The sequence below is a fragment of the Rhododendron vialii genome, chromosome 6a, assembly GCF_030253575.1.
Source record: "Rhododendron vialii isolate Sample 1 chromosome 6a, ASM3025357v1".
Lineage (NCBI taxonomy): Eukaryota > Viridiplantae > Streptophyta > Magnoliopsida > Ericales > Ericaceae > Rhododendron > Rhododendron vialii.
Genome location: NC_080562.1, coordinates 7,773,061 through 7,843,206, shown reverse-complemented (window position 1 = coordinate 7,843,206; position 70,146 = coordinate 7,773,061). Strand labels below are relative to the sequence as shown.

Sequence of the window (70,146 nt, the reverse complement as noted above, 5' to 3'; positions counted from 1 at the left end):
TTTATAGAAATATTATGCATTCGGCATTATTACATATACATCTAATAAATGTTGCTACCTAATATGACAAATGGCAAACACAAACTAAATACCCACATTAATCGTATTTTTGTATTCAGGGTGGTCAACTTGATGATGTACTAGGTTAATTTCTGTTAGTTGACTTCATAATTTTCCTTATTTATTCAACTAAAAGACAGGATCACTTGTTGGGAAAGTCTTCAATACACACCCATTTAAAGTGTGTACCATATGCACCTATTGTACGGTTCATATTGTGCCACCTCATAAAAAATTACTTGTAGGACAGGTCATTCATAACATTTTATTTCGTATCGTAACTTTTATACTAAAAATTCGTAATTTTTCAACAATATGATTCGTAACTTTTTAGCAATAGATTCGTAACATTTTGGGATTCATAACATTTTGGTGTATTTTAATAAGGGTGCATATGATACACACCCAAATAAGGAATATGTATTGTAGCACTTCCCTCACTTGTTTGTTTGAGTAAAAGATGAAGGGGATCGAGTATGATTCGAATAACGCGGTTAACTTGAGAGTGATATAATTGAATGGCGTTAGAAATTAAATTGATAAAACGTTATTACTTCTCAAATCTTAGAAGATGATTATGTACAAGTCGTCGTTGGATGAGATGCTCGATCTAATAAGAAGTGATTTTGCATTGTCAAAAGGGTCAGCGCAATCCTTTTTGATGGTGTAAGTAATTTCTTTTAGAATAGGTTGTATCGAACAGGAACAAATTAACAAAGGAATAGAAATCCCGATCCCAAGTCAGAGGGTAACAAACAAGGAATCGAATCGGTCTTCTTCTTGTGTCGATCAAATCAAGCAATATCGTCATCAAGTATATATCTGATGTGTTCATCCTGTAATTAAACTCAATTAACAAACCTTGAAAAGATTTGGGTATATATGGTACTGTTGGAAAAACTCGTATATAATGATGGTTAAATATCATCCATCTACCTAGACAAGTATAAATACTACACCCAAAAATGAACCTTGTTTTTTTTTTTTTTTTGTTTGGTACTTCGGATTATAAAATGAATGGTGTTGGCTGCATGGGTTTGTAGATCAGAGTAAGATGTTCTCCTTCTTTTTTTTTCGGTCAAACGGAAATTCAGACTAAGATGTTCAACTATTCATTTGTACACAAATAAAATCCAATTAACTAAGAAACCCACCCATTGACCTTGTTCCGCTAAGTTTTTTTTTGGCGTTTTGGGCATTGTCTTTATTCAAAAAAAAAAAAAACGAGTATTGTTAGTTTCATGCCAACTTTTGTGGATTATTGATTCGTCTCGATGAAAAGAATCGGAAAACCCAAATATTTTTTAACAAAAATCCAAGAAAAAAAACCCCAAAAGACGGTTTTTTGGGCTTTATCTTGGATATTTTCAAAAATATTTTGGTAAAAAAAAAAATTACTTTTCCAATTCCTCTTGTTGAGACAAATCAATAATCTAACAATAATCTAACAAAGTTTGGCACAAAATTAACAAACACGATAATCATCTTATCGATATTTGTCAATAATCTAACAAAGTTATATGTGTTCGGATGAGATACTTATCGATATTTGATCGAGCTGATTTTTGACGCACACGTAGAACTCGACGAGCTCTACGCGGTGAACGTCTCCGATCGCAGGACCGATGCCGGCAAGGCATAGCCGACGGGTGCGCAGCACGCTGTGCAGCATGAAGCTGCACAGCAGCTTCCCCCAGTCCCTGGTTAACACATCCCATGTTTAAAAGAAACAATCAAAATGAATCCTGATAAGTTAAATGGGTTTTCACATTTGACATAAGAATATCGAATATCCCACAGCATAGGTGATGTTTGAAAATCAAATTTAAACCACGTACAAACTTCTTTTACAATCTTATATTATATTATAGAGATTTGCAACAGAAGATTGTACGTGGTCAACTCTATTAATAAAAATTTGAAAAAAAAATGTACGTGGTTAATTCTGTTAAAGGCTCATAGTTTTCCTTTTTAAATTGGCAAGTAAATATTTGTCTTGGTTAGTACTACCGCGTCATTTCGAACAAATTTTTTTTTTTTTTTGGCAAAAGTCAACATCGCTTCCAACACTACGAATCCATTATCTAAGTTTATTGCCATATCTTTAGATGCACTATATTCTCCAGATATGCTTTCACTATTAATCGATCTACAATTGTCATTTTGCCTGTTTTTATCAATTTTTGTTTGGTAGTGTGTTTGACCTTCAATTGCAAGGTGAGAAATAAATGATCTTTTCATTCTTCTAATTATTTGTTTTGTGAGATATTGTCAAGTTTATAACCATCACTGATCTAATTGATGGAATATACTGAAGCTCGAAGCTGGGCTAGCTATTTCTGAAATAATTTTATTCGAACAACGTCCGTTTGCGAGGTCTATCCCTGGTCCGTTTTGAAATAATTCGGGATTTAGTTTGCTATCGATGCGTAGATGGTTCATTACAAAATCACGTTGATTAAAATAAAAAAAAAGAACACGGGCCATCACATTTTCATTAATTTTTAAAAACAAATGTGATTTTTTTAGATGGGAAAGCAGCTCCTCTCCGATCCATAAAAATGAACCAGACCGTTTAGTTTTCAAGTTTTGGGCCCACACCCAAGCCATTTTGATAATAAAACCATTCACATTCTAGATCTCGTCCCGGACATTGACCGCTTCAAAAAATCGCATTGATTAGATACTTGTTGATATGATTTCGAAACACATTTATCAAGAGATAAATGAGTTAAATGGGTTATGATCTAGTTTGTGAACTCTCTTTTTTCCAAGATAAATGCTTTTCGAAACCATATCACGTGGCATTCAATCATCTTAATTTTTGGTGTGGCCACTGTTTTCGACAAGGTCTAAAAAATAAACTATTCGGATCATTAAGTGGGTCTAGCAAGAGCCCGAAACTGGACTGTCACCGGAGAGGAGCTATACATCTTGACCAATTGTATGAAATACTTCTTATCATCAAAATGAGACTATGAAGGATTCCACGGGGCTGAGCTGTTCAGTCACACTGTCATGATCCTTTTTCTTATGGGAGATTTGATAGCAATTTTTCCATGATAGAATTTTTTTTTTTTTTGATCCGCTTTTTTCCATGATAGATTGGTATGCTAGCCATGAGGTTAATCATTCTACAATCACAAACACTCACATAAATATTTACACAAACCCACTTTCACATTAAGACCCACACACACTATACCTCCAGTGTGTGTGAACTCCATCAAAAAATGTGAGTGTGTGTATAAATATTTGTGGTTGAATAAAAATTGGCCATGAGGCAGGACCTGACCGGACGTGCTAGAGAGCTCCCAGGCCCCTGCAAAGCTTCCAATTTCCTTACTAGTTATAGTATATGTTCCCACTCGAGCCGTGCTTGTACGCGGTTGGGCAGGCCTCGGCATAGGTCCCTAGGGCCCTAACATGCTTGTACGCGGTTGGGCAGACCTCGGCATAGGTCCCTAGGGCCCTAACATTCTACCAGCAACTAATGCAAGTGAGGCCCTGTCAGTCTGTGTCGATGGGCTAGCCTTCGGTGTGGCAATCCCACATCGAAAGTTTGGGTTGCGTGTGTATAAGGTTCACTCACACTTTACCGAATCAACAATTGCCTAGGTGTTTGGGTGAGTGGAATTACTCTTATATTCCTTATTAAAAAAATAGTACATGTTCTGTTTGTTTGTTTTTTTTTAAAGTTCTGTAGAATTGATCCCCACAACAAAAGGAACATGTACTTGATTCTCAAAATACAAAAACAAAAGAAATCTCTCTCTCTCTCTCTCTCTCTCTCTCTCTCTCTCTCTCTCTCTCTCTCTCTCTCTCTCTCTCTCTCTCTCTCTCTCTCATTATTATTGCCTAAATTGTTCACATTTGGCACTTCTTTGGTTCGAAGGTTCAGTTTTGAATTTATATTTTCCAACCTACTGTGGCGATGGGGACAGAGAAATGAGGATTAAAGTATTTTACCTTCTTTTGTTTTTTACAAGGGAAAATGACAGCCAAGGACGTGTTTTGATAATTAATACCTGTCAAGGACATTAAACGTCTATATAAGCATCTATATGAGGCCTGTCGATGGGCTATATCCGATCCGAATCCGACAGATCCGAATCCGATAAGATCCGAATACGATCCGAATCCGATAGTGGTAATTCGAATCTGAATTTGAAAAATCTGAATCCGATCCGAAAACTTTTGTACTTCAAAAATTTTAGCAAAAAATATACTCCCTCCGTCCCTTTTTAAGTGTCCTGCTTCGTAACTCCAACTTATTAAAAAGACATCATCATTACACCTTTCACATCAACTTTTTCCTCCACTTTTCCTACTTACCCATCATCATTACACTTTTACTCACTAACTTTTCAAAATAAAATCTACTTTTAGGGACAAAATAGACAATACACCAACTTTTACCCCCCTAACTTTACAAAATGGACACTTATTAAGGGACAGCCTAAAATGGAATACTGGACACAAAAAAAGGGACGGAAGGAGTATATATTTTTCAAAAAAATACAATTTTTTTTTCAAAAAAAAAAATTTTCCAATAAAAAATTTAAAATGAAAATACAACTTCTTAAACATTTTTTTTTCAAAATAAAAAATTTACTGTTTTTTTTTAAATTTAAAAAAATAAAGTTCGGATTCGGATTGATAACGGATTTAATCCGAATCCATATTTGGATTACCGGATTCGGATTATCGGATCGACGTCAGATTGGAGTCGAATTTTTCAGATCGGAGCCGGTCCATTGACAGGCCCGGTCTGTATGGTTGGATATAAACATGGAAATGCATGTGAAGTGACCGAAAAGAATAGGAATGCCTTTGCATGAGAATTAACACTACATTTCATGTTGACATCGACGTCCAATCAGTGTGATTTCCTAACATTACCTACTCAACGAGCCGAACAAATGAAGGGTTCAGATAAAACTTACCCGGATGAGCTCCGTACGGAAACCCAACAACTCTGCTAAGGGCTTCTGCATATCGTCTCCAGACTCCAGTGATCATTTCCTTTACCATACTATTCATGACTAACAAGCTAACACTAATCATGGACTCCAGTCTAGATCAATCAAATCCAAAACATCACAGAAAGGAATTGAAGAAAAACTCCAAAAAAAAATCCAGCAATTTTGAGAACGATACTTAGCGAATGCACATGTGAGGCCTCATATCAAAAATACATTACAGATCGATGTAGAAGACATGTACTTCACTAACAGTGTAAGAGAGGACCATTTCCAAAGGTTTCATTTCTTCTCCAACGCTTAGAACTTGGAACATCTTCTCCACCTGTTATTATCATACTCAGAATTGAAGGTTACTTTAACCTTCATGATGCCAATTTTCCTCCTTTGCTGCCTATGCTAGCAGTCCTTAAAAGCAAAGTTAGATTAAAATCTCTATCTGTTCTGGTTATAATCGCTAATGATAAATGTTTCGCACGCAAGCATTTGAATAAAAAGCTGAAGCAAAAATCATCTAAACACTAATCAGAAACTAATGAGGCATGGCGATGAGCAAATAGCATTCCAGAACGACACTTTAATGTCTTTTGATAACTCGGTATTCGGCTAAATGAAACGCCAGAATTTGGGGTCCAACTCCACCATGCACGAGCAGACAGCCCATTTAAAGAAGGGGACAGGAATTCATACTAAGCGGGTGGGCTTGAACCTGCAACCAAAGGCTTACTAAGGCTCTTGGTTGTTACATGACTGCCACTGCATCTAACTCCTGGGGGTTAACAATACTCAATTGTTGAGCAATCATTTCACTCAACTAGAACATAATTTCCAGTACAAATGAAGGAGCTAGAAAACTAAGCCAAGCCAAATCCCTTTTCAAATTAGTATTCACTTTCCAACAGAAACATAGTACCATTTTATTCCCAAAAAAACAAGTGCATGTGTGCTCCCACTTTCCAACAGAAAGATAACCAACACACTACAATACCTATGATTCGGAAGCTAAGCCAAAAGTCGTCTATTTTCTAAGGTGTTGTGTCCCCTATTGACTTTTTCTATCACTGCCCTCCACATTTCCTCTTCCCCTCTCTGCATTTTTCTCTATCTGGCTCAAAGGGACCTACCTAACCCCTGTATTTCACAGAGACTACACTCAAAGATTAACCTAGTTTGCAGCTCTTTTTATGTGTCTAAGTTGAAAGGTGTTGGAGCCAATCCAAAATATTTATAAGTAATCTGTATGAAAATAGATATTGTATGCGTAAGGTCTCGGGTTCGAAACCTCTTAGGTGTTATCAACACCTTTGGGGCCAGTCCAAAGCTCTGGCTTTAATTGGGACTCACGCAAGTGGGAGGTGGGATTGGTCCAAAGGGTTAGTTGAGGTGCGTGTAAGCTAGTCCGGACACATGAGTTATAAAAAAATGCTATTGGAAGCGTTCAAAAGAACTCTCTGTAGTTTGGGGAAAATTGATAGTAGAAAAAGTTCTATATTCTATTTATGCGGTTCTTTCAATATATAGAGGAAGGGTAAGACTCCAAATGTTGAGAAAGATCATCAAGATTGAGGAAGATCCAACATGCAAATCAAGAAATGAAAAGACTAATTAGGACAGCATCTGGGTCTAAGCTGGAATCTTAAATTCATCAAAAGGTCAGTTGGTTGATAACAAAATTGGGATTCAGCAAAACCTACTTTTATTGACAAAATGATGACAGTTAAAGAAGTTTGATAGTGTCATCACTTAGGACCTACTTTATATTGTTGTTAAAAGTAACTAAACACAACTAAACATATGCCCCCAACCTACTTAAAGTGGCCCACATTGAAAGTGTCTTTTGGCTTTAGAGAATTGATTTTTATATGGTCCCATTACTTCTATCCTTATGATTCCACTTTGAAGGGACTGAAGAAAGGTTAAGTTTCTGTTTCCATTTTGCATATCCTTACCCTCCCTGTTTCACCAAAGATCATGAAAGATGTGTAATTTGGTTCCGACTATCATACTATCCATTGAAATAAGCATACTATGTCAATGGACGCCACAAAATGTATAAAGTTAAGGGAGTGTGATCCGTGTCGGACATGTTTAGTAACGCAACAAACATATTTTCCAATTGAATTTTCTCAGGAACTATGTATAGAACTCACATAAAATGCACGAAAGATCTAATATAACAAGTAAACACCCTTTAATACATTTCGGCATGTTTCAGTATTCTCGAAATGAAAATTACATGAATCTTATGCTTAGACACGTATTCGCACCTGACATATGTGCCTTAATCCATGTGACATATATGAAGATTTTTAGTTGCTAAAGAAATACAGAAAGTTGGCAATGAAGTAGGTGGATAGGTTTTCTTTACTTGAGGGAGGGGACGTGTATAGCGTTCCTAAAGTGATAGCATACTAGTATGCCCACTCCACAGCATTCAAATTGAGATATGGCCTACAAGGACTCGGATATGATAGCCAGACTAACGTAAATAAGTGGGAAAAGCTTGAGCTATCAACAATTACACTCCCCGGCTGAGAGAGGGGTACTCGAGCTGTTACAACTAGGTCTTCCAACTGCCCCGACCAAGACGGGCTAAGTGATCAGTCGGTTAGATTGGCGATGGGTGTAGCAAATAACGGAGCTAGTACATGTCGCAGGCATTCTAGCATCTTCAACCAAGTTACGATCAGGGTGGTCCATGCATGGGAGCTCCTTCTTTGATAAGTTTAACTGCTATGCTTGAGTCTGGTTCAAGTTTGACATTGGTCATTCCTTTTTCCAAAATGATGGTCGGGTCTCCGTAGATTGCCCCAATCTCCGCTTCAAAACTGGAGTTGCATGACAATTTTTCGTTAAAGCCGAGGATCCATGCTCCTGTGCTATCACAAAACACACCTCCAAAGCTTGCTTTGTTGTTGAAATCGTACCAGCATCCATCTGTGTTAAGCTTTTTTTCACCGGCACAAGGGAAAGACCAAAAGATAAGTTTGCCTCTCATGTTATCACTTGGTTGAGATAGCTTGAAAGCCTCAAAAAGCTCTTTGGAATAGGAAAAAGGACAGACTTGAGATTCACGGGTGTTACAATGTCAATGTTATCAAAAATATGTTGGTACGATCCTCCAAATTTGCCGGAGGGTAACAATGAGCACCGTGTTCCAAGACTGTTCTTTGAATCTTTATCCATTTGAAAGAAGGTTTTGGAAAGCGATACCCATAGTTCCCTGACTTTGGGGCATTGCCGAAAAAGATGGTCCAAGTCCTCAGAAGGACCATTGCAGCAACAACAGAAGTTCTCAGTGATCATGCCTCCATGAGCACGAAGTTGATTAGTGGGAATGCCTAATAAGCCACACAAAGAATTTCGCTTTCGCAGGGATTTAAGTTTCCACATCTAAATCCACCCCTTCCTATCTGTCTCCTCCTTACTAATAAGCTCATAAGCAGCACAGGTAAAGAAAAGGCTATAGAGGAGCCAGTCCAAGTGGGTGATCAAGACTATTAGTGTACCTGGGAAGGTAAATGTTGTAAATAGTATTTATGTTAGAAGGGTCCGTGATGTTAGAGATGGGAGTGAGGTCCCATTGACCATTGGCATCAATAATGTCCTTCACTATTGTGTTGAAATGAGCATGTCGTCTGGGTAGTAGGACGAGTGAATGAAACCGATAGAATAATGAACACCGAAAAGAAAATTGTTACAACTAAAATCCGTTTTAGTTTATACGTGACATGTTGAAGTCAAATATTGGTAGTCTCCAAATATGCTTCAGTTACGAATTCAGTTTAAATATGCTTCAGTTTTCCTCAAACAATCAAAAATATATCGTTCTTGTTAGAAAAAAAAATCCCAAGCTATATTTGTTGAATTAGTGGGTGATCTAAACTAACTTTGTAAGTAATATGAATTGCTTTCAGATGAACCTGTGGGCATTCTTTTGGTGGTCTTTCTTCATCGGCACCAAGTCCGACCCACCATGGCCTGTGGGAATCATCTTATGGTTGGAGATAGAGCAGCACCACCCTAGTGATTTTGACTTTATAGAAGCACTGAAGATCGTGTCTATAAGCTTAACTATCTACAATGCGTTATTCACTTTGGGTGATTGGATTGGGTACCGGCGTACCGCCACTCCCATCCGCACTTAGCGGCCTTCCATCTAACTTTACTCGCAGTGGCACACTTTGTTGTTGCCATGACACACCACATCCTTAGCTCGATTCTTTGTTCCGTAGAGATACTCGTCTCAAGTTTAGGAGTTATAGTATCGTTCATAGAGTTGTATGGGGCTGATGCCTATTTTGCAGCCTAAAAAGCATATAGAGATATGTACCCCTAATTGACAAGATAACAATGATTTGGTCAATCCCATGCAATAGTGCCTCATGCAATGTCATTACCGTGTGTAGTCCACTCACCGTCTTCGTAATCCTCATCAGTAGGAGTGAGGTCCCATTGACCGCTAGCATCAATAATGTCTTTCACTTTTGTCATTCCCGGAGGATGAGGATGACAAAGACGGTGAGTGGACTACAAGCGGCAATGACACTGCATGATGCATTATTGCATGGGATTGACCAGATCATTGTAATCTTGCCTATTGGGGGTACATATCTCTATATGTTTTTTACGCTGCAAAATAGGCATTAGCCTATACAACTTTATGAACGAGACTACAACCCCTAAACCTGATATGAGTATCTCTGAGTAGTGCGGAACAAAGAATCTAAAACTAAGTATGCGGTGTATCGTGGCAACAACAAATTGTGCTACTACGAGTAAAAGTAAAGCTAGGTGGAAGGCCGTTAAGTGTGGATGGTAGTGGCGGTAACCAATCCAATCACCTAAAGTGAATAATGCATTGTAGATAGTTAAGTTAAGCCTATAGAGATGATCTTCAATGCTTCTATAAAGTTAGGATCACTGGAGTGGTGCTACTCAATCGCCGACCATAAGATGATTGCTTCAACCCCACCGGCCATGGCCATGGTGAGTTGGACTCGGTGTCGACGAAGAAAGACCACCAACCACCAAAAGCATGCCCTCGGTTGATTCTAATCAACAAAGGCTCTAAAATAACTCTCCAACTCTCTAGCGTTTTGCATATTTTGGTTCAATTTTGTTTGATAGCATTGAATTGTAGCACTTATGAGATTGATTGAGAGTGTGTTAATATAGTGATCGAGATGTTCTACCATAATAACCAAGAAGTTATATCTATTATTGATGTCTTGATATTCTACCATAATAACCAAGCTATACTTGTTGAATCTATGGGTAATCTAAACTAACTTTTTGTAAGTAATATGAATTGCTTTGAGATGAACCCGTGGGCATTCTTTTGGTGGTTGGTGGTCTTTCTTCACCGGCACTAAGTTCGACCCACCGTGGCCATGGCTTGTGGGGTTAAAACAATCATCTTATGGTTGACGATCGAGCAGCACCACACTAGTGATTCTGACTTTATAGAAGCATTGAAAATCATCTTTGTAGGCTTAATTGTGTACAATGCATTATTCACTTTAGGTGATTAGATTGGGTACCGCCACTCCCATCCATACTTAGCGGCCTAGCACCTAGCTTTACTTTTACTCATAGTGGCCACGACACACCACATCCTTAGCTCTCGATTCTTTGTTCCGCATTACTCGGAGATAATCATGTTAGGTTTAGGGGTTGTAGTCTCATTCATAGAGTTGTATGGGGTTGATGCCTATTTTGCAGGGCAAAAAGCATATAAAGATACGCACCCCCAATTGAAAATATTAAAATTCTTTGGTCAATCTCATGCAATGTCATCACCGTGTATAGTCCACTCACCGTCTTCGTCATCCTCATCAATAAGATTGAGGTCCCATTGACCATTGGCATCAATAATGTCCTTCACTTTCGTCATTTCAGGAGCAGGAGGAGGAGGAGGAGGATGATGAAGACGGTGAGTGGACTACACACAGCAATGGCACTACATAATGCACTATTGCATGGGATTGACCAGATCATTGTAATCTTGTCAATTGGGGGTACGTATCTCTATATGTTTTTTACGCTGCAAAATAGGCATCAGCCCCATACAACTCTATGAACGAGACTACAATCCCTAAACCTGAGATATCTCCGAGTAGTGCGGAACAAAGAATATAAAGCTAAGAATGTGATGTATCGTGGCACAAAGTGTGCCACTACAAGTAAAAGTAAAGCTAGGTGGAAAGCCGCTAAGTGTGGATGGGAGTGGCGGTACTTAATCGAATCACCTAAAGTAAAAAAATGCATTGTAGATAGTTAAGCCTATAGAAATGAGCTTCAATGCTTCTATAAAGTTACGATCACTAGGGCGGTAGTGCTCAATTGCCAGCCATAAGATAATTACTTCAACCCCACGGGCCATGGCCACGGCGAGTCGGACTCGGTGTCGACGAAGAAAGACCACCAACCACCAAAAGCATGCCCTCATAACTGGTTGATTCTAAGTTCAACAGAGGCTCTAAAATAACTCTCCAACTCTCTAGCATTTTGCATATTTTGGTTCAATTTTGTTTGATAGCATTGAATTGTAGAACTTAGGAGATTGATTGAGAATGTGTTAATTTAGTGATTGAGATGTTCTACCATAATAACCAAGAAGTTATATCTACTATTGTTGTCTTGATGTGTCTAATAGGCACAAAATAGGCTATAACATGTGCACAAAAATCGGGGTTTCTTTGATCGACGGAGTCTCAACTTAACAATGCATCAATGATAGTTACAAGTTGATCAGCTTCATCGTCAACAGGAATATGTGATCAAGAAAGAAGACCAATGTTTGCAGTCATGAATGAAATTGTATCAATGTATCGATTCTATTGAAGATGTGATCATATTAAGATAAGAGGAGGATGTATACTTCTCTAAATCTTCGTAAGCTCAAGTGTTACTTACAGTCAAATTCTGAGTGGGTAACCAAAGTTCTATATTTTGCTCAAACTGATTGCACATAATCATCAAAGATGCACCACAAAGTACATCCAAGAAATGTAGCAGTGCCAAATAATGTTGAAACATCACCAGCAGAGGAGATCATGAAAATAACAATAGGCTCATATAGTCATATGCAAATACCAGATTCAAATAGCTGAAATCCAATGCTAGATAATGTTCCTAAGCCACGTGCCTTTCAAAAAAAAATGTTCCTAAACCACATGACAAATAAAGAAATCAACATAAACAAGAAGAATTGCTTACAAACCAAACAAGTACACACCTCAAGTAGGTATCAGTTGGCATTGTAGCATGATACGATATTTAGCATGGTTCGAACATCGAGTCCATCTAATAAGTTATTACATCTTCCACTTTTCAAGCACATAAAATCACATAGAGAAAGATTCTCATGCAGGTTAAGGAAGCCCACCGCGCTTGGGGTGACCAGGAGGTGAAGGCTTTGGGATGTAAGGCATAAGTGGAGTGCCATGTTGGATAGGTCCAGGCCTTATGGTAGCCTTTGAACTAGGAACTGGATCGATAGGGTGGTAGTCCTCCAGATTCACACCGCCCACATCACTTTTAGTCCTTGAAGCATAACCATTCTTCTGTAAATTGGAAATGGGTGGAGAACAAAAGAGAAAAGATCACATTAATCAACCTTGCCTATGGTTTCATATCAAGGGAAAGAAATACTCCAACTTATAACATGGACTTCCAAAACCCCAAATTTTGTAAACTGAGTGCATATACCTTCAGCTTCCTGTTTCTTGCCATCACTGCCATTCCATCCCTGTAGCTAGTTAAAGCCATATCTGGGATTGATTTCAAGGATTTATATCAGCATTTAACAAAAAGGAAAGATTCAATAATTTTCAAAATGTTAATCCGGCCACATTCACAAACTCAACAGTGTACACAAGTAACTCTGAATAGACCAGAAAATGTTACATTTACAAAATGGCCTCATGTTACTTATTTCTTCATAAAAGGCATTTATTTATTTATACGAGGAAAGCAGATCACTGCAGTTTGTCCAGCCAATCCAACTAGTGAACGTTTCCACGTCGGGAAGTTTGGCTCGGTGTGTGTGAGTTTATGAGGGGCATATGTCTTTAAGAACCCCACTACCTATCTACTACCACCCTCTTTCTCTTTGGATCGATAAAGGATGGGAACATCATACAATCTAGCAGTTGCAAGGATATGGTTTTTTCGTTGGTCATGCCTTATGTTCAAAACAAAAATCCAACTATTGAACAAAATATTCATTTTCATTTTAGCTTGATTACAAAAACATAACACCTCTGCATCATCAACAATATACTTAGTAAGCTGTCGCCAAGTTATTTAAGTAGATGAATGAATCAACACATAAAAATGTTATAAAGAAAAGATGTATTAGACATGAATATGTTAGTCTTATAGAGCACTCAAGAGAAAAGACAGCTGCAAACATCTGTTCTTCTCGATACTACCTTGAAGGATGAATTTCATCTTAAATACTTCTCATAAACAAACCATAGGCACCCACACATTATTTCTCGGGACGAAGTTAGGAGAATGTCATGGCTCCATACAAGGTTTTCATTATTTTCTACTACCTCTCTTAATTATGCCATTTCAACAATGCATACCGAATCACCCCTAATCTCTTATATTGGTTTCATTCAGCCTCTTTTTAGATGAATTCCGTCTCACTTACAGCATTAATAGATTTGATTTGATACAGCCAGTCCGGTTGGGTTGGTTGATTGGTTTGCTCCCCACACAAGTGACAGACAGGGTTCAATTCTTGGGGTCAGGCCGCAAGAGAGTAATTTCTTGTGATTTCCCTAGTTCCGGTGTGGATGACCCGCCTCTCGCATAAGCGGGCCAAAAAAAAGATTTGATTTGATATGTAATGTCAATAGTTGTTTTTTCGATTGCTAAAGCCATATATGTGGATCGTTTATTTCTTAAGTTGCATTGCCATATCTACCAATAAAGTACTATCAAAATGCCAATCTTGATAAATTATTCAACATAAAAAGACACATATTAAGAAACTCACCAGGAACCGAAGAGGTGCTTGCTTCAGTGGAGAAACTAAGAAACACCATGGCTGTCCCAAACACGAAGAACAAAACCCAGAACACAAAACCCTTCATGATCACAACACGAAAATCCCACTTCAGATTTGAGCACATTCACACCCTTCAAAAAATCTTCTCAAATAGCTCAACCCATCACAAATTTCCTTCGAGAAAAAAGGAAGCACAATAAAGTCACCGGCTTTTCGTCAGATTTAAGAACCTCAAGTCGGAGAGAAGGGGAGAAGAATGCCTCGGATCCCATATCGGTATAAATGCGTACATAAGTATACTGAAGGAACATTGTATGCGATTGTATTGAATTACATCGTAAAGGAGATCATGTGGGTTTTCATTATCCTGCATTTGGAAGGCAGAGTAAAGGAGAGATTATTATTGCTTTTGCTGCAGAAACAGTGGGGAAGCGAATTGAATTGGGGCGTGATGGGTATTGAATTGCATCGTAAAGGAGATCATGTGGGTTTTCATTATCCTGCATCTGGACGAAGGTAGAGTACAGGAGAGATTTATTGCTTTTGCTGCAGAAACAGTGGGGATTGAAGCGAATTGAATTGGGGCGTGCTGGGAAGCGAGCCTTTCGAGTATGGGCAGTTTTTTAAGACAGACCGGCCTATAGACGCCACGAGTAAGTTATTTCATGACCCTGAGCACCACACGGTAGTCCAAACTCATTCAAATCACACATTTGTATAAGCTATATACTGTTATTTTGTTGAGAAATTGTAAATTATGTGTTACGTGAGTAGAGAAGTGTGTGGAGCACCACCATGTTTGGAACGGTGCCTACAAAGCATTGAATATTTTTCCGGGCACAACCTTTTGCGGTTTACAGTGTGCTTAGTTCTTTTTTTCTCACCAAATAAATGTCTTCCGATTGGAACTGGCTCCTCTCCCGTTCTTGTCCAGTCTGCAATTTTATGTCCAGTTTGCAATTTTATGGGCCCATTACGCGTCCATAATAATAATCGGAACTGTTCATTTGTAGATTTCGTCGAGAAATTCAATCACATGAAAAATTATCTTGATTGGAAACCGTTTGATAGTTGATCAACACCAGAAACTATTTGATGGAGTACTTGATTGACACGTATTTAGACTGAAAAAACACACACAAAAAGGTTCGAATACGGTGTAAAACAATAGATTTTTTAATATAAAAGTGTACCGATCAAGTATCAAAAGGTTTCCGATGAAGATGATTTTGGTTTAAGTTGAAGTTCTCGACGAGATCTACGACATGAACAGTTTTGACTATTGGTTTAGGCCTGGGATAGGCTCACAAAATTGCAAATTGGATGGGAGACTGGAGAGAAAGGAATGGGAAAGGAGCCTTGTTTCCACAAAAATCTAGAAAAGTCGGTTTTTTTGACTTTTATCTTGGATGTATTGAAAAAGATTAGGTAAATGTAATTATTTTTTATTTTTTTTATTCCTTTGTTGAGATGAATCAATAATCCATAAAAATTGAACGCAAAACTAACAAACGCGAAATTTTTTAATAAAGACAAGACAAAAGTTTGGTAATTATACTCTCTTTTTTAACTCCTAATTATACAAGTTAGACAAAAATTTGCTGTACTAAGAAAGCGTTTAAATGAGGAAACTGGGGGTTTTCGCGACGGCCATTGGGGGTCCCACCGTGCATTAAGAAAATGGATGGATCAGATTTGTAATCTGCAGAGCCAACTAATCTCATAATTAGTAGTAATAAGCCAACTAATCGCATAATTAGTAGTTATTACTAGGACTAATCCGAACACAGAATTAGAGTCCAGATGTTATAAAACAAGAGAGACTGTGTCCACATTCCACAAATCATGTGTTGCAGATTTTCTTACATGCAACAAAGCAAAGCCACCCCGGAAAGAAACGAAATCAGGTTCGACACACTTAGGGTGTGTTCCACTAAGGGAATGACTTGTCTCGTAAAATGAAAATAGGTACGAGTACTTCAAAAATGAAAACTTTAATGGAACGGGGCCTTAAAGGGGTCAAACAAAACAAGTGCAATTCAGAAACAAAATGTGCAGCGTAGGACTTCAGTTCCGATAATCCACGAGACAGACAGATTCATCCCAAATAAGAATATGATCACTGGGACTCATTGTGGCTAATTCTTTCAAGAAAACTAATAATACCTATGCTGATGACATCCTTCACAGATACTGAGAAGGAGAAGTCACAGGGGAAATATCAATGGCAATAAAAAATAACTGAGAACCATTGTTGCATTTGCCAGGTGATCCATATTGATGACGGCACATGTCACGGGCGCCCTTAACAAAATCAATCATCTCCCTGGAATCTGGATTGTTCTTCTTCAGGCACTAACATAATGATTTTACTCAAACAATGAACCAAGATCGACAGGGCCGGAAAGGGTCAAAAAGAAGCCAAACGCTATGAATCTCAACAAAATACTCCATGGATAATTCTCAAACTGCAGACCAAACTCACAATGACAACATGAAGAACTCCAATGCTGATAACATTAAATATAATAAGGAAACTCTTAGAGAGCATCCATTGGATAAATATCAAGAGTTTACAGATAGTGAATTTCATATCATATAAGAAGGAATTAACTCGTATAGGAGCCCCTCTATTGTAATCTTAGCGACCGATTGGCATACCAATACCCTTTGACAGAGAGAATGGAGTTTTTAAACTCGTGACTGAGGGCAAGTAGATCAAGCATGGATCAAAAGCTGCGGCGAAGATATGGAGCACACGTTGCCCAATTGTAAATGTTCCAGAAGTGTCTCTTTTTTGTCCTTGGAGGACTAGCGAGCTCTGTTTCGTTTCTCTTCAGCATATCCCACAACACATGCACATCGTCATACTCGCAAGTCCTGACATCTTGGCGAAGCTTCACAAGCCCTACATTTTTTCACACAGTATTACATTCATCATTAAGTCCACTCAATTGCAAGAGGGCACACGCAGACGCGCGCGCACACACACACAAAAGGAGGCAATAGTTCATCTCATCACTTCTCTTCCACAGTTACGTACATCAAAGAAAAGGGAATCAAGCTTCAGATGGGCTAACCTGGGAGCGGATCAAAGTTAACAACTTAGGATTCTGGAAGAAGCTCTAACTAGATTCAAAACCTATCTATCAAGATATATGTACATTGCGCCATGTCCACATTCTCCTGGAAAACACCGGGCTAGTCAAGGCATGGAACGTCAAGTTCTTGTCACGAGGCTAGGCAAAACATGGGACGTCATGTGCTTGGCACCGGAAAAAGGCAAGCCATGACACGACACAACAAGGCATGAATCAGATGAATTATCTGAGTCCATTACAGATTGTTTGTTGCTGACATGATAGCAGCTCATCATGCGCGCTGGTTTTTGTTTCAATTCTTTTAGTATCTTTTAACTTGGTCAAATATGCCAACCAACTCACATTCTTTAGATTATAAGTTCGTAGTACATGTTTCTACATGCTATTAATTTTAATCGAACTCCTCTAAGTTGATCAAGTGAGTTGATCGTAATTAAGCATGAAAATGTTATTGACCTGATGAGGAAACTGTCCGGCAAAACCATAATTTGCAGAAATGTTCATTTCTACCAGATGTTGACTTATCTCCTGAACAAAAAAGAGAGGATTTGAACCAACGAACAAGTTCCCAGTCCGTACTACCAATTCTACATAATGAATACGATCTAAGCACCAATGGTGATGCGTGCACCAACAACTTCACGGGGCAATGTAGGTCATTGGCGCTGTAGGGGATATCATATTTTGAAAAAAGCCCTGCCTGCGCATTTTTCAGCCACTTTTACCCGGACACACGACACCATATTTGTGCAGATAAACTATTTTTGTCCCCAAAGACAATTTTGTGGTCAATGCATTAGGCCTGTAATGCGTCTCGGGACCAAGGTTCTGGTAACTGATTTGTTGACACCGTGTGTATCAGATCTGTGCCGTGCAAGAGCAACCGACGCCAATGGGTGGAGCTAAGCTAACAAGACCACAAATGGTCACATATGAGAAGGCTGACCCCATTGGAAAACCAGGTAGCTGATCTTATTGTCGATTTGCCACAGCCCAAAATCCACATCACGTTTCAAGCCGAATTTTCAAAACACAAATCTGATTCTGAGAATAAAAATCTTAAGGAGTCACTTAACAAGCTAAAGCCTACAATTAGACCGTTTTGAGAGTAAGTTTTCAAACAAATCACCACAATAAGAAGAAAACTTAAAGCTCCACAATGTGATCACCAGAGATGGGAAATTGGGGGAGAAATGTAAGAATCCATACCGGTTTTGCGAACCCCAATACGCTTGGCAACAACGATCCAAATTTTTTGCATAGGAGCCATCATTTTGTGCCACCACTTCATCAAAAAACCACTGCCACAAGCCGCCGCCTTGGGATCTAGAGCCCCGCCTCTGATCCGGTGAGAAAGAAATGAGATGATGAGAAGAATGTGAGATTACCTGTAATACAAACAATCATTCTTCTTCATTATATACTTAAATAGAAAAGTACTTATAGACAACATCATGTTGTCAACGTGTAATAAAACTAACTTATCAAAAAAAAATGGAGTAATAAAATTAAACAAATACTACAAAAAAACATGCAAGGAAAGTGCGAATAAAAATCCAACAAATGAAAGCCTACGTGTGTGCGAATTTCACATTTACCATGTGGGATCCACACGCACGGTTACGGAGACAACTGTGCTCGAATCTGTCCACCTGTGTCCGTGACATTGTTGAAAAAGTCAAAAGAAACACAAGCACATCGAGGAATGCTAGGGACAAAGATGATTGGACACATGCAGATTCAAAACACAAATATGTCTCCATGCCCGAGAAATTCATAACAAGAATGGGGAACCCCACATCGAACAATGCCGAGCACATCTGTGTCCTGGATGTCTACGTCCCGGTTATTTTCTTATTGATAGAACTGATTTCGTTTACGATCTTAACAATTCGAAATGAGTAGTTATTCAGAGAATCAGAATTGAGAGAGAGAGAGAGAGAGAGAGAGAGAGAGAGAGAGAGAGACCTCAATGCGGTAGAGGGAGTACACGACGGTGCTTCTCTCTCCTGTTTTTTTCTCTCTCTGAAAAGAACGGTCTCCTCCGCCTGGAGGGGAGAAGGAGGGTGGCCGCAAGAGTCAGTGAATTAAACCGTTGGGCTACGAAAAATTAAAAAAAGGAATTTATTGTTGGCCGACGTCGCCATACAATCGCTATGGTCGATTGGTGCGATACCACGTGTCCGTTTTCCCGAGACGTGCCAGCCGGGACCCGTTTGGTTCGCAAGAAATTAAGGAAAATAAAATTGGTTGGCTATTGATTGCCTTTTTTTTCAAAATTGCATACAAGGCGTTAGCGTTAGTCATTACAAGAAACTTAGCTCGGCTCGTTTACTAAACGAACTAAAAATTCGAGCCGTTATCAAATCCGGCCTAGATAAATGAGTCGAGTTTTTTTCGAGCCAAACCAAATTTTAGAGTGTTTAGCTTAACTTATTTACTAAACGAGCCTAAAATTCAAACTCGACCTTAGCTCATTTACGATATGAGTCGAGTTGAATCTTAGCGAGCTGAGCTAAGCTAAACACTCTACAACGTGGCTCGACTCGGGAAAAAACTCGACTTGTTTATATAGACCTAACTCGATAAGGGCTCGAGTTTTTGGGCTCGGTGTGCTTGTTAGAGAACTCCTCATGACGTTGGGCCTTTAGCCACATTTATCAATATTGTTTGTTTGCTCATTTTGTATTTTGTGACAAATTACGCAATGCCAATGTTGCTTGTTTGCTCATTTTGTATTTTTGACAAATTTAGCAATTGAGACATACCAAATAATTTTAATTTCTTTTGTTTATTTTAACTAATAAGAAAATAAAAAAGTAAGACGAGACAGAAAATAGTATTGACATGTGATATAATCTGTTGTTATCATCATCGTATTTTTTTCAATTTTGGGCAAACCGTACAATTAATTAAAACACTTCCAATCAATGCACTCTATTGTCGAGACTGAGTTTTTTTTTTCCAATGAAAAAAAGGTGAGCTCTACCGAAACTTGCTTTAAGTTGTGGGATAATTTGTTTGATTTTTCCTCTCTTTTTTTTTGACAAAGTTGGTTTTCTTATTTATTTTTTCCAGAATGATATCGTTTTCATTGATAACAAAAAAAAAAACATGAGTCAAGAAGAACATCATCTTAGTACAAAGTATCCCGCAAGCACAAGCGTGATAGAAATTAATTTGTCAATCACTAATTTGACGTGATCTCAAATTGAATTTTAACCGAATTGATTTGGAGTAGTTTAATCTTTTTATCCAATAAAAATCATATTGAGTCAATTGGATCTAAACTTAAAGATTAACGTATTGTACAGTGCGTTCGATTTCAATTTGCTTGAAACTCACATCGAATGATACTTGAATCATGCTCGAATAATTTAGTTCATTTATTTTTTCATATTTTATAGTTAGCAAGAGGTTAGTCAACGAGGAGGCTCAGAGGCTATCCATAGCCCTGAAACTCTAAACCCCGTTCCTCATGGAACTCGAACCTTGGTCTCTACGGAAGAGGGACATGAGCAAACTATCTCACCAAGCATGATTTCTCTAATTTAGTTCATTTTACTTAGCAAAAAACACTTAATTCATTTAATGGCATAATAAATATACATTCTACCACTATAAACAAATCTAAAACTCTAATTTTGTCCTCGGTATTATATTGCATGTGATTGAGAACGAAACTGTTAATTAACAATGTTAGTTTGAGGGATCAGATTTCTTTAATAAAAAAAAAATTATAAAACCACGTACTTACGTGGATCTCGCACCCAATTATTTATTGCAGCTGAAGTTGATATAATCAAGAAAGAAATTTGAAATCAATTTTCAAGTCATGGTTTTTCTGTTACATATTTTATGCTTCTTCACGTTCAAAAAATAAAACAGAGAACTTTTTATTTATTCTAGGTTTTGCTCCCCATTTGTTTCGCATTAAGAAAAAAATCAAACTAGTATTTTATCTGCTTATTTTAGAACCCATCCACGAAAATTTAAAAAATTAGGTTATTTTGCGTTTTGTTCTTTTAACTAATGAACCAAACAGCCCGAGGGGCGTTTTGGCGGATAAAAAAAAATAACTAATGAACCAAACATGAACGGGAAAAACCCGAAGTAAAGGGAGTTATTTTGCTTTTACCACTAAACTATCCAAAGTTTTTCAACTTCATCCCTAAACTATGACGAAACCACCTATTTCATTTGATCAACAACAACACCGTCTAATCTTAACAGCAGAACAAAAATTAGATGTGAAATGGATAAATGCAAGCATCGCGCACCATCTTTTCCTTAGTTTGATGGCAAAATTGTAATTTTCACCCTTACACGCATATCTCGTCAAACTTGGGATTGTTATTCTTTCATGAACTTTGCTTTCTTGAACTTGAGGGACGGCACCCTTCTGTTGGCCCCATTTTTCAGGCTTTTCTCGAGCACAAAAAGTATTCATATGATCATCCATTTTTTAGGTCATGTCAGAAACATAAGTCTTTCAAAAAAAATCATGTCAATAAATATTATGAGTAATTCTGAGTTTTTTTTGTCACAATGATAACTGTTGTTATTTATACGTCAGGAACGATACATCAGACGGGAGACCCGTCCCTCGAAAGGGGACCAAGTAACCACAACGGTGGGGATTCAGTCCAAAGACTATACCCCGAACCACTCAAACCCTTACTTGCCATCACATGAGCAACCGAATTACCAGTCCTATGAACAAAAGAAAAGCCGCAGCACTGGAAATTTTTGCTTAAGGCTTGAATATCATGAATGATCATTTCCACCTCTTGATTGGTTGTAACCTGGCCATTGAGCATCTTCACCAGCAATTGAGCATCATTTTCCACGAAAAAAGACCCCAAACCAAGTTGGAAGTCAAGATGAACACCTTGTCGAATTGCCAAAGCTTCAGCAACTAATGAACTTGCACACCACTGTGAAAAACCCATAGAAGCAGCAACAAAAAGACCTCTATAATCTCTAACCACAATACCATAGCCTCCTTTCCCCATGTCTTTCTTCCATGAACCGTCCACGTTAATCTTAAAGATCCCATCTGGAGGCCTAATCCACGAATTTGCAGCACCCTCCCCGGATGGCACAATATTTAGAGGGTTCAAAGAGTTTGCAGACAATAACTCTTGCAAATATTCCATTGCCCACTTGCACACCACCCCAAGAAGAGCTAGCTTATGTTCAAACACAGCCCCATTTCGACACTTCCAGATATACCACATAAGGACTGCAGCAACCGACATACGCCATTCCTTATTGCTTTGATCCTGCCACCACAGTTCCATAGAGCCCCAAAAAGAAGAAAAAGAAGCAATTCTGAGTTTACTTACCTCGGAAAATTAGATCACTTTGACACAATGAATCCGACTTGTGTGGGGGAAGGATGGCATATCGACGCTCACATGACCTATTTTTCGTTACAGAATTCTGTTGCCATCATTTACTAGACCAAATAGAGCGTATTAAAAAGTATAGGTATGAAATAGATGGATTTCATAGTTCAAGAACGAAGTAGAAAAACTATGATAGCTTAGGGCATAAAACCGAAATTAACTCAAATAAAACGCCAGAGAGGCAGAGATCGTAAGCATTCAGACCCACGACCACGAGTCTATAAAAGGGCAGCCCATAAGGCCACAACCCGGGAGGAGATATTGCGTTTCTCTCCCATTCCGTTCGTGAGGGAGCAAAAACCAAAATGCGGAAATAACCGAAGAGCATCGCTCGAGAATATCTCACAGTTTTCTTCACATTCCCAGTTCGATTTACTCATTGGAAAATCAAACCCAGATTCGCTTTCAAACGGGAAAGATTCCCGCCCAATCGCAACCCGCAAATCAATCGCCGCATGCGTGCGTATCTTGTGTCGTAATCAAAAGATTCCATGGACCCTTCCATTATGAAACTCCTCGAAGAGGACGAGGTACCCAGTTTTTGGAAAACACTTTTTTTAGGAAAACACGAATCTACGGATTGTTTGGATACGTAGAAAGGGTGTTTATTTGGAAGGTAAAGTCTCAAAAAATAAAATTTAATTTTGCAGGACGAATCAATGCATTCTGGGGCGGCTGTTGAGGCGTTCACGGCCGCTCTGAACAGGGACATAGCGGGGGATACGTCCACATCACAACATTCTGATTCAGACACTGGTATGTAGTACTCCTATATAAATATTTATTGCTACTTGTTAGATTTGTGAAGAGATGAGATTGTGTGCGTGTGTGTGCGTGTGTGTGTGTATATATTTACATAGCAATGACAGCCAGCACTGGCTTATGTCTATATCTATCTATTCTGGGGCGGCTGTATTTTTTGGAAATTTGTATTTTTATCTCAACTGAATGCCTTAGTTTTTTTTTTAATTATTCCAGAAAGGCAATGCTGTCCATTCCTTTTTATTTTATTTTATTTTCTGTATGTAAAGATAGGGATGCAGTTAAGATTTTTCTTAGACATCTTTCACGGCACGTAATTTTTACTGAGAATGAAGAATTATGCAAGGCTTACAAGCTCTCAAGGAGTGCCCGCAAAATGCTGCAATGTAACACAATGGAGGCAATAGTGGATGCGTGGTTTGTACTTAACAGGGGTGGTAGCCAAGTTATAGGCATCATGTACTCCCATGTATTTGATAGGGGTTCATATCTCACGAACTATAACACAACTAATCAAAAGAAAAAAAAACGCAGGGGCCTAGACCATATGTATTTCTATATTGGTAGCAAAAGTTATATGTCATAGATATTTATTGCTTGCTACTTATTAGATTTGTGAAGAGACGAGATTCTGTATATAGACGTGACCCTCGGTTTATTTTACATATGCGTTGGAATTTTTATTTTCAACATGGAACTTGTAGGGACCAATTTTGCAGAATTTTTTGTATTTAACTTGCAAAACTAGTATAAGTGGTGCCAATATTTAGAGTTGTGTAGGGACTGGCCACCCGCTAGCCCCCCCTTGTGTCTGCCTTGAATGGAGCATTGATTTTTTCAACTACCAATTTTTCTTTTCTTTTTTTTGTAGTAGGCGTAGATTGCGATTTTTTTGTCTTGATTTACGTTGGCTTGTTTTGTCTTAGTTTTTGCTGTTGTATTTGACCAAAAGCCTAAATCAAAGTTTGTAAACAAACCAAAAGCCAAATGAAAACCTAGTAAGAAAGTTGGTCCTAATTGTGAAGCTATAACCTTGCTCTGCTTGGTAGGTTTCTGTGATGAGTTGGGTTGGATGATGCTGAAACTATGGTTACTCAGACTTGATGAACTAACATGCTACTGAATGAAAACTTTGGTTTCCTAACTTATCTGAAGGGCTGGGTTCATGACTTTTCATACAAGGATGTGAATGGTGACCTAGGATTATGATCTGATTCTAAACCAATTGACACGTGCTATGAGTGTTGGAAATATTGTCTCAGTAAACTGTCATAAGCTTTGCTACTTTTGTTGTATATCGCCTGGTTCCAATTAATAACAGATTATTAGGGAGTTCATTTGTGGTTTTGCCACAAATGTCATAACTCATGCTTCATACAATAATTTTATATAAAATGCTTTAAAGTTTCCATTCTTTTGTTGTTCTTACAAATTTATTCTATTTTACTCAACCTCATTAACAATCACCTTTTATGATTACTTTGAAGAATTCATAATGCGTGATCAAGTGGCAACTAGCATGCCTTTTTTGCGTATACTGTTAATTTTCAACTGAGTCTTAGTTTTCATTAATGTTTCCTGTGCCCTGCTTTGAGACTTACTCTGAGTTTCTGATATGTTGCAATAAAGCAGCATCTTTTTCTCAAGGAAGCAATCACTTGTTTGCACAGTGGCAGTCTTCCATCCATGATGCAAACACCGACGGTCACAAAGGGCAAGATTTGAATGGTTCGGGGCAACAAGAGCAACATTCCTCCAAAATGGAGCTCAAGCAACAAGGGTCTGGTCCTCAGAGTCAGCAAATTGATGCCCATTTTTCACAGACGATGTTTATTCCAAATTCTGAGATGAATCCAATCCATATTACAGAGCCAAACAGAGAACAAAATCTGGAGAGTTCTCAATTCTCAAAGAAGATGAATAATCAACAGGCAATCGTAGGAGAACAGGCAATGAATTCAGTGAAAAGTGGAAAACAAGTGCCGTTTGGTATGTTGCTCCCAATCCTAGTACCCCAACTTGATAAGGAAAGAGGCATGCAACTAAATACTCTTTATATGAAATTGAAGGTTGGTCTCAGATATGGTTTTATTGATCAATTATTATTGTCCAAGTGTCCAGCATATGATTTATGTCTTTGTAGTACTATGTACTCATGGTAATAGTAGAGTACTTTGCTATTTTCAGAAAAATGAAATCTCCAAAATGGGATTTGTCCGGCACATGAAAGCTATTGTAGGGGACCATATGCTCAAGATGGCTGTATGTAAGGTGCAAGTGCAGGTGAGCATGAAATGGTTGTTTAAGCCTTTGAGGCCTTGTTTAGTTGCAGTTTTTTTTTTATAATATTCCTTGTGTAGTCCTCTTGTTCTGAAAATATTTGAAAAGAAAAATACTTGCCGTTTTTTTTTAATCTCGTTCATTTTCTACTGAAATAGATTTTGAGAGTGTTTTATCTTCTCATACTTCCTTAAAAAGAAAGTTCAAAGAATAAGTTTTGAAAATCGTCGAATAAATAAGTCTTATGATTAGTCCAGAAAATGATCTGAAAACTACTACCAAAAATAGTGTAAGTTTTTGTGTTTTGATTAATTTAATGCTGAAAGCCTGAAACCAAACTGGAAGCAGGCTCAAAAATCACAGGCTGGACCCAACCAATCGCCATTACAGTCTCAAGCTTCAGCACAACCACAGCACCTGAAAATGCCATCCGTTGGAGCGAATCAGGGAACTGTTCTCCTGTCTCATGTTCCCTCTTCAGCTGCACAACAAACTAGTTATTCAACCAATGCAATGACAAATAGTAATGTTGAAAAGTCCCTAGAGATGGAATGGAAATCAGATTCAAGTGCAATGCCAGCAAGCCAAACTTCTATATCCAGGTTGAGTAACATAAACCAAGAACGGGAACACCCCACAATTCCCATACAAGGACTGAGCAAGCTGCAGCAACAGCATCTGCACTTCTCACCGCCATCTTTTGCCATAGATGGAAGTAAAAGTGGTAATTATCATCAATTTTCTGGATCAAATGTTAGCACTTCAGCATCTTCTCTCAAACAGCAGCCCCATGATTCACTAACGAGGCAGGGTCCAACTCAGGTCACGAATGTGTTGAGTGTTCCTAAATTTGAGAGGCCAAATTCTGTTATTGGATCGAAGAGAGTGCAGGTTGGAACCCTTATGCCACATAATTGGCCATCATCAACCACCAAAGACCAGAAAAATGATGCTATATCATCTATGACATTTATTAAAGAAGAGCCTGTTGATCAGGGGAGTAGTGATAAACAACTAAAATCGCGGCATGGGTTGTCGTCTCTCCCTCCTTCAAAAGAGGAACAAAGGAATATAACTTCTGGAACTTCATCAGACAACTTCCCAACATCTAGATGTACAGCGCCTTCTAATTCAGTGCCTTCTCCTATGACGAACCAGCTGGACCCCAGTATCTTGGTAATCTTGTCTCTCTCTTTTTTATCGGCTGGTAATCCTAAATCTTGGTAACCTTGTCTTGATCATGTTCATTTATGCGGTTCTTTTATTATTTGAGATTCTCAGCCGTGGATTTGAAATTCAGTACTAGAAATAAATGCCAACCCACTAAAAACACTCCACCAAGTGTGCAATGGGGGAAAAAAACATTGGAAAGTTTTGAGGAAGTTTTTACCCTTATGGGCTCTATCCCCTACGTCTATTTGTTGTAGAAGTCTTTCATAGCGAAATATAGTATGTTGCACAATCTCAACATGGAGGAGTAAAATGTTTCAGCTAGCTGGATATTTTTGTAACCCATCGTTGTCCGGTAGTCTTGGTTAGCATTTCAGCATGCAAATCTCTGTCGCTAAATGCAAAGACAGGAAAGAGAGGTGTCACAATAAAGTCTTGTTTCCATTCTTTTTCTGGAACTAGAATGGAGACAGGAAATTTGATTAGTTGCTAGTTGGTGGTTTGAGAGTAAGTTTCTACTAGCCAACAAGCGCCTTGAAGAGTTTAAAACTAGAAAACTGTGAACTATAATAATTCATGGAAAGCTTTAAGTCGCTGCTTTAGATCGTCAGCTCAAGCAGACGTGATGTATACTGTGTGATTTCTTTCTTCCCCTCCGCTGCACCGGTAATTATTCTTTAAACACACACTGTGAAGTGATGAGGGCATGTGGCTGAAGCTGCAGAGGGCAATGAATTTACCTTTAGAAGTATCCAATTCTTGCTTTCTTATCCAAATGCTGTTGGAGATTGGTCATGAATGCAGTCAATAGTTTTTTTCTTTTTCATCTTTACACAACTTGAGAGCTACTAGATGTGTTGGTTGAGCTCCTCCTATGGCGTTTTCAAGTAGATGTCGGAGGTAGTACACTACCACAATGTGGAACCTGCTACTGTTAGTGGTTCACCCATCGATTCCTTGCGTGCCATCATATTTGTTTGCTGAAGAATCGAAGATTGCATCAGCAACATGGACTTCTCAAATGCCCATCCATGCATCTATATGGGAGAGGCCTGTGATGATATATGGCACATCCAATGCAATTATTTTTGTTGTGATAACTTTTCTCATTGGCTTTATCAGCTAGCTTTTCTCCTTTATTATTATTTTTGAAGTCTTATTTGTTTGTTAGAGTTGTTTTCTTTTTCAAAAGCATATCCCTTTCATGCTAAGTTGTCATTTTCTTGCTAGGACTACTTCTTTTCTGGTTGATACGCACTGTCAAATTCTTGCTATGAAGTACCTGCTAGTCACTATGTTGTGGCAGCTTTTCTTCTTGTTAGGGATAACTTGTTGCTTATATGTTTTATGATTTATCAGTCGAACTCTCCGATCCCATCTGCAACATCTCCGGCTGGGCCTAAAAGTAGTCAAGAGACACCCCCAATAAAGACTTTTATGGGCCAAAAGAAACCACTTGAATCCCTTTGTTCTTCGCCGCCTCCACCAAGGTGATATGAATAACTTTGTTTATCCCTCTCTCTCATCATCAACCTTCTCCTAATCTTGTGGCGCATATTCTTCAAATTTCTTATAGTAAGAAGCAAAAAGTATCTGGGCCCTTCCTGGACGAAAGCATTGAACAACTCAATGATGTAACTGCCGTCAGTGGAGTCAATCTTAGGGTATGGTGTTTGGTTTAAAGGGTGTCTTATAATGCGCATTTAATTTTGGATCATGTGGTTGATATTTCATGTAACATAGGAAGAGGAAGAACATCTGTTTTCTGGGCCCAAAGAAGATAATCGAGTTTCAGAAGCATCTCGAAGGGTTGTGCAAGAAGAAGAAGAAAGGCTGATTTTGCAGAACATTCCCCTTCGGGAAAAAGTGGCAGAAATCAGTTAAATCCTTATGCCTATGAGTTTACCATAATTTCACTTTTCATTTCTGTGGGCCTAAGCAATTTTAGAAGCACGTGACTTGACATTTTGGAATGTTTCTATCTGTGGCAGTTGCAAAATGTGGTCTAATGAGTATAAGCAATGATGTGGAGCGATGCTTGTCATTGGTTAGTTTTTTGTAACTTCTGCATTTTGCTCGTTATATCCTTTCACCTTTCTAATGCAGCTGAATGTCAGTGTGTTGAGGAAAGATTGCGTGGACTGATAAGTAATCTGATCAGACTGTCAAAACAGGTTAGTTTTGATTATCTTTGATGAGTACTTGACAAAATAAAGGAAAGTTGAATGAAGTAAAGAAGAGTTGAATGAGTCTATCTTTTGACTATCTGAAATGATTTCTGTAGCGGGTTGATATAGAGAAGCCAAGGCACAGAACTCTTATCACCTCGGATGTTCAACAACAAATCACGGCAATTAACCAAAAAGCGAGGGCAGAATTGGATAAAAAACAGACTGAAGCCGAAAAACTCCAAAACCTCTATGAAGTGTGTGACCCTCGGTGATTTTGCATTACATTTAATTCGTGAATTTGCCTCTGTGGGTATATTCCTTGAAGTTTTGTTGTAATTGTGAGTCTAAATGCAGCCAGAAGGTGGTGTTGATGGTGACAAGGATGAAGGTCGTGTGAAATCATTCAAGGTATCAAGGAGATCCATTGGCATAATTTCGTCAAGTGATTAAATTTCTTTCAATTTCCATCAAAATGACCAAAGCATTATATTTCGCCACGAGACCAAAACGAAACTCTAGTTGAATTCCGTATTATCAATGTTTACACCGAGAAGTACCAAAGCGCACCGAACATGTCATAGACATTGAATTGTCTCAGCACCTCTTAGAAATCTCGAACAATGGCATTTTCTCTGATGCCCTATTCTTTTGACGTTTCCATTATGTTCCGGCTACATTATCCAATGTTTAAATTTTCCTAGCTAACCAAATCAAATTTTGATCCTTGATTTATGTCAGTAAAGGAAAACATGGACTACAGTGTTTGAACTTTTACTATTTGTGTGCATGTATACATATATTCAGGCAAACAAAGAAGAGGATGACAAAATGCGGACAACTGCTGCAAATGTTGCAGCTCGAGCAGCTGTTGGAGGAGATGATATGCTCTCAAAATGGCAGCTAATGGCTGAGCAGGCACGCCAGAAACGTGGAGGAGGTGATGTGTTTTCTGGTTCTCAACCTGGTACTGACCTTAGCCGCAAGCCTTTATCAACCTCTCAAAATACTGAAACGGGTAATCAAGAAGCGGAGAAAAGGGGTCATCAAACTGATGCTGTGACATTTGGTGAGTATGATATAGATTGGTTATTGGCCAATTTTTAATGGCAGAATCACATTCTTCTGAACTCAAGTTAGTTAAATATCATCTCTTCGACCCCATACAACACCCTAATCAGCTTATTGGTGCATAAGCATGAGCAGTGGTGGAGCCTTAACTGTTTGTGAGTGGGGTTATCAAGTAGTTTTTGAATAATATACTTTTCACGTCTTGAATTTCATAAATAATTTTCTTTTGAATAAGAGCTAACTTCCTTGCACTACATCCCAACATTTATCTTATATGAACTTGGAACTTGTATGAAAATAAATGTTTAAGCATTGAATCTTTCACTATACTTACAACTGTTAATTTGAGAACCCTCACAACCCCAATTTTTTTTTTTCCCCAAGAATTTTGGATTCGAAATTTATAGTTGTTCATAATTGAATGACAAAATTCAATGTGTCATTTTTTTCAGAATCACATTGTGCTGCGCCAATGAGCATAGGTGCATCTATTTGTCGGTGTCGATTTCTATTAGCGTTTCAGTTGGCTACAATGCGATGCATGTGAACCTTGCTTCTTGGTGCAGACTTGTGGGGTTGATTACATTCTAAGTTACTTATTTACAATGCTTCTCTAGGGTAGAAATGAAGGTGGGAAAAATCAATTGGTGGTGTCATTTTCATTCATCTCTGGGTATAAATATTAATCAAATGCACAATTTGTTACCATGCGTTGCTTGCACACCATTTATGGACTCCTTTAATATAACAATATGCCAATAAGCGATACAGTGCTAACATCAACTGCTAGAAATGGTAGATTTTCGTGCAATATTTTTGCTACATTAATGAATAATCTTAGATACTTTCGTAGTTTCAATGGATTATATAAATGTTTCTTTTAGCACAGTAATATTTCTCTATACTATGCTTGGTGTCGTTTTATCTGTTGCACAAGTTCTGATTTTATCCCTTGTTTTCTCTATAGGGTTGAGTAGGAAATTTGCAAGGAACCAAGGCATGGTGCCTCACTCTAAAGTGAATCCTTCCATCTCCATTAAGGATGTCATCGCCGCCCTCGAAAGGGAGCCCCAGATGTTAAAAACTACATTGATATATCGCTTGTATGAAAAAGCCCGTGCTAATGTTGTCGCTAAATAATCTTGGGTGAATCATGTCGCAGTTAGATCCTTCAGCTAGTACATTGCAAGGCATTAGAAAAGGCAGCTCATTTTTTTATTCTTCCCATTTTTCATTTCCTGTAAATTCTGCGCAGTTCAGAGTTCTTGGATGGTTTTTGTAATTCGTCAGTATTTTTTTATTTTTTATTTTTTGTCAATCGGTTGGCATAATTTATTACTAATTAGAAGGCAAATCCAACGAAGCCTCCAACTGAGCCCAGATGGGAAAATCCCCATCCCAAGTAAGTGGAGAATCAAGAGATGGGGCATATTTAGCTACCAAGTGAGCTGCCCTGTTATAAGAACGAGGAATAAAATCAAAATTACAAGAATTAAAATTAGGAGCTAAATGCTAGAGTGTCATGAATACTCACTTCCAAATTGGCACTGATTGAACTTCTCCCTTGCAGCATTCGAAAGATCTTCTGAGCGTCACCTTCCAAGATAACCTTGTTGCTTCCATAATTCAAAAGACTAGTCACTGCCGTACGAACTCCCATAGCTTCTACAAATCCTTGTACTACATCATTTTTGGGTCTTTGGTAAAATAGTACTCCCTCCGTCCCTAAATAAGTGTCCGGCGCGCAAAACTAGGCCTTACAAAATATGCATATTTTTCATTAAAAATTTTAATTTTTTTTCACAATATAATAAAACTCATTGCTATCTATTGATTTGTGAAAAAAGTTTAATTATTTAACGAAATAAATACATCTTTTTGAAGGTTTAGGTTTGCGCGTCGGACACTTATTTAGGGACGGAGGGAGTATTCTGATTGCATTTTGTTTTTCTATTTTTTTTTTAGAAAGCGAAACATATCACATATTGAATAAAGCCAAGTACAGGCACGCGTGAGGACACTATTGGTCAGAAAATAAAGGAAAAAAATGCAAGAAATGAAAACAACAAAATAAAATAAAACCGTTGAGCTCTGATGCCATACACAATACTTTGCTCGTGGAGGTGGGTGGATGGAGGATTGCCACTGGATCTTGTTCCTGTCGTAGTATCACCACTGGATATGCCTTCACTATCGTCACTAGAGAGCTCAAGAAATCATCACCCGGATATACTTTTTTAGTTGGAAGTGATTTAGAAAAAGAAAAATACTGGAATGTTGTTAACCCAATCTTAAATAGTATAGATTTGAACACCATCAAAATGAAGATTAAGGCTTGAACCAAATCAAAAATTTTATTTCTGTAATTTAATAGAGAAAACGAAATTCGCACAAAAGGATAGAATGCAGAAAAAAAAAAGAAAAGAGGAATCATACCCATGTTCGAAAGCCCCCAAACCAAAAATGAAGACGCACCAAAGAGATGTAACTCTATCTCGGTCTAATATTAAGAAGGAGTAATCTACAAAATGCTAATCTCTGGTTAGAAAAGTAAATGGAAGTTTACACTTTTTCCATCAACTTTTCTCTCAACTTTATATTTTTCACGTTAATTTTTACGTCTACTTTCCAAAATTATCCTCCACTTTGTACTTTACACATCAACTTTTACCTCCGCTTTCCAAAATTATCCTCCACTTTACCCATTAACTTTTCAAAGTGGACACTTATTTTGAGATAGTCCAAAATGGATTACTGGACATTTAAATAGAGACGGAGGGAGTATCAAACTTTTGAAAAGTGTACTAAAAACAAAAACAATTTAAAATAGATGAATCTTTTTAGACCATTTTTCGGTAGTTTTTTATTTTATTTTTCGCGACTCATTTTGTCGAGGCAAAATGAGTATTAAAAAATTTGATGTAAAACTATAAAAATCTATACAGTATACGTTTTTTTTTTTTAAGAATAAAACTCCAAAAATACACTAGTGAGTGCCTTTGTTTGGTTCCCATCTTTGGGTATTTTAGTTTTAATAGTGGATGAAGAGAGAAATAGGGTAATTTTTTATTTTTTTTTTGTCAACAAGAAATAAGGTAATAATTGAAGAGATGGGTAATGAATAGGGAGAGATAGAGAGAGAAATGAAAGTAATAATTGAAAAAATAAGGTAACGATTGAAGAGAAAAATAAAGTAATGATTAGAAAACAAAGTTAAAACAGAAAATGAACAAATTCAATTCTCAAACATGCAACGGCAAGCCTAAAATCCTCAAAACATAATGTACAACAATAATTTCATCAAAATATCTCTAGACCAAATAATTCTTAATTCCTCCGATTCAATCTCCATTATTCTAGCTCCACACTTGGAAAAAAAGAAAAAGAAAAAGAAAAATACGAAAATTATACGATACAACAAGAATAACAGTGTGCATGTTCGAGTGGAATCAATAAACGATTACCACCAAGCCGAAGTGAACAATCATGAGGGACCTCGTACATGTTCCTCCTCAGTACATAATCAATGACTCCCTCATCCGCTTCACAAAGCCTACCTAGCATATCCGGGCATAGCAACAAATTCGTGCTATGCACGGCCAAATGAGTTGCTCAATCTTTGGATAGCGAAACAGTGCTATGCACGGCCAAATGAGTTGCTAGTGACGAACCCCTGGCATTACTCAATCTATTTGTGTCCTTGGCCTTGCTCAAAATTTTGGGTGGTTTTGGTTTGCTCTGGGTTATGCATAGCACGGGTTTGTTACTTTAAGACTGATTTAATTGTGCGCTTCCCTTCATAGCTCGGTGATTACCTCTTTGTCTAGTGAGCTAACTCAACCTTTTCTCGTATTGTGATACTAGTGCTAGTACGTGCCTACGGCGCTACGCATCCCGGTTGAAAATGGATGACAGTTGTGTGATTTAGGTGAAAATCCTGGGCACTTAACCGGAAAGTGGAAGGATGCACTACAGCCTTTTGATCAAATGAATCTAAGTCGTTCCAATAACTTGTTTCCACATTCTTCTGTTTTATAATAGAGATGGTAGTTTGCAGCTCGAGCTTGCATTTTATGATCTTGGAAAAATCTATCGCTAAGGGGAGATTTCTATAATTATGATCCTTTTTCAAATTGTAATAACAGCAAAGGCACCAACAGTAACATTATTCTAAGCCAAAATATTACTACATGTCAACATATGACTCAGTGGCGGAGGTATTAAGGGTTCGTTGGGTCCGCCCCTCCTTTTCTTTTTCGCAAAAAAAAATTATTATTTTCATCATAAGGTGCACATATCAATTTTTTTTTTCAACTGTAAGGTCTGTTCAGACCAGTTTATATGTATCTAGATTATTCAATCAAGGGTATGCCATCCACGCCGTAACTAAGGAGTTTGCAAGAATTTTTCCTCTTGCGGCCTAACCCCGAATTCATATATATCTTCTTGAATTTCTGGACTAATATTTCTTATTCACGTATGGTTTATATTAATTTCATGTATATCGATTGAATTGCATATTTTGTTCCTCTTGCGATTCTAATGAAGACAAAAAAAGCCCTAAAGTCTAGAACAAGACTATTAGAGCCCGTTCCAGAAATCTTCTTATTTTATAAGTACTTATTTTGGAACTTTGTTTCACAAAATCCAAATAAGCAGCTTATTTTCACATTTTCAAACTCAAAAATAATGTAAATGAAAAATAAATTTTCAATTTTTTTTGCACCGTATTAAAGATCTCAATGAGATCTATCAAACAAGATCTATAGTGATAAGAAAATTATTTGCGTAAGCACATAATTTTTGAGCTTGAAATTACCTTTTTTTAAAAATAAGTACTTATTCACCCTTTTGTGGAACACACCTTATTATTATAAAAAAAATAAGTTCTTATTCCGGTTCTGAAACGGGCTCTAATTCAATTAGATAAGCTCCTATCCACAACAGGCTTCGAAAGAGGAATAGGGCTATTAATGGATTAGCACTCTGAGTTTGGCGTAGAGACAAAAACTTCGAAAATCTTGCAATGTAGCCCGTGCGGCTTTAGGGCAGGCAATTTGGCCGTCCATTTTGACTTCGATGGCTTGGATTTAATCCAAACTCCTATTAATCTGAGCCGGCCATTGTTTATATTAAAATTTGAACTATCCATTACTAAAATAGACGGCTGGATCATCGCCCTAAAGCCCAGCAGTGCGAACTGTTACTTGGTTATCATTGATGTAGTTACTTATTTGTCTTTTGCGTGCTTTTAAAACTATGTTGCAGTTAATTTTATGCACATAATATGAAATTTGAAGTACGTTTAATAAGAAAAAGAGAATGGAGGGAGCGACCATATGTGGCGACCTGCCCCTCGGTGTAATCATAGGCCTTCCAAACCCGCAGTAAGCCCTCGGGTGGGGATCATCGAAACACAAAAGTATTCGCCGCCCCCACCTGTTGTCAGAGTGATCCGGGGTAATCAGATGGGTCCTAAGGCCCGTGTCGTGAGGCCATCACCCCATGATCCAAGGAGGCATCGGTAGCACGCCTTAAACCCGTTATCCCTAATTCCACCAAATAACACGTGGATCAAACGGCCATCTTCAGTTAAGGCCTACCTCAAAAAGCCCAGATCCATAACCTCACGCTGTGGCCCAAACCCGAGAGATCCATAACGTGGTTTTCCCATCTCTGTAAACCACCGTCGAAGCCAACATATAAATCAGGCCGGTGAATCTAATCGCCTTCGGATTTTTGCTCACTCTCTTTCGTCTTCATCCTGTGACCTTACTAGGTCAATGTCACAAGCTCGTGTTTACACCGACGTCAACGTCCACCGTCCCAGAGAGTACTGGGACTACGAGTCTCTCACCGTCCAATGGGGGTAATTAAAAAGCCCTAATTCCTTGTTTTCGTTCTGTTTTCCATGTTGTTGTGCAATTTATCGCCTAGCAAGTGACGTCGATTTACTTTGTTTCAAGGTCGATCGAATTAGATGTATAGCTTTGGCTTTCGTTAGGACTTGATTCCGTTGGATTTGGTGTTTTAGTGATGTATTTAGAGTTTTTTTTTTTTTTTTTTTTGGGGGGGGGGGGGGGGGGTGTGGGGGTGTGGGGAGGGGGGCGGGCATTCAGGAGTTTATTGGCATATTTCTCGCTGCGTGTGTGTGTGCGCGCGATGTTCAAAATATTGCTAGTCGGTGGGGTGCCTAGTGATTAGGCGCTGACTTGACGGCTGCTTAATCTAGACATTGGACCACCACCTGCTTAATCTAGACATTGGACCACCACCTAGCTCCTAGTCCCTATTCATGGACTTTTAGAACACTGTGTGTAGGGGTAGCAAATTGAACCCAGACCCATTAACAAACCCAGACCCATCAACTAGAAAATAGACCCAACCCAACCCATTTATTAGTTGGGTAAGAATGGGTTCAAACCCAGCTAACCCAGTATTAGTTGGGTTATAATTGGGCATCAATTGGGTCAACTTAAATGACCCAATGGGCAATGAAAGTAACCCACCAAATTTCATCTCTTAATTGGTCTCTTTTCTAAACCCAGACTCATCAATTGGTCTCTTTTCCCTCTCTCTCTCTCCCCTGGCCCCATCTCCCCCCCCCCCTCTCTCTCTCTCTCTCTCTCTCTCTCTCTCTCTCCCCCGCTGGCCCAAATTAAAAATTAATTGTGACCGGTAACAATTATTTTGACCAGTCAAAATTGAAAACACATCTCATCCATTAATTGCGCGAATGGACCCGTGAAATGTGCTCCGCCGTGAATAAATTTCTCTCATGATAATCCCGCAAAGGGTTTAGATTAAAAAATTGACTTATTTTTTTGTTCTTATTCAAATTTTTTTTTCATTTTTTTTGTTTTTTGTCATCTTTTTGTGACTTATTAATTTGTTTTGATGAGAGGAATCGGAAAAGTAAAAAAATTTGATCGAAACTTAGAATTTTTTGAATAAAGACAAAAAAAATTACTTATTCTCGTCTTTTTGAAAAAATTTATGAGTTTCGATCATAATATTTTTTTACTTTTCTAATTTTTCGATCATAATTTTTAGTATATATGTAATTGGGTTAATGGGCGGGTCAGGTTTGCTTTAAAATAAATGGGTCGGGTTGGGTATGAGTAATTAGACTCACAGTTAATGGGTCTAAATGGGTCAATGACCCATTAAAGACCCAACCCACTAACAACTTACCCAATTTGACCCAAACCCGCCCGTTTGCCACTCCTAACTGTGTGTATGTATCATGTGTGTTTGGACTGTGTGTATGTATCATGTGTGTTTGGCCATGTAAATGAGATGTGGGTAGTCAACCAAATAGGCAATATCTTGAGTGGGAGAGTCTATCTGTCTATCTAATTGCAGCTGAAAAAACGTGAAAGCTGCGCTATGAAGTGGTTGGATCAAGTATGTGTCGGATTTTTTTATTTTTATTTTATCCGAAACACATTTCATAAAATTGCCAAGCGGCACTTATAGCGAATCCATTCGAATACAGAAAAAGGGAGACTACGACCAACCCATCACAGAAAAATGCACACGAAATACAGGGACAAAGAGACGCAAAGTGTCTAGATCCTAAGCGCGAGCCAAGGCTCTCTACTCACCGCCGCTGAGGGCCGGGACACGAGAAGTTAGCAATCTATCCAACAGTTACCTCGGGATGGCGAAGAATCCAAACCAGAGATAAGCACTACAATGCCGATGGAAACAGATAAGAATTAGCAAAAAACAGAAAATGCATCACCATGGATGAAACCACTAAGCACGCTGGCCTGCTTCGGCTGATCCCCGCACGACGCCTGTTATTGAGGCACAAACGAGATCGCAAACCAAAGCGAAGGAGATGACATCCCGGCAAGCCTCCGCTGACACGCGAGGCTCCGAGCATGGAGATCGAGGTAGAAATCCTCCTGGGCTAAAACTCCGTTCAAACCACGACTTCACGGCGCCCGATGACTGCAAAATCTTTTCGGCCTCTTCAAACCCCCAGGGTAGAACCCACGGCTGTGAACTAGCAGAACCCAGGCTCCGGAGCCAAGCCCCGGCCCTTATACCACCTGCTCCGAGGCAAGCCCCGCGAGAGTTATTCGCCCGCCGCCTCAACCCACCAAATCCAGGAGACCACCGGACTGGTAACAAGCCAAGCTGGAAAAAAAACCAGTCAAAGAAGCAAAACAGAAGAACAGAAAAGAAAACCCCCTTCACCTCCTCCTCCGTTATTAACCCCAAACCCCAAAAACTAATCACCCCGCACCCCGCGCCACCATCATCGCCACCAAAACGATCTGAAAGATTCGGAGGGAGCTGAGCCAAAGGAAGAACTCTGGTAAAAAAACCCAGTCCTCCAAGCCAGTCGCACTCCATAAAATCCCCAAATCAGAGGGCAAGAATAGGGACTAAGAAGGACGGGATGAGAAGGTGGAGAGAGAGGGGGGCTGGAGGAGGGAGAGGAGAGGGGAAAACAAGACCGGGGGAACTTCCCCCCGGAACCCTAAACAAAGGCGGCTGAGGATTCGAGAGAGAGAGAGAGAGAGAGAGAGAGAGAGAGAGAGAGAGAGAGAGAGAGGAGATTTCTAGTATGTGTCGGATTTGAAATACATTTTGGCTTGTATGAAAAATGGTTCGTTGGTAATTTGGGAAATGATGTAATTTGGAACGGAAAACACGTATAATTCGCCATGGTTTAAGGTTTTTATTCAAACCAATTAGTAAATCCGAAGGGCTAGTGCTCAACTCCAGCTTGCAATGCGTTGAATTATCCGATAAGTGTGGCTTGTGGATGGGTGGGGGTTTATCATTTAGGTCATCCACAGTGGTATAATAAAAAATAGATAATCAAAAGTTGACAAATCAATTTTTGATTATTCATTTAAGAGGTTGCTAAGCTTATCAATATTGAGGTTCACAATGGTCGCTTCTAGTCCATAACCAAAATAAGGGGTCCATAACAATTTCACTCTCTTTCTTCCCATCCGTTTCCGCCATTCATTTCTTTTCATTTACGTTTTTTTTGGCAAAACTATATCGATTCCCTCCTTTAATTTTGGGGGAAAATCGGTGACTTCCTTCCCTTCTATTATGATTTTTTTAATTTTTTTTTTTTGGGGGGGGGGTGGGGGATAGAAACGGGAAAGAATAGGGAAATATCTTAATTCGGCGACGATAGGTTGAATGGTAGATGATCGAGAGATATCAACTTTACTTTTGGAGGGAATGAAAGAGAAATAGTGTGGTTAAAGTGGAAAAGATATAGAGTTGGCGTAGAAGAGAAAAAAAAAATACCAATTGAAACATGTGTGTATACAAATTTTAAAACTAGTTAACTTATGTGATGTGGGGTCGATAAATTTCGATTATTGAAAAATGTTGCTAGTTTTTGTTATTCAAAGCTTAAAATTTGATTATTTCTAAGGATGTTGTTAAGTTTGATTATACCATTGTGAACCATTTTTTGCACAAATATTGTTAACTTTAAAAATAATTAGCTTTTGATTATACCATTGTAGATGGCCTTAGGATTGGGTCCTAAGTGGCCCTGACTTGTAGGTCTCATTACGATAACAGTTTAAAAAGTGTTTAGTGTCACGCTTGCTAGTTTGTTAGAGCATCTCCAACAATCACACCAAATTTTTAGCCATTTAAGCAAGAAAAAGTACAATTTCTCTCAATTGGCTAGTCATTCAATACATGTGTACCCAGTAGCCTAAGCAAAACCATTAGCCATTTGTACCAAATCAATCCTCTCCCCTCTCTCGCCCCCTCCCTCTCTCTGAAACTTGCAACAGTAGCAACAGAAACCAGCAACACAACACCACGGCTATTTCCAATTACAAACCCGGAACTTATGTTTCAGTTGACAACCTCAAACCCACAAATACAAAATCAATCCTAAAAAAAGTTACAGATCAAACCTCAAGATCAAACCCACAAATCAATTCCAGTCAAAAAAACATAAATTGAAACCCACAAATTCAAATTCAGCCGACATACACACATATATACGCCTCTATATATACACACAGTATTAAAAATTCCAAAAACCTACCGAAAAACTTGCCAGAGAGTGGAAGCAAAGCGACAGAGGAGTCGGAATCCGATCCACGGGCAACGGCAGACGATGACGGATGACGGCGGGCAAGGCACAGTAGTGTGAGTTTTGATTCTGAAATCCGCCGTCATCGATTTACCAGATCCACGTCTGGGTTTGCTTCGAAGGCAAGAGAGAGAGAGAGAGAGAGAGAGAGAGAGAGAGAGAGAGAGAGAGAGAGAGGCAAGCGAGGGTCTAAAACCTCGCCACAGCAGGCGAGTGGTTTTGGCGGCGGGTTAACTGGCGAGGCCGGAGCGAGGCTGTTGTGTCTGGGTTTGGGAGCTTTTCGTCGCCAATTAGCCGGAAATCTCCATCAGCCGAGGCTGCTGGAGATGCTCTTACAAATCTGGGGCATAAGATTGGAGGTAATATATTTTAGGGGAGTTGTTGGTTAATTTGTTGCAGAGGCCTGTTCCCTGACTTCTTGATGATTTCGCCTCTTCACTCTTTATTGAATCTGATATTTTCCTCTAGTGAGAGACATCTGCTTTTCTAAATCTAAGTTTATGTTGGAATGATACTTTACCTTTTTTTTAATTTGGCGTGCAATGTTTCTAATTCATCTTTCTTGAAATTATACCAACCCAGCGATCAAGATGACTACGAAGTCGTTTGGAAAGTTGGAAGGGGAAAATACAGCGAGGTCTTTGAAGGTGTAAATGTCACCAACAATGAAAGATGCATCATCAAGATCCTTAAACCTGTCAAGGAGGAGGAGGTGATTTCTACTTCTTTTTTGTTCATGAGGATCATTGCATTTGATCTCATTTCTTACGTGATGGCATGTTTGCTACCTATATACCACATAGCCTTACTTTAAGTTGAGCAGGTTGAGCATCTTATATCTTAATTTGTATAAGTTTGCTTGTCCTAATTTCTGTTCGGTTCTAAATTAATGGAACCTATGGTGGACATACATCTGTGGTGTACGTTCTGCCAAGGCTGCATTGGAGTTCATTTCAGGGTGGTTCTGCTATTTCGCTCGTATGTATTTGTTGCAGGTACCCTTTTTTTTTTTCTTTTTTTTTTGGAAGGCAAAAAATTTATTACTCTTTGGAAACAAATTAGAAAGAATAAAAGGATCCAAGACAGCTTCAAGCTAGAGTAGAGAAAACCCACAAGGGAAAATAACAGCTCCAACAATCATAAGCCAACATGGACCAAGGGGAGAGAATAACAAATCAAGGTTGGCCAGAAACCACTCCCAAAAAGACACCTAACACCTAAGACCCAAAGCAAACCCCAAAGGGGATACACCCAATGAGGCAAATCTCAACCAAAACCAAACAGCAAATACGGAACCTAAAAAAACAAAACAACTCCCAAAGAGACACCTAAGATTCAATTCCTTGTGTTGAAAATCATGCGCTTTAGCCCTTTTCTCATCTTTGGCTTCAATAATCGCAAATCGACGAATAAGATCCTTTTCATCAACCGAATAACGAAGGCTCATGATCTTGTTAACGGTCCAAACAGCCTGAGCCTCACTTAGATGAGTCTTGTTGATGCCTTCAGAAGAAATTGGTAAAGCAGCAGCAACAACGAGTTGTTGCTGATCTAAACATAACACCACTTTGCTTCTTATTTCCACCTTTCTTCTTGGACTTAGGAATGCCCAACATACTTTCTACCGACTTTTGCTTCCATTTTCCTTTTCCCGTATCCTTAGCCCCCTCAATTGGGTTAAGATCTACAATTAGCTGGAGGCCCTCAACTTCTTTGTCATTTAAAAAGCCTACTTTTGTTGCAATACCTATACTTCAAGTCTTTGTTAGCTACAATATATCCAGTTGTGTGCAAATTTTCTGAATGGTAGAAGGCACATTTAGAGAAATTATTGTCCAATTAAATCTTTCAAACCATTGTTTAAAGCTTATTTTTACATTTGTGGTACCAAAAGCTAGTATTTGTCGGCATGCATGCAATACATTTCGGACAGAATTGAAAATGGCATACTGACTATGCGTTGGAAAACTTCTATTGTTCTATATTATTGCTAAACAAATTATTGTAAAGGTCTCTTTGCTTACTACTTTACCTGTCCCTTTCTTTGGACCTCTACGATATACGATTTTGAGATTTCTTAGTTTTGTATGCTGCTTTGTGGGAGAATAAATTAAATAGCTTTCACTGTGAAATATTTTCATAGGTGCTTATTGCCTCCGTAGCGTTTTCCATGAAGTCTCTGGAGCTGGCCCTATTTAAATATTTCTTACACAATGTTTCTTTCCCACTCAGCCTAATACTATTTTTAACTTTCTGACAAGTCTTTTATTATTATTATTATTATTTTTTCTTTTCTTTTCTTTCTTTTCATGTGTGCAATGTACCATTTTCTATTGTCGTTTGTGGTAAATAAGTGGTTATAACATATGGTCTATCCATTTTTTACTTTAGTTTATGCTAATGACTCTTTAATTGTGCAGACAAAGAGGGAGATAAAGATACTTCAGAATCTTTGTGGAGGTCCAAATGTGGTGCAACTGCTTGATATTGTCAGGGACCGGCACTCCATAACTCCTAGCTTGATTTTTGGAGAGCAAATGAATAACCAACTTTCTGCCATCAATTACAGAAAATAAAGTGAACCATCTAAATATATTAAGGACAAAGGATATAAAAAAAATTAATGGACCTGGTACAAAAAAAATTTAATATTACGAAGAAACATTTCAAGAAAGGGAATTGACATCCACGCTTCATTTTTTTTATATTCACACTCTCTTTTATGTCTTTTGGCAAAGAAATACACACACTTTCAACACTTAAAAAACAGAAAAGAGAGTGGATATAAAAAAGGGAGTGTGGAAATCAATTCTCTTAATACAATTGGAGGATGCTCCGATCTTTCAATAATTTGAGAGAAGCCCGATTCCTAAGTAGTATGGCCGCCATTATTGCAGATTAATTGTGTTTTCTAATTATTTTAATAGTAAATAAAATTTCTTTGATCACAAGAATTGTAATAGGAAAGATCATCTCTTCTGATTATATAATAGGAAAGAAGGAAACGATGGTTGATTGTTTACTAAATGAGAACGATTATTGCAGATTGTGTTTATTAATGGGAGAAGAGCCAGATTCCACAATGAGCATATAAACAACATTTTGGGGGACTCGGATCCTCTGTCTTCCATTTTTTTTTAGAATCACAAAATTTCAAAAGCTACTCAAACCCGGCTTTAAAATTCTGAGTTTTTCTTTCTTTTTTCAGGTTCTCAGAATTTTTAGAATCTAAAAATTAGTTATGTAGAATTTGACAAACATTCTAAACTGAATTTTAGAAGTTAGAATCCAAAAATCTATCAAAATAATTTTTTGCGAACACCCACTTTATGTCCAAACAAGCGTTGTGCCCATGCTATGCATTGAGGCAAGAAAAAAAATCCTATGGTGCTTAATGTTATTTATAGGTATGGGTAATTAAGGTCATGTTATATATAAATTTTATCTGTCCTTGATTTATGATTTAACATTAAATGTAAAAGTTTTAATGAGAGAATATTTAAGCATAAAAAGGAATGTTGAAAGCTCTTCTTTTTTTCTTCTAACTTTTGGTATTTTGCAAAGTGCAGGGAAAAACAAAAGAAAAAATGGATTTTATTAGGAGAATGCCACATATGAGAGAAATTTTTTTGAAACGGCAAAAAATTATTATAAAGAACTCGATAAAGGGTACATCGAGGGAGAGAGAAGGGAGAAAATGGGGAAAAAAGAGGTCAAATGAAAACCACATTACAAACCATGTACATAGATATTATTGCCTAGCCACACTGAGCACACTAACTTCCAACAAGAAGTTAAGAAGAGAAAATAAAGAGAGATAATTGAGAAGAGATCTTGATTTTATTTTTGGAAATTATATTTGCTTAGTATATAAATTTAGAATCTTTAGATATTATTGCATCTAATTATGGACCTAAATATAGTCGATTTGTTCAATTACACAAGAAGGGAAGTTTATTGATTGAGCCTATATATATAGCGAGGTACGGAAGTAAACCCTAGGTATCAGCAAAAGCAGCATCTCGACATTCTTTGGCATACAATGAGCCGGCCGCTCTTTCTTCTCTTTGTCGCCTTGACCTTTCACTTTGTCTATGCAAGAACTTATCATGAAGCCATTCATATTATCAGTCGCGTTCCGAATAACCCGTCGCCACTGCGAGTCCGTTGCCAATCTAAAGATACTGATTTTGGCATGCACACACTCTATGAAGGTCAAGAATTTGTCTGGTTTTTCAACCGGGCTCTAACCACTCTCTACTTTTGTCATTTCTACTGGGGTTCCAAAGATAGAAGTTTTGCTGTTTACGATCTTAGAATATTTGTAAACTATTGTGCATATGAAGATGACAAGGATCATTGCAAATGGGAGGCAAGACCTAATGGTTTCTATATTAATAATCACAAGAGGGTTTGGATAAAAATAAACAATTGGAACTGATCGATTATCGATTTTTGTTATTTGAATGGCAGTTCGTCTAATCTGTCTGATTTATCAATAAATTAAGTGAATGCATAATTAAAATGTATATCTGCATTTTTGTTATTAGAAAAACGATTGTGTTATGGTAAACTGCAACTACATCAAGTTATTAATTAGTTGAAATTATCTAGCATGGATATTGAGGATGTATACTCTGAAAAATATCCAAACGCACCACTGTTTTTGGTATACTGTACGCACTATACGAATTTTTTTGGCTCTTTTTACAAAATTTTGTGCCCGATAAATGAGGTTTGTGGTAGTTTATTTTTACAAATATTTGTGGCTCCTATAATGAGATTTTTGTGGTCAAATACAAATGAATTTTTACAATTTCTTATGTTTACTTTTACCGATTTTGTGGCTTACTTTTACAAATGTCAGGGCTTACTTTTTTGAATTTTTGTGGTAAAAAAGACTGCTAAAGGTAAAAAAAAGATGGCTCCATATTTACGAATTTTGTGACTTACTTTTCCGAATTTTGTGACACTATTTTACAAATTTTTGTAGTTCAAAATATGTTATGAAATCTTGGGGTCATTTATGATATTTTTTTTGGCTTGAAATACGAAGGGCACACCATGCACCCTTTATTTCAAAATCACACTGAGCTGTGCCAATGAGCATATATACGTGCATCTATTTGTCAGTGTCTATTTCTGTTAACGTTTCAGTTGGCTCCAATGCGATGCATGTGAACCTTGCTTCTTGGTGCAGACTTGTGGGGTTGATTACATTCTAAGTTACTTATTTACAAAAGCTTCTCTAATCTAGGTAGGGCTGCAAACGAACCGAGTTTTGCCTTGCTCGAGTTCAGCTCGCCTTAGTTTTCCTCAGCTCAAGCTCGAATCGAGCTGAAATATGTGGGCTCGAACTCGGCTCGAACATATATTCAAAAGCTTGAGCTCGGCTCGGCTCGGCTTGGCTCGAATGGCTCGTTCGGTACATGTATGGGTTGCATATAGCAGCTCGCGAGCTCAACGAGCCGAGCATCAAGTGGCTCGAGCTCGACTCGTTTATGAAACGAGCTGACAATGTTGGCTCGAACTTGTTCATTAGCTTGATGAACCGAGCTCAAACGAGCCGTTAGCGAGCCGAGTCACGGGCGGCTCGGTTCGTTTGCAGCCCTAAATCTAGGGCAGAAAAATGAAGGTGGGAAAAATCAATTGGTGGCGTCATTTTCATTCATCTACGAGTATAATGGACTTTTCTTAGTACAACAAAATATGCCAATAAGCGATGCAGTGCTAACATCAACTGCTAGAAAATGGAAGATTTTTGTGCAATTTTTCCGCTACATTAATGAATAATCTTAGATACTTTCGTAGTTTCAATGGATTATGCAGATGTTGCTTTTAGCGCAGTAATATTTCTCTATAATATGCTTGGCGGCATTTTATCTGTTGCACGAGTTCTGATTTTATCCCTTGTTTTCTCTGTAGGGTTGAGTAGGAAATTTGCAAGGAACCAAGGCCTCACTCTAAAGTGAATCCTTCCATCTCCATTAAGGATGTCATCGCCGCCCTCGAAAGGGAGCCGTATATGTCAAAAACTACGTTGATATATCGCTTGTATGAAAAAGCCCGTGCTAATGCCGTCGTTGAATAATCTTGGGTGAATCATCATCGCGATGAGATCCTTCAGCTAGTACATTGCAAGGCATTACAGAAGGCAGCTCATTTCTTTATTCTTTCCATTGTTTATTTTAATTTCTTGTAAATTCAGTGCAGTTCAGAGTTCTCGCATGGTTTTTCCAATTCGTCTTTATTTTTTTTATTTTAAATTTCTGGGATTTGTCATATGGCAATTGGTATTTAATCAATTAATGGAAGAAATTTTTAGATTATAGTTGAGATGGACTGAGAGAGATCAATCCCTTGGAAATCTGTATTTGTATATCTTATATTCAAATTGGACTGCAATCTAGTCCTGGCACGCCTGCAACGCAATCTTATTTGGTTTTGCATTTTTTGTGAAAAACAATTTCACATCACATTCTCCGACTCTTTTAATCCTTGCCGGAGCCGAACTCTTAGGTTCGGCCACGGCCAGAGCTCGGACAGAATGTCTCCTTTCGTGTCAACTAGGGCTGATACAAAACCGACCGGACCGAAAAAAACCGAAAAAACCGATCATTCGGTTCGGTTTTCGGTCGGGGTGCTGGCGGGATTTTTCCGTTCGGGGTGGACCGAACCGAACCGAACTTAGTTCGGTTCGGTCTCGGTTTTCTGAAATTGTAGACCGATTGGACCGAACCGAACCGAACAAGACCGAACCGAACCGAACCGAACCGAAACGGACCGAACCGAAATGGACCGAACCGAACCGAGTATAAATAATTTATATAATTATATAATTTGCATAAATCTTAACCGCAAACGGACCGAAGCTGTTGGAGGCTTGAACTGCTAGTCTTGAACTACTTTTTTTTTATGCTATCACTTGCTTTTTTTTTTGGATGCTATCACTTACTGGAATGCAGGTTTTCAATTGAAATGGAGAGAATTGATAGTGAAAAATTTGGTAGTGAAAAATTCCTCAACAGGTGTATATATGTATTGGATCGGTGAAAATTTGGTAGAGAATTGATAGTGAAAATTTGGTAGTGATGTATATCTTTTTTTTTTTGAATTGAGCTTTGTATATGTTAGAGAAATGGAGAGAATCAAACCCTCAACAGGTTTTCACTAAAAAAAATAAAAAATCCTCAACAGGTGGCCCACTGTCAAAATTTTGAATCGGTGTTTGATAAAAAAAAAAACAAGTGTATTGGACCGAAAACTCTCCTGGCCCACTATCAAGTTTTTTTTAATTGGCCCACTTTCAAATTTTTATGTTTGGCCCATTTTCAAATTTTTATGTTTGGCCCAACTAGGCCCAATTCGGTCAGACCGAATTCCCCGAATTTCCCGACCGGACCGAATCCACCCCGAACCGAATTGGACCGAACTTAAGAACGGTCGGGATCGGTCCTGGCATTTTCATCCCCGAACCGATTCGGTCTCCAACATTTTTGGACCGAACCGACCGACCCCGACCGAATAACACCCCTAGTGTCAACCCTCCTTCCGGGGGGCTTCACTGATGCCAAGCTTATAGGCTCGTCCACGTTCGATGGAACGTTCTCCCCCCACGTGCAGGATTCTAGCTCACCTCTCAGTGATGTATATGATGTCACCTTCAGCGATTATGCCAAGAAATAATTATGAGTGCACATAGAAATGTCAATTCACTCAAAAACGGTTATCAGGCCTTATCGGTGATGTCACAGCTGAGGTCAGCCGACACGTGCAAGTCGCATGTGCATACTTTAAGAGCAAGCAAGGAGAACCCTATAAGTACACCCCTTGATAGCAGCCCTAAAGGAGGTACGCTCTTCTTCCACAGAAAAAAAACCCTAGTACTTTCCTTCTTGCTTTATACATCTTCTCATCCATACACCGGATGACCATTCTGGAGCTCCTCCGGTGTGGTTTCTAGTTGTGCTTCTTTTTGCAGGCTAGATCAAAGCTAGGAACCACTCTCACTCGAACCGCAATTTCAGAGGAAGTGAGCCAAATTCGTCGGAACCCCACAAATTTCTCCCACAATATGTCCCCACGTGAATCTACCATTAAGCCCCAAAAATGCAATTTTCCATGCAAATACTTCCACATCTTCTTTGCGCTGTGCGGCTATAGAAGAATCAAAACAATTCAAAAAACAAAAATGTCCCTTTAACATCTTTCTTGCCCTCACCCTTTCTAGATGAGTTGCATATGAAACCTTCTCCAATCCGTTAATGACAATATATATATTTTAAATCTAACAGTCCCGAAATAAATAGTACTATGAACACCGTTAATTAGTCCACCGAGTGAAGCATAATTAATAGGGCAACATTAAAAAAAAACGTACGTACAGAATGTCTACGCGAATATCACATTTTGTAATTTATTTATCGAAGTTAAAGGCAATCAATAGAATTTCTGATGTCACATCTAATCTTGGAATTCCACGTCTTTTGTAGTCTTGGCATGCTTGCACAATATTTTCTGAGTAAAAAAACGGGGTCTTTTCACGATGTAAAAGTTTTGGTGCCCTGTTAAAAGAATTAATGTTTGGCACAGTAACAAAAATTCCTCCGATTCCTGGTCTTACTTGCGCAGTACATTTATCATCCTACCTTGTAAGCCAAAAAGGTTCAATAAGGTATTAGAGAGCCTGGATCAAGTTATATAGGACTTTTGAGCGCCCAAGCTAAACACATTACTTTGTTTTCTTAGATAAGTACATTTGAATGCTTTCATTCATAGCACGCCAAGAACTATACGAAAAATGGACCTAGCTAAACGCCTTACTATCATTCATGGCGTGGCAAGGACCAAGGACTTTATAAGAAAGAGATTAAATTCTTTACACCGCCGGTAGTAGCAGTGGAAGAAGATCGGACTGACATCATATTGTAGTAGCAATAGCAACAAAAAAGACCAAAACATCCCGAATTTGATTGATTTTCAGCATACAAAGTAAAGGGAATCATCTTCATATTCATTCCCAACTGATTGGTTCCAGCATAGGTAGCATCTTCAAGCCACCGAATGAAGCATCAAAGGCAGGCAAGCCCCATCATATGCATCACAGGTGGGATTAGCAGAGGATCCTCCAGAGAGCAACCATCAAAACAAATTCAAGGCAACAGCTTCGGACAACACGTCACAATAAGCAAAAGCAAGCTTCGAATAGATAACTTTGCACCAAAGAGGTACTTAAAAGATAGGGGTGTCGTAGAGGTCACACTAACTGAAGCCAAAAGCAGGAGGAAAATGCTATTCACATGCCTGTTTCATCATTTTTTGCCTTCCCCTATGTTGCAGAATGGTGTCTGGCATATAGAAAACTATACAAACCGTCGCCAACCGCCATTAATGTTCAACACAATTCATTTAATACATGCAATTACAGGAGAAATCATAACATAGCATTCTCGTTACTACCCACTCATTTAAGAAAACAGTGAAACCAAAGTCTAATTGAGCATGGAAATCCTGTTGTCAATGTTTAGTAATATTCCTACCATCCACACGGTCCACCTCGAATCCAAGTCATTTGTCCAAATGGCCCATTTACCTGTATCAAAAGTCAAAACCATTCAAGATCACATTTGTGCTCAGAAGTTATTAAAGGAGAACTTCAAATTCAAGATGAGGGTGATTAGTAGACAAGTCAATGCAAAGAAAATTGATTCGATCCCAAAGCACCCCAAAGTCCTGCAATTTGCCTAACCGTTTTTAAGTCGTAGGATTGGTGTTGTCGGGACACAAAGCCCAGCGCTTCTATAAAACTTAAACTTCTAGCAAGTTTGTTTTATCTTTACTTTTCTAATTGTTCCAATCCGTTTACTTCATCAAGTAAATTAGATTTTTTATCTTTTTGTTGTACTCCAACTTTATTATTCTGATCTAATAAAGTTTGTTCTATATTTTACGTTGTCCTTTCTTTTTCACGCGGTTGGGAAATCTAAGTCGACTTCATTGTGGCAAACCACGAACCTCTTTGTGACTTCACCCTTTGGGTCACACACAATCGCTCTTAGTCACGAAGTCATAAAAAAGAGCATTCAGTCCTTCATGTTGGACACCGACAAGTCTTGGCATGCCCGAGCTCATACCGCACACGCCATTAATTTTTAGTTCACACTTAAGCGGCGAAAAAGTGAGAATCAAACACAGATCAAATGGTGGAGGAAGCCAGCCGGAATTGGCCCCAATCAGCCCAATGAAGCTATTAGCTTGGAACTGTCAGGGATTGGGGGTAGTGCTTCGCCTTCAAACCTCGCCTTCAAATATAAGGTTGAAAACCCCAAGCATAGGGCTAGGTCGTTGGTAGCATAATATCCGGAAGTCCGGGATCGTACCCACAGAGAATTCGAATGTAGCTTAATCGGATTGTTGGTTTTATATGGTGGATTGTGGCGTTTAAGACGGCCAACTTGATTTTGCTTTGAAACGATGAAAATTGCCAAGGCAAAAGACTAGGATAACGCTTAATAAACTAAAATGAGGCAAGTCTAGGGATCGTCTAACCCTTGACAAAGGATGTTACCGGTTCTCAATATAACTCAGGCGAGAGCCACGACCGCGTGCTCACGCCCGGAAGATTTAGCTTTAATGACTACGTTTATCAAAAGATGTGATTAACCGGAATTACATCAACCTGTTTTTGCTAAAGTATCTAACACGTAGGGGGCCACGAGCCCTCGGTATGTCGCTTGCCAAGACCGCTTGACTAAACTTCATACCAAGGAGTTAACACGCCTCGCTTAGACCAAAAAGGTTAGGTTCATGAAATTCCGAAAACCAAGATTTTAAGCCCGAAGGTTTGAGAACCAAATAACCACCTAAGTACTCGGGAAAGATTACCCCGAGACTTGGCCTATCAACTACTCACACATAGCTAAAGCATGAAAGAAAGCATAAAAACGAGACATGACTTTTAACCGATGAAAACGAAAACAAACTTGATATTATAAAAGATCTAGTCCGTAGGAACAACTTTAATAAACGAGAAATTAACAAACGAGAATTACTTACTTGAGTTCTAAGAGATTACACTATGAAAAGCTTCAAGAACATTAATGGAGGAAAACTTAAAGCTAATTATTAACTAGATACAAAGGGGAGAGAGGAGACCCCTATTTATACACAATGGGTTTCTCTCTCCTCAAATATCTAAAAACATACTATAAGTAGCAAGTATTCCATAAATGGAAAGTCTAAAAAGTAGCAAAATATCTGGTCGGAAGCTCTCCGTATCGATACAGAATAAGCAAAGTATCGATACCACATCGTTAAGCTGAAAAGGCCAATCTCCCGTAACAATCCCGTATCGATACAGATTATGTCCGTATCGATACGGGACTCTCTGCTTAGAAAGGTAACAAACGCGTATCGATACGGTCCAAAATCCGTATCGATACGGGGAGCTTATCTCTGATCTTCAGGCCAGCCTCCAAAACTTGACACCCGACGACCGTTGGCTTGCCCGATGCTCCTCGCCTTCGTTCTTTGGTCACTTTGGCACAAGTTCCACCGAGCAATGAGTCTTGAATTAACTTGGGGGTTTGCTTTGGACTCAAAATACGCCTTTTAAGGGCGTTTTGCCTGAAACACTAAACAAACTACCTTACGAGCAATATCGGCTAAAAACGACAATAAAAGCTAAAAGCACTTCTAACTAACGGACTTAAGCACCACGATCAAGCAATCTTAGGTGCGTATCACACCCCCCAACTTGAGCGTTGCTAGCCCCTAGCAACAAAAATAGAAACTAAAGGAAATAAAGAACGCCTGACCATCCTTCCGACAGAGCTACTTAGCACCTACTCAAACTGCAACTAATTGGCAAGAGTTAAAATAACTTAATTATTCCAAAACAACTCGCAGCCAACAATTGAGCGATCAACTAACTATTGAGCAAGTTATAATCAAGTATCCAAAACGAGCGCCAAAAGACAAAAGACGGATATGAAGCTATAACTTAACCAATTCCAACCAATGCAACCATATCCCACAAGAAAAGTGCTCGAATTAGGCACGGGGAACAAAAATACCATGCCTTATAAGTGGAGAGCACCATTAAACAGAACTTACGACTAAACGATTGAAAACTGAATTGCCGAAAGAAAGCATGCCACAAACTAAAAATACTAGCTATCAGGCAATAAATCGAAATGGAATCAAGGCATATTAAAGATCTACTAAGGGCTTCATAGCATATATTGACCTTGGTTTTAAATCAAAGAACGGTTAGCAAAATAGGATAGCGGCCATATACTAGCTTGGTTCAACTACCCTTGGCCGCCTCCAACTCCAACTACCAAGTCATAGGCCACATGCCGGCCTCAACAAAAACTTACTAAACTATTAAGTCAGAGTTAAACTAAACCAAACTAAACTAAAAACAACGAAATAAAAGATAAGAGGTGGGCTGTCAACCACCAAGCACCCCGACCAAGTTGAGGGATTTCCAACTACTCCACCGACTCTACTCGTCATCCACAAACACTGGCTCATCCCCAGCAAAATCATCGTTGTCCTCATCAGGCTCCTCGGGCGGTGGCACATATTGCTCACTGGCTTGCCCCACTCCTTGGCTCAGAACCCAGTCTAACTTATGATCAATCTTCCGCTGCCTCCTTGCATTGGCTCGGGTCTCCTTTTTCAGTTTCTTCAAGCATCCCATAGTGGCCACCCCTTGGCAAAACAGCAATTTGTTCCAAGCAGCCGACTTTGCACCCTTTGGTGGCAAAGTGGTCAAGTACTCCCCACGTGGGGCAGCAGCAGCAGTAGGTCGGGACTGAGAGATACTCCGGGTGAGTATGGAACTGTTAATATCCCCCGGATTGAGCTTTTCACGCTCCGGAAACTTGGAAGCGGGAACCTTCTGAGCCAAACACATAACGGTCACCAAACACGAAAAAGGCAATCTAGAGTTGGTTGGGGCCTTGGCTTTGAAATCAATCATCTCCTGAAATATAACCTTTGCCCAGTCACACACCACATTCGGATTCATGAACGCGTGAATCATCCCCCCTTCGTAGCTATCCGGCTTGTTCTCCGTACCCCTCGGATTGAAATTGTGATGCACTAGCTGATTGACAAGCCGATATACCTCCTTAAACCTTCCCGGCACATGAGGGAGACTTGCCTCCCTAGGATTTTTGTACAATTCCTGAACAACGGTCTCATCCGCCACATACTCCTCATCGGGATAATTCACATCATCCGCGGGTGGTTGGCGGTAATTCAAAACCCGTGCAATAAACCCTGAAGTCACCTCGATAGTAATCTTCCCAATTTTTGATGTTACCTTGGCATCATCCTTCTTCTCATCCTCCTCAGGCGGAATTTTCATGTTTTTGTAAAATTCTACGACAAGCTCTTTGTTGTAACTAGGGTTAGGGGCCAGGTAGTAAGACAAACCTTGGTCGCGGATGCGACGAACAAACGGATTCTCGATACCAAGGTTGTCGACGTCAACATGTCGCTCATTCTTGAACCCCCGGTTCCGAATCCCTTCTTCCCATTTCTTTTGAGTTGCGGCACGAATTTCAGCCGCCGTCCTCCTCTTAGCCCGGCTTCGCTTTTGCGGGTTTGCAATCATTTCCTCCTCCTCCTCCATTTCCTGCACTATCTCCTCCGCTTGTTGCGAAGAAGAAGCCGGAGCCTTGCCCTTGGAAACCACAGTCTTTGTTCTCACCATTGCATGCAAAACCTACCAAACAGAACAATATCCCAAATCTTGAAACAAAATACTACCGAAAACAACCCAGATTGCAGCCAGGAACGTGCAAATTTCAGCAAAAATAGGCGGCCAGACAGAATCCACAACACTTCTGAGTTGTACTACACAGAGTTTGCTTCTAAACTTAAGTACACAAATGGTAACTTCGCCATGCAATTCCAGTCCCAAAACCAATCAAAATTTCAAAAATCTAGGAAACAGGGGTTCATGGGTGATTTCGGAAGTTGGGGTTTAGAACATGGTAGGATGATTCAAAATAGCAATGCATGGCAATATAGTGGGTAATCAAGGTTTGGAGTTAATATAGAGGAGGAACAATGGAAGATTATGCGCATAGAGAGAGAGAGAGAGGATTTACCTTAATACGAGTAGGATTTGACTTGAAATCCTTGAAAACCTTTGGAATTCCTTCAAAGCTTGGAGTTTTGGGGAGAGATTATGGAGTTTTGGGGTTGATTTTGGTGTTTTTGGGGTTGGGTTTCGAAGAGCTTGGGCGGTTATGGAGGGTTAGTGAGAGAGAATGGAGTTTGGGAAGATGAAGAGGCCGACCTTGATAACTGCAGATTTCGACTTTAACCCACGCGTATCGATACGGTCCAAAATCCGTATCGATACGGGTCTTTCTGATTGCCCACGAACAAACGCGTATCGATACGCCTTACGTGCTGTATCGATACGGGTGTGTTATCTCCAGAAGTTCAACTTTGCCACCCGATAGCCAATGCCGACGCCCAGAGCCACTTTTAAGATACACCCGGAGCCTGTAATCCTGAAGCCCGCCCCAGCAAAGCTTAAAACCAACTTCCAACCATCCACCCAAACATCCGGTTTCCTATGGATAAGAGTGAGACGCGGACTAGGCTTTATTTTTAAAGGACAATGAGACTCTCTTGTGGTTTTAATCAAGCGAAGATGGCCTTGTATCATTTCTTACATATGCCATAGATTCCGAAGCGATTTAAAGTAGATAACGAATACGTTTAGGCATGACATGAGATTAAAACCTAACTAAGAATATACTGAGAACCATCAACGGGATATGGGTCAAACCTGCTCACAACACACTCAACATTTAATTTCTCGCCCTTTAGCATGCATACGAGTTGGACAGAACAAGTTTAACAAAAATATTTACACGAACTCTTGCCAATTAATGAACTATTGACCACGTGCTAAGTTGATCCATTCCACTAACTTGTAATAACGGAAGGATTGATCTACCAAAAACGAAAAATTTAAACAAAACGCATAAAACATAAATATCCGATTTATGTCCCTCCCCCCAACTTGAAATATGCTATGCCCTCATAGCATGGAGAACAACAGTAGGGAAAAAGGAACAAAAGCTCTTACCTACGGGGGAATGTCAACCCCCAGATACCTCGACCAAGTTGGAGGTTTTTGCGCCACCGGCTCCGTTTGTCATCCGAACGGCTTCCAAGGTCGACTCCTTCGGCTCTTCCAACGAAACCACAGCTAGTCACACAGGATCATGGCCAAAACTTTATTGGACTAACAACCGCGACACGTAATCGCACCCATGCTTAGGGCTCCTGAATGCCTCAATCACTCCGACGTTAGATCCAATCCACCAAGGCTGGTGTGGTAGCACGTACACCCTGCAAAAGACTTAAGCTCGGACTACCTACTAAGAGCCAAATGACATTAGAACCGCCCGGCTCGTGTTATCCGGGCGCCAACAAACATATATACAAAGAAAAACAAAGGACACCACCCGATTTTCACGCAATCTTACGAGTCATACTTTTCGTCCCGTGTCTCACCAAGTAGGCAAAACGCGGGTGGCTATACTAGACCATCAAAGTTGTTACATCATGCCCGAAGTAAAATTCACCGCTTGACCTCGCCAAGCAATTAAGCCCAGCGTTCCCTATGATCAAAACAAAGTGAAGCAAGACAGAGCCTAGTGCCAAAGCCCGGGAATATCAAGCCGCACCCAAAGACCTAAATTGCCCCCGATAGGGACATATCTGGTGAGCATGGATCGTTAACGGCAAACTACGACAAAGAAGGACTAATTAAAGCCCAATACAATGATGCGTTGGTGAAATCTTTTGGTGAGAAAATCCCGCAACATGAGAAATAAGCAGAAAGCAGAAACGCAGTATTTACAAATGTACAAATATACAGAATTTAATATCAGAACTCGGAGCGTCCAAGTCACAGCTGGACTCCGCCAAACAATGAAGTCCAGCGTCCCCTAAGATCGTAACCAGGCAGGCACAAGATAGAGCCAAGTGCGGTAATGGAGCACGGGAATATCAAGGCCTAACCTAAGATCTATACCGCCCCCGTTGGGGCTAATCTGGAAGACGTGAGTGGTTCACTGTGAATTACTCCTATCAGAAAAGCTAACGAAAGCCTTATGTCACTGATATTAAAAATTGCCCTTACTAACCGGAGCTGGGCACACGATCCTTTTTTTAGTAGCGGCGTGCGAAGCTACATATACCCAAGTCAATGGAGGGTACCCCCTACCCGGGGGCCGGGTCCGACAAACAATTAAGTTCAGCGGTTACGCTTTCGCTCCCCGTGCAAATTAGAGTAACACAAGCTAAAACGAGGGGCCATCCGTGTAAACGGGATCGGCCAAGACCTCATCGGGCTCGCGAGCTTCAAAGCCACCAAGGAAAGGCTTAAGCCGCTGACCGTTAACTTTAAAAGAGGAACCGCTACGCATGCTCTCTACTTCTATTGCCCCGTGAGGGGACACATTTTTGACAACATAAGGTCCGGCCCAACGTGAGCGCAACTTCCCGGGATGCAAGTGCAATCGAGAATTATACAACAAGACTTGCTGACCGGGCGCAAAGTTTTTAATCACAATCTTATTATCATGCTTGGCTTTGAGTTTAGATTTGTAAGTGCTAGAGTGATCGTAAGCATTGTACCTCAACTCCTCGAGTTCCGTCAATTGGAGCTTGCGGCGGGCACCAGCTTGTACCATATTGAAATTTAGTTTCTTAATGGCCCAATACGCTTTATGCTCAAGCTCGACTGGCAAGTGGCATGCTTTCCCGTAAACTAACCGATAAGGTGACATTCCCAAGATAGTCTTGTACGCAGTACGGTAAGCCCACAAAGCATCGACCAAGCGAGTTGACCAATCTTTACGGGTAGGATTAACCGTCTTCTCCAAGATATGTTTAATCTCTCGATTTGCAAGCTCCGCTTGGCCATTGGTTTGCGGGTGATAAGCCGTTGAGACTTTGTGAATGATGGAATACTTTCGCAAGAGGGCCGCAATGGATCGGTTGCAAAAGTGGGACCCTTGATCACTAATGATAGCCCTGGGCATACCAAAGCGCGCCAAAATGTACTCACGGAGAAATTCAACGACCACTTGGGCGTCATTAGTACGAGTGGGGATGGCTTCCACCCATTTGGAGACATAGTCAACGGCCAACAAGATGTAGAGGTACCCAAAAGATGTAGAAAATGGCCCCATGAAGTCGATACCCCAACAGTCAAACACTTCAATAATCAAAATGGGGGTAAGCGGCATCTCATTACGTCACGTCACGCACCCCAGAAGTTGACAGCGCGCACATGACCGGCAGAAAGCAAACGTATCCTTGTACAATTGTGGCCAATAGAATCCGCACTGTAAAATCTTAGCGGCGGTCTTTTTGAACGAGAAATGGCCGCCACAAGCCTCCGTGTGGCAAAACTGGATAACACTATGTTGCTCAGACTCGGGCACACAACGGCGAACAAGTTGGTCGGCGCAATACTTAAACAAATACGGGTCGTCAAAAGAGAACCGTTTCACCTCGGCCAAAAACCGACGCTGCTCCTGCAAATTCCAATGTCCAGGCATAAGACCGGTGACTAAGTAGTTCACTATATCCGCGTACCATGGAGCCGTAGTGATGGAGAACAGCTGCTCATCGGGAAAGGAGTCACCGATAGGAATGTGCGATGTATGATCTTCGAATTCTAATCGAGACAAATGATCGGCCACCACATTCTCGACACCCTTCTTGTCTTTAATAGTGAGGTCAAACTCTTGTAGGAGTAAAATCCACCGAATCAAACGCGCCTTGGCATCCTGCTTCGTGAAAAGGTACTTGAGAGCCGAATGATCGGTGTACACGGTAATCGGAGCCCCCACTAGATAAGACCGGAACTTGTCCAGCGCAAAGACTATGGCAAGCAACTCCTTCTCCGTAGTGGAATAGTTCATTTGAGCCTCATTGAGCGTCTTGCTTGCATAGTAGATAACGTACGGCTCTTTCCCTTTCCTTTGGCCCAAAACAGCTCCAACGGCGTAATCACTGGCGTCACACATGAGCTCGAAGGGCAATTCCCAATCCGGCGATCGCACTATAGGTGGAGAGGTGAGACTAGACTTTAGCTTGGCAAAGGCGGCCTCGCAACCCGGCGTCCACTCGAACGGCACATCTTTGGCGAGCAAATGACATAAAGGCCGGGCAATTGCACTAAAATCTTTGATAAACCGCCGATAGAAACCAGCATGCCCCAAGAAAGAGCGGATATCCTTCAAACACTTTGGAGTCGGAAGACTCCCAATCAAATCAATTTTTGCCCGATCCACTTCGATGCCTTTCGAAGAAACAATATGGCCGAGTACAATGCCTTCGGTCACCATGAAGTGACATTTCTCCCAATTCAGCACTAGGTTCTTTTCCTCGCACCGGGCCAATACTAACCCCAAGTTGGTAAGACAAACCTCAAAGGAGTCACCAAAAACTGAGAAGTCGTCCATGAATACTTCCATAATTTTCTCCACCATGTCACTGAATAAACCCATAATACACCGCGTGAAGGTACCGGGGGCGTTGCAAAGCCCGAACGGCATACGACGATACGCAAAGGTCCCGAATGGGCACGTGAAAGTAGTTTTCTCTTGATCTTCCAAGGCCACCTCAATCTGATTATAACCGGAGTACCCGTCCAAAAAGCAGTAGAACTTATGCCCGGCCACTCTCTCCAAAATTTGATCGATGAAGGGAAGGGGAAAATGGTCCTTTCGGGTACTGGCGTTCAGCTTCCGATAATCAATGCACACCCTCCAGCCAGTCTGAACACGCATTGGAATAAGCTCATCCTTGTCGTTTTTCACCACAGTCACCCCAGACTTCTTTGGCACCACTTGTATCGGGCTCACCCACTTGGAATCTGCTATCGGGTAAATAATGCCAACATCCAACAATTTAAGAACTTCGGCGCGCACCACATCCTTCATAATCGGGTTTAATCGTCGTTGAGGCTGGCGAGAGGGCTTAACATCCTCCTCCATGTAAATGTGATGGGAGCATAGAGATCCATCTATTCCTTTGATATCGGCTATGGACCATCCAATAGCCTTTGAATGTGTCCTCAACTTAGAGAGGAGTTGAGATTCCTGAAGTTCGGTGAGGGCGGAGGAAATTACTACCGGGTATGTTTGGCCGTCGCCAAGATAGGCGTACTTGAGGGTATCCGGTAGTGGTTTCAACTCAAGCACTGGGGGTTCCATGCTAGACGGAACGGCTCACTTATCAATAAAGGGCAGCTCCTCAAATTTAGGGACCCATGGGGTTATACCACACATCTCTTCCTCATCCAGCAAAGAGCACAAGTACGCAACCTCAGGGGCTTCAAGAAAATCGGCCTCGGCAGACGTCAGGGCGAGTTCCAACTGATCTTTGCAAATAAACGTAGTGATGTGGTCTTGAACAAGTGAATCGACCATGCTTACTCCGCACACATCCTCGTCATCTCCCAATTGGCTACTGATATGGAACATGTTGACTTGCATCTTCATGTTGCCAAAACTCATGTTAAGGCGGCCGTCCCGGCAATGAATGACGGCGTCGGATGTTGCCAAAAACGGCCGGCCAAGAATGATTGGGACGGACGATTGAGCTGCCGGCACCGAGCATGTATCAAGAACTACGAAGTCGACTGGGTACACGAACTGGTCAACTTGAACAAGAACATCTTCGACCACCCCTTTGGGAACTCGAATACTCCGATCGGCTAGTTGTAAAGTCACCCGAGTTGGCTTCATCTCTCCCAAACCGAGTTGTTCATAGACCGAGAACGGGAGGAGGTTTACACTTGCCCCCAAATCAAGAAGAGCCTTTTCACAAACCTTACCCCCGATGGTGATGGATATCGTGGGACAGCCCGGATCATTATACTTGGGCGGAAGGGTTGATTGGAAGAGTGAGCTCACTTGTTCAGTCAAGAACACCTTCTTCTGCACTTGGAGTTGCCGTTTGTGAGTGCACAACTCCTTCAAAAATTTGGCGTATGATGGAATCTGTTTAATAGCATCAAGCAAAGGAAGGTTAACCGTCACTTTCTTAAGAACTTCATAGATATCACTGTTCAAATTTGGCTTGGCAGGCGACTTAAGTCGGTTAGGATATGGAGCGGGAACGGTGAAAGCGGGCGGAACCTCGACTTCTTTGGCTTTTCCCTTTTCTTCTTCTTTAAGAACCGGTTTGGGAGATTCCCCATTTGGCACTGTGGGCTTCAATAGTGCCGGAAAGGGTAACAAGATTTGCGCAACCGGCGGCTCCACTTGAGCATTATCAACCGTCTTCCCACTTCTCAACGATATTATGGCCTTTGCTTGCTCGGGGAAAGTCACCGAAGAGCCTTGTGCAAAGTGTTGGCCTTGAGGGTTTGGTTGAGGTTGGGTAGGTAGTTTTCCTTTCTCTTGTTGCAAAACACCGATAGCCGTTGTTAATTTACCCACTTGATTCCTTATGTCGTTCATCGCTTGGGTGGTTTGCTCATTAGTGGTCGTTTGCATTTGACAGAATGCATTCAGAGTATCCTCCAGAGAACGTCGTGGAGGTGGGGCTGGTTGCTGCTGAAATTGATTTTGCCCTTGGAATTGGCTCGGTGGTATGAATCCTGGCGGGCCTTGAGATTGTGCCGGAGGAAAACGTGGCTGACCCTGAAACTGAGATTGGCGCCATGTTTGATTCTGAGAAGGAGGAGGACCTTGAGAAGTTGACGAGCCGGCCTCATTCTGGTTACTCCAACGGAAAGCCGGATTAGATCTCAACCCCGGATTATAAGTGTTGGAATATGGATCCCAACGTTGATTCAGTGCACATACTTCTTCTGGGAGTTGATTATAGTGTTGCCGAAGGGTGGGGATGGTATGACAGTTGTCGGTCGAATGACCCGTAGTCTCGCAAATGACACAAACTTCTTCCACTTGGCGAACCTCTTTCACCTCTTTCACTTCTGTCGCTTCTTTTGCTTCTTTTGCTTGGACCGAATCTAGCTTCATTCTGTCCAACTTTAACGATAGCTCATCCAACCGCGTCTCAAGACCGTTATGCTCATTCACTGAAAACTTACCGGAGCCTCCCGGTCCTTGATTTCTCATAGCTTGGTCACCCGGATCAATGTATTGCCAAGTTTGAGCTCTTTCGGCCAAAGCATCTAAGAATTCCCAAGCGGCGTCGAGGTCCTTTCCCATAAAGTCACCGCTCCCCATAGTATCCAAAAGCTGCTTAGAATCCCGATCACAACCCAAATAGAAATAGTTGATCACAAGATACATGGGAAAATTGTGGTGTGGGACAGCTGCAAGCAAATCCTTGTAACGCTCCCAATACTTGTAGAAAACCTCCCCATCTTTTTGCTTGAAATTCTGAATTTGATCCATGAGGAGCTTGGTTCGGCTGACCGGGAAGAACTTGGTGGTGAACACATCTTGCACTTCCCCCCATGTGAGCAAGGAGCGGACCTTCAAAGAATGGAACCACTGCTTAGCCTTGTCCTTGAGCGAAAAGGGAAATAGCTTCAGGCGAGCTTGATCTAGCTGACCCGGCCCGGTCACAAAAGTGCTAACGATAGTTTCGAATTCCCGAATGTGGGCATAAGGATCCTCCAATTCACGCCCTCGAAACTCTGGGATAACCCGATGGTACTCTGGCTTGAAAGCAAACGCATTGGCGGCAGTGCAAGTGGGAATGACTATGGGGGAGACGTGTGGACCTCTTTCTGGCGTTAAATAATCGCGCAAAGTGCGAGCTGCTGGTTGATCTGCCATTGGGCTTAATGGAGGTGATAGCTCGCGAGATGCAGATCGATGTAGCCGATTCGATAAAGGGCTACGATAGATATTGAGCATACAACCTGCACAGTCCAATAAAGCAGACTAGAGGGGCTATGCTGCCGCCTCGTTCACAAACAGTCTCGTGGGGTTATGCCACCACCACGGCTATAGAAGCAACAATAAAAATAAGGTAAAAGGCAATTGATGCTCGACTAGCTTCGTTAAACCTCAAGTCGAATTGGTGGCTCGGTTAGAGGTATCCGCTAAGCCGAGCTCAAAGTACACAAATGAAAAAGAAACGGAGTACTTACAATGGTTTGTCGATCCTCCAAATAAGCTATAAAAGAAATCCCCGGCAACGGCGCCAAAAATGCTTCGCCTTCAAACCTCACCTTCAAATATAAGGTTGAAAACCCCAAGCGTAGGGCTAGGTCGTTGGTAGCATAATATCCGGAAGTCCGGGATCGTACCCACAGAGAATTCGAATGTAGCTTAATCGGATTGTTGGTTTTATATGGTGGATTGTGGCGTTTAAGACGGCCAACTTGATTTTGCTTTGAAACGATGAAAATTGCCAAGGCAAAAGACTAGGATAACGCTTAATAAACTAAAATGAGGCAAGTCTAGGGATCGTCTAACCCTTGACAAAGGATGTTACCGGTTCTCAATATAACTCAGGCGAGAGCCACGACCGCGTGCTCACGCCCGGAAGATTTAGCTTTAATGACTACGTTTATCAAAAGATGTGATTAACCGGAATTACATCAACCTGTTTTTGCTAAAGTATCTAACACGTAGGGGGCCACGAGCCCTCGGTATGTCGCTTGCCAAGACCGCTTGACTAAACTTCATACCAAGGAGTTAACACGCCTCGCTTAGACCAAAAAGGTTAGGTTCATGAAATTCCGAAAACCAAGATTTTAAGCCCGAAGGTTTGAGAACCAAATAACCACCTAAGTACTCGGGAAAGATTACCCCGAGACTTGGCCTATCAACTACTCACACATAGCTAAAGCATGAAAGAAAGCATAAAAACGAGACATGACTTTTAACCGATGAAAACGAAAACAAACTTGATATTATAAAAGATCTAGTCCGTAGGAACAACTTTAATAAACGAGAAATTAACAAACGAGAATTACTTACTTGAGTTCTAAGAGATTACACTATGAAAAGCTTCAAGAACATTAATGGAGGAAAACTTAAAGCTAATTATTAACTAGATACAAAGGGGAGAGAGGAGACCCCTATTTATACACAATGGGTTTCTCTCTCCTCAAATATCTAAAAACATACTATAAGTAGCAAGTATTCCATAAATGGAAAGTCTAAAAAGTAGCAAAATATCTGGTCGGAAGCTCTCCGTATCGATACAGAATAAGCAAAGTATCGATACCACATCGTTAAGCTGAAAAGGCCAATCTCCCGTAACAATCCCGTATCGATACAGATTATGTCCGTATCGATACGGGACTCTCTGCTTAGAAAGGTAACAAACGCGTATCGATACGGTCCAAAATCCGTATCGATACGGGGAGCTTATCTCTGATCTTCAGGCCAGCCTCCAAAACTTGACACCCGACGACCGTTGGCTTGCCCGATGCTCCTCGCCTTCGTTCTTTGGTCACTTTGGCACAAGTTCCACCGAGCAATGAGTCTTGAATTAACTTGGGGGTTTGCTTTGGACTCAAAATACGCCTTTTAAGGGCGTTTTGCCTGAAACACTAAACAAACTACCTTACGAGCAATATCGGCTAAAAACGACAATAAAAGCTAAAAGCACTTCTAACTAACGGACTTAAGCACCACGATCAAGCAATCTTAGGTGCGTATCAGGTAGCTTGTAGGCTCCAATCCCCCCAGCTGGTTTTTCTTTCCGAAACGAAAAACCAGTTTTGTAGAATTGATATTATTCGAAAATTTATTGGGATGGACTACGTTAGAGTTGTTGATCCTTTCGCGAGGGTACTTTCTGTACTATGGAAGAAGGACTTGAAGGTTAGTTTTGTCGATTTGGGATACACAGGCTATCCATTCACTTGGGTCAACAGACGTATGGGAGATGGGCTTATCAAAGAAAGGCTCGATAGGGTGTTTGTGTCAACAGAATGGAGGGCATGGTATGATAGAGCACAAGTACAGCATCTGTTTTCTGTGGGTTCAGATCACGCAGCGTTACTTTAGGACACTAACCCAACTCAATCTAAGCCGCTCATAGCTTTCCGTTTTGATTGTAGGTGGGCTAGTGACCCTGAAAGCCTCTGCTGGTTCGGGGAAGTTAGAGGCTCTAAGATGTATAAGGTTTTTCAACGAGTGAAAAAACTGCCGTCATGAGTTGAGGAGGTGGAGTAAGGCCAAGGATTTTAATTCGAGAAGAAAGATTATTGAGTTGCAGCAGAAACTGAAGGATATATCCTCACCAAGGGGCTATTGGGGAGGTACAACATCCGGAAAAGGAATTAGGCAAGGCTTGGGAACAGGAGGAATCGTTTTGGAGGCAAAAATACAAGAAAGTTTGGATGGTGAAAGGAGATTGTAATTCCTCCTTTTTCCATGCCAAAGTGGATCAGAGACGGAGGCGTAACAGGATAACTGGAGTTCATAAAGAGAATGGGGACTTGTCCGAAGATGAAGGGGAGGTGGCAGCTGAATTTGTGGCCTATTTCCAGAAATTGTTCCAATCAGAGGGTTCTTCTGATGTTGGGGAGATTCTGAATGCAATCGAGTCAAGAGTTACTACGAATATTAATCATACCCTCACTCAAAGCTTCAGTAATCAAGAGATCACAACCAGCAGCAACAGAGCATGTCTAGTAACATCAGCAGACCTAGAACCAAATTAAAACAGACATCAACATTAGCTAAGGCATAGAATATAACTGAGAAGTATCCAATTAAATACATCATCATTGGCATGACCATTAGTAATAGAGAGTGAATTCAACAGCTAAATTAGAAGATTGGGGCAACCAATGAAGGAGTTTGAGGATAAACATAATGATAGCAGCATCCATAGAACTCTAGGCTTCTATAAATCTCCAGGATAGACATGACAAAAACACAGCCCAAAATACTCAAAACATGACCAGAAGACACCACAGGATACCAATGGAATGGACACAAGCCTAAGGACAAGCTACACAATCAGTTATCCACATGATAAGAAACTTAGGTACCATATCTAATTATTTATCACCCTGCTAACAGAAACATCTCTAAGTTGAATATAGATAAGGAAAAAAGTAGATATTAAATTTTTGAAAGTAATGTTAGCTCCCCAATTATCACAATGTTAGCAAACCTCTCAATTTCTACTAGAAGAAAAACAACTAAGCAGAACCTAAATATTTCTGTTAAAGAGTTGGGCAGATACCTGATGCATCATAAAAATAACAATTGCCACTCATGGAGTCAACAATTCCACCCTGCAAGAGGAATAAACTTGTTTGCTCAAATTGCTGATGCCATATTATAGTCTTAACAAGCTAATAAAGCAATGTATCACCCAACCTTTCCATGTACATCACAAAATCTAATCCCCATCCTCAGATTCAGGCGTGTGAGAACATGTCTCACATGGCGTGTGAAAGTCAGGCGTGTGAGAACATGTCTCACATGGTGTGTGAAAGTCATCCTCACATTCGGGCGCCAAGTGAAAGTCATCCTCCTCATACAATTGAGCCTCTAAATCCCGTGGAGCACCCCTATACAAGCAACAAGTATGTTAGATAACAACGTCAAACCTAAAATTGTTGAAAGGATACAAAAATATGTACCAAATACCTCTGTACCAGCTGAATCCCAGATGATGAGGATGACGAAGATGGTGGGTGGGCTACATGTACTGCACGATGCACTATTGACTGGGATTGACTACGGGGTTGCAATCTCATTAAGCGAGGGTGTGTATCTCTATAGGCTCTTTTTGCTGCAAAATAAGCATCTGCCCCATACAACTCGATAAACGCTACTGTCTCCATGGAGATCGAAAAAGAGAGTCTAGAGGTAAGAACGAGGTGTATTGTGGCAATAACAAAGTGTGTCAGTGCAAGTACAAGTAAAGCTAAATGGAAGGCCGCTAAGTGTGGATGGGAGTGGCGGTACCCAATCCAATCACCTAAAGTAAAGAGAGCATTGTAGATCGTTAAGCCTATAGAGATGATTTTTAGTGCTTTTATAAAGTCTAGATCACTAGGGGAGTGCTCACTAACGTGCTGCTGCTCCTGGATCGCTAACCATAAAAGGATTGCTTCTACCCCACAAGCCATGGCCACGGTGGGTCGGACTCGGTGCCGACGAAGAAAGACCACCAACCAACAAATGCATGCCCACGGGTTCATCTGAAAGCAATTCATATTAATTATAAAGTTAGTTTAGATCACCATAAATTCAACAAGTATAGCTTGGATTTTTTCTGAACAGGTATAGCTTTTGTAGTTTGAGGAAAATTTAGGCATATTTGAACTAATTGTTGGATACTTACAGATACAAAAATTTAATTTCAAGCACTGAATTCTTAACTGAAGCATATCTTAAGATCGCCAATATTAGACTTCAATCATGCATATTTTGAAGGATTTGTAACCATTGTTTTATAACATTGACATTGGAACACCCGTGAATCTCAAGAATGTCCTTCCTAATTCCAAAGAAACTTTTGAGGCTTTGAAGCTATCTCATCCAAGTGATAACACATGATAGGAAAATTTATCTTCTTGTCTTTTCCTGGTGCAGGTGAAACAAAGATTAACTTAGACGGATGCCGGTACAATTTTGACAATAGAACAGACTTTGGAAGTGTGTTTCATGATAGCACAGGAGCATGGATTCTCAACTTTTGCAGGTTATTGGCCTGCAACTCTAATTTTGAAGCAGAGATTTAGGCAATTTACAGAGGCCTGACCATCATTTTGGAAAAAGGAATGACCAATGTCGAAGTTGAATCGGACTCAAGCATAGTGGTTAAACTTATCAAGAAAGAGCTCCCACGCATGGACCATCCTGATCATAACTTGATTGAAAACGCTAGAATGCTAGTGACACGTACAAGGTAGCTCCCTAGTTTGCCACGGCCCACACCTTTATATCGTCACTTAGCCTGTCTTGGTGGGAGCAATTGGAAGACCTTGTTGTAGCAGCTCAAGTACCTCTCTCGGCCAGGGAGTATGTGATTCCTAGTAGCCTTAAATTGTAGGACACCTTAGAACTTAAGTCTCTCCTTAGTATGTTTTCTTCTGGTCTGTATCATCTCAATGTATTCGGCATTTGACTTTGTTCCTCTAGCTTAATTGTTATGAATTTCCGAATCACTAAAAAAAATCATCAATAAATCACTTCCTAAATAGTTAATGTAGAGACCCGAATATCTTTAATTATTGAAAATATTTAATAAATGCTTAATTGAAAAAGTATGGTTAAATTGTGGTTAATTGGATTGGGAATAGAAGTGAGATGATAGAGACTAGAGGGAGTAAATGTGTGATTTGCTTGTATGTGAGTATATATAGTGATGTGTGGGAGTGTAGGAGATAATTTTATCTCCCAATCTCTCTCCCTACCATCCCCCCCCCCCCCCCCCCCCTTCTCTCTTGACTCACACTCTCTTTCTCTTCTCTTCTCACACTCAAAACTCTTCCAAAACCTCAAGGATCCACTCTCATTTCACCTCCTCTATGTGATTTTGGGTTCGTATCTTGTTGGGTGAAGCCAGAAGAGAAGTTTTTGGTTGATTTCGGAGTTGGAAAGTCTAGGGCTTGTTTGCTTGATCGCTTGTTTGAAGCTCCCATCTTAAGGTAGGGATTTCTTTACCTCTTTTATGTGTTTATACGTTGATTAAGTGTAGAAATCGTACCTTGAATCATTGGGTGTTTTGTTGTATTTGCTTTTGAGTTTTCTGCACAAAATCGTCGTTCGTAATGTCCCCGTATCGATACGCTAAAAGGATCTGCATTCCAGTAGCTTCAGAAATCTGTCATAGTGTTCTCGTATCGATACGGTTATTTGCGTATCGATACTCCAAACTCCGGAGTATCGATACGGTTATTTTGGTATCGATACTCCTTGGCTTTTTGGGCAGTTTTGCCCATGTTGCTCCGATCGACCGTTTTGACTCCCAATTACTTTTAAACCTTTTTGGACACCTCCAAACCTATTCCAAGCGTGTCCAATTGACTTCCTTTGATTCATTGAAGTTATCCTTGGTCCATTGGCACTCCACTAGTAAGAAATGAATAGGAATCCATTTGATTAAAATTGTGTTAAAACATAACTTGTTGATTGACTGATTACTTGGGAGTGTTTGTGGCATAGTGATGGTATTAATGGCATAACGTATGATGATCATTGCATGAATGTGGTTATGAGAAAGTCCTAGTTTGCATATTGAGTAAGAGAGTAGTCGTTTGGGGTCGAAAGTTGGACTAAGGAGTCTCATAACTCAAAGGGTGGTAATACGGAGACTTAAATGGGTCTCGTAAAGCAAGGGGTGGTAATACGGTAACCCTCGTGGTAATCATACTGTAACGCAAGAGGTGGAAATACAGACGATGGAGATGGATGATAGCGAGTCGTGTCAAGATAGCTAGGGTTATCATTGTTTTGTGAATTAGTTGGCATATCATGGTAGTGGCATGTCTAAGAATGATCTTGTTGAATGTCGGCACGCTTATAAATTGATTATTATCCATCGTTGAGCTAAATTTCTTGTCTTCATCCTTTTTGCACTTATTATCATTATATTTGTGCATAGAATTGATAAAAGATTTTCCTACTGGGCTAGTGTAGCTCAACTCGATCTTTCTTTTCAGGTCAGAATGCTAGATAGTAACTTTCATGCATCGTATGCTTGGATGTGACGAATTTTTGGAAGCTAACTTGTTTTGGTTACTTAATCATCTTTTGTAATAGATTTACTTTTGATAAAGATGAATTTGTAACCTTATAACTTGTTTGTACCTGTACCTAAGCTTAATTAGGGTCGGAGTGCTAATGTTGTAAACTCTTTAAACTTGGGAACTCTTTTGGGTATTATAATTGTTATGCGAGAATCTTTTATCGAAATAGATTATATATTTATGTTGAAAATCGAGGGCGTGACAAATTGGTATCAGGGCATCTAGGTTTGAATACTTTGAGACCATGGGGAGACTTCTAGTCTCATGGGTTCAAAATGTCACGCCATTTTCATAACATATGTGTGCGTGCATTGATATCATTTGGCTTATGTGGCATGGCATTTCAATATAGTAGAGTGGTGTAGAGTCGCTTTAACCCGTGTTGGGATAGTTGGAGGTTTTGACCCCATTTGATAATGTTGCGATTGATGAACCTCCTTTTTCTTATAACTTGTAGTAAGATGCCTCCAAGAACGCGTGCTAGGACAGGTGAGGCCGAAAGTAGGGGTGGTCGTGGCCGTGGCCGTGGTCGTGCCCGAGAAGCGCCGATTGAGGATGAGGTTAGCCACCATGGGGAAAATCCAAGTGGAAATCCGAGGGAAGGGGCCGGACACGGTCAGGGCGAGGAGGTACCAATCGTTCAAAATCCTTTCGCTAGGGATTTCGTTGCGGCACTTGCGGCTGCAAACCTTTTAAATCCTGCTCTTAGGGAAAGCGCAGATAGCCGTGCTATGATAGCAATGAGGGAGTTCAGCCGCATAAATCCTCCTACATTCGGTGGGTCGAGTAGTGACCCTCTTGTGGCCAATCATTGGCTAGCCTAAATTCGAAAACTTTTCAGGGCTCTTCAGATAACGAAGGATGACTTGCAAGTCAATATCGTGGCCGTTCAACTTAACGGGGAAGTGAACAAATGGTGGGAGTCCGTGTTGGAATCACGAAAAGATGCAAGGAGAGCGGCAAGGACCGCGGCTCAAACAAATGAGCTAGATATTGAGAACCTAACTTGAGCCGAATTTGAGGTGCTCTTCGAGGAGCAATACTTTTCGAAAATGAGTCGGGACCAATTGAGAGACGAGTTTGAGAAACTAGAGCAAGGAGATATTACTATGTCAGAATATGCTTTAAAGTTTCAATCCTTGTCCCGTTTTGTGCCAGAGTTATTGACTACTGAAGAAAGGAAATGTAGGTGGTTCGAAAGGGGTTTACACGACACCGTGAAGAAGTTTATTGTGGCGCAACACAAAGGGAAGTTTTCTAAAGTCGTTGAGTGTGCACGGAGCATTGAGACACCTAAGGAGGCACC

At 40.1% G+C, this 70,146-nt stretch overlaps 7 protein-coding genes across 11 annotated transcripts; 3 read left to right on the top strand and 4 right to left on the bottom strand.

Moving 5' to 3' along the window:
• Window positions 1–12,221: 12,221 nt before the first annotated feature.
• On the bottom strand, window positions 12,222–14,747 carry LOC131331324 (uncharacterized). The gene is made up of 3 exons (XM_058365211.1): window positions 14,056–14,747; window positions 12,756–12,817; window positions 12,222–12,610 (listed from the first exon to the last, which is right to left on the bottom strand). Exons 1-3 carry the CDS (start codon window positions 14,189–14,191, stop codon window positions 12,419–12,421), a joined length of 390 nt encoding a protein of 129 aa, XP_058221194.1. The 5' UTR covers window positions 14,192–14,747; the 3' UTR covers window positions 12,222–12,418.
• Window positions 14,748–16,500: 1,753 nt separating this feature from the next.
• On the bottom strand, window positions 16,501–19,293 carry LOC131331323 (uncharacterized). Of its 3 annotated transcripts, XR_009201352.1 has the most exons (4): window positions 19,137–19,293; window positions 18,378–18,556; window positions 17,625–17,696; window positions 17,239–17,253 (listed from the first exon to the last, which is right to left on the bottom strand). XR_009201352.1 is itself a non-coding variant. In XM_058365210.1 (2 exons), exons 1-2 carry the CDS (start codon window positions 18,457–18,459, stop codon window positions 16,797–16,799), a joined length of 261 nt encoding a protein of 86 aa, XP_058221193.1. In that variant the 5' UTR covers window positions 18,460–18,560; the 3' UTR covers window positions 16,501–16,796. The 3 variants fall into 3 exon arrangements, 1 of the variants encoding a protein (XP_058221193.1); XR_009201351.1 differs by lacking the exons at window positions 17,239–17,253; window positions 17,625–17,696 and adding an exon at window positions 17,029–17,147; XM_058365210.1 differs by lacking the exons at window positions 17,239–17,253; window positions 17,625–17,696; window positions 19,137–19,293 and adding an exon at window positions 16,501–16,975 and having other exon boundaries at window positions 18,378–18,560.
• A 2,461-nt stretch (window positions 19,294–21,754) lies between these two features.
• Window positions 21,755–22,471, bottom strand: LOC131328347 (uncharacterized). Its single transcript, XM_058361298.1, has one exon. It carries the CDS (start codon window positions 22,469–22,471, stop codon window positions 21,755–21,757), a length of 717 nt encoding a protein of 238 aa, XP_058217281.1.
• Window positions 22,472–22,816: 345 nt separating this feature from the next.
• On the top strand, window positions 22,817–31,341 carry LOC131331322 (transcription initiation factor TFIID subunit 4b-like). Of its 3 annotated transcripts, none has more exons than XM_058365207.1 (14): window positions 22,820–23,109; window positions 23,230–23,335; window positions 24,974–25,410; window positions 25,529–25,624; window positions 25,970–26,797; window positions 28,151–28,281; window positions 28,368–28,455; window positions 28,535–28,670; window positions 28,783–28,838; window positions 28,909–28,965; window positions 29,076–29,216; window positions 29,317–29,370; window positions 29,767–30,028; window positions 30,998–31,341. In XM_058365207.1, the coding sequence occupies exons 1-14, from the start codon at window positions 23,071–23,073 to the stop codon at window positions 31,168–31,170; spliced, it is 2,604 nt and encodes an 867-aa protein (XP_058221190.1). In that variant the 5' UTR covers window positions 22,820–23,070; the 3' UTR covers window positions 31,171–31,341. The 3 variants fall into 3 exon arrangements, with proteins under 3 accessions (XP_058221192.1, XP_058221190.1, XP_058221189.1); XM_058365206.1 differs by having other exon boundaries at window positions 24,971–25,410; XM_058365209.1 differs by lacking the exon at window positions 30,998–31,341 and having other exon boundaries at window positions 22,817–23,109; window positions 24,971–25,410; window positions 29,076–29,230; window positions 29,767–29,906.
• Window positions 31,342–35,704: 4,363 nt separating this feature from the next.
• LOC131331321 (inactive casein kinase II subunit alpha-2) lies at window positions 35,705–42,717 on the top strand. Its single transcript, XM_058365205.1, has 3 exons — window positions 35,705–35,899; window positions 40,709–40,838; window positions 42,547–42,717. The coding sequence occupies exons 1-3, from the start codon at window positions 35,814–35,816 to the stop codon at window positions 42,700–42,702; spliced, it is 372 nt and encodes a 123-aa protein (XP_058221188.1). The 5' UTR covers window positions 35,705–35,813; the 3' UTR covers window positions 42,703–42,717.
• A 1,451-nt stretch (window positions 42,718–44,168) lies between these two features.
• Window positions 44,169–45,351, top strand: LOC131328346 (S-protein homolog 5-like). The gene is made up of 2 exons (XM_058361297.1): window positions 44,169–44,511; window positions 45,284–45,351. The coding sequence occupies exons 1-2, from the start codon at window positions 44,169–44,171 to the stop codon at window positions 45,349–45,351; spliced, it is 411 nt and encodes a 136-aa protein (XP_058217280.1).
• Window positions 45,352–59,412: 14,061 nt separating this feature from the next.
• On the bottom strand, window positions 59,413–61,941 carry LOC131328345 (uncharacterized). Its single transcript, XM_058361295.1, has 3 exons — window positions 61,576–61,941; window positions 60,603–61,395; window positions 59,413–60,500 (listed from the first exon to the last, which is right to left on the bottom strand). Exons 1-3 carry the CDS (start codon window positions 61,939–61,941, stop codon window positions 59,413–59,415), a joined length of 2,247 nt encoding a protein of 748 aa, XP_058217278.1.
• Between the last annotated feature and the right edge of the window lie 8,205 nt (window positions 61,942–70,146).

Excerpts from the sequence above, each read along its gene's own strand:
- LOC131328345 (XM_058361295.1), bottom strand. The coding sequence starts at position 61,941 with ATGGCAGATCAACCAGCAGCTCGCACTTTGCGCGATTATTTAACGCCA. Across the intron at positions 61,396-61,575 it reads TCACCACCAAGTTCTTCCCG|CTTTTGGATACTATGGGGAG; the intron begins GTCAGCCGAACC and ends GATTCTAAGCAG. Across the intron at positions 60,501-60,602 it reads TAAATTAACAACGGCTATCG|CAAAGGCCATAATATCGTTG; the intron begins GTGTTTTGCAAC and ends TCCCCGAGCAAG.
- LOC131328346 (XM_058361297.1), top strand. The coding sequence starts at position 44,169 with ATGAGCCGGCCGCTCTTTCTTCTCTTTGTCGCCTTGACCTTTCACTTT. Across the intron at positions 44,512-45,283 it reads ATGGGAGGCAAGACCTAATG|TTGGCTCCAATGCGATGCAT; the intron begins GTTTCTATATTA and ends TTAACGTTTCAG.
- LOC131331323 (XM_058365210.1), bottom strand. The coding sequence starts at position 18,459 with ATGAAGTGGTGGCACAAAATGATGGCTCCTATGCAAAAAATTTGGATC. Across the intron at positions 16,976-18,377 it reads TATTGGGGTTCGCAAAACCG|GGCTTGTGAAGCTTCGCCAA; the intron begins GTATGGATTCTT and ends GAAAAAATGTAG.
- LOC131331322 (XM_058365206.1), top strand. The coding sequence starts at position 23,071 with ATGGACCCTTCCATTATGAAACTCCTCGAAGAGGACGAG. Across the intron at positions 28,671-28,782 it reads GGAAAAAGTGGCAGAAATCA|TTGCAAAATGTGGTCTAATG; the intron begins GTTAAATCCTTA and ends TATCTGTGGCAG. Across the intron at positions 28,966-29,075 it reads TGATCAGACTGTCAAAACAG|CGGGTTGATATAGAGAAGCC; the intron begins GTTAGTTTTGAT and ends TGATTTCTGTAG.
- LOC131331321 (XM_058365205.1), top strand. The coding sequence starts at position 35,814 with ATGTCACAAGCTCGTGTTTACACCGACGTCAACGTCCACCGTCCCAGA. Across the intron at positions 35,900-40,708 it reads TCTCTCACCGTCCAATGGGG|CGATCAAGATGACTACGAAG; the intron begins GTAATTAAAAAG and ends ATACCAACCCAG. Across the intron at positions 40,839-42,546 it reads AACCTGTCAAGGAGGAGGAG|ACAAAGAGGGAGATAAAGAT; the intron begins GTGATTTCTACT and ends TTAATTGTGCAG.
- LOC131328347 (XM_058361298.1), bottom strand. The coding sequence starts at position 22,471 with ATGGAACTGTGGTGGCAGGATCAAAGCAATAAGGAATGGCGTATGTCG.
- LOC131331324 (XM_058365211.1), bottom strand. The coding sequence starts at position 14,191 with ATGTGCTCAAATCTGAAGTGGGATTTTCGTGTTGTGATCATGAAGGGT. Across the intron at positions 12,818-14,055 it reads AAGCACCTCTTCGGTTCCTG|ATATGGCTTTAACTAGCTAC; the intron begins GTGAGTTTCTTA and ends AATCAATCCCAG. Across the intron at positions 12,611-12,755 it reads CAAGAAACAGGAAGCTGAAG|AAGAATGGTTATGCTTCAAG; the intron begins GTATATGCACTC and ends TCCAATTTACAG.